General features: G+C 38.5%; 3 protein-coding genes across 14 annotated transcripts; 2 read left to right on the plus strand and 1 right to left on the minus strand.

Annotated features, from left to right (window-relative positions):
• The first annotated feature begins 3,915 nt into the window (after nucleotides 1-3,915).
• Nucleotides 3,916-18,039, plus strand: CCT8 (chaperonin containing TCP1 subunit 8). The gene is made up of 15 exons (XM_044251054.1): nucleotides 3,916-4,089; nucleotides 6,715-6,805; nucleotides 7,676-7,755; nucleotides 9,247-9,396; nucleotides 9,828-10,008; nucleotides 10,119-10,180; nucleotides 11,293-11,430; nucleotides 12,286-12,464; nucleotides 13,193-13,259; nucleotides 13,339-13,426; nucleotides 13,508-13,623; nucleotides 14,354-14,425; nucleotides 14,503-14,667; nucleotides 14,979-15,098; nucleotides 17,814-18,039. The coding sequence occupies exons 1-15, from the start codon at nucleotides 4,030-4,032 to the stop codon at nucleotides 17,889-17,891; spliced, it is 1,647 nt and encodes a 548-aa protein (XP_044106989.1). The 5' UTR covers nucleotides 3,916-4,029; the 3' UTR covers nucleotides 17,892-18,039.
• A 1,062-nt stretch (nucleotides 18,040-19,101) lies between these two features.
• Nucleotides 19,102-46,810, minus strand: USP16 (ubiquitin specific peptidase 16). Of its 9 annotated transcripts, none has more exons than XM_044251045.1 (18): nucleotides 46,687-46,806; nucleotides 43,660-43,761; nucleotides 41,766-41,944; nucleotides 37,333-37,436; nucleotides 36,421-36,524; nucleotides 35,298-35,482; nucleotides 34,624-34,719; nucleotides 33,888-34,018; nucleotides 33,491-33,578; nucleotides 32,331-32,409; nucleotides 30,444-30,535; nucleotides 30,043-30,099; nucleotides 28,743-28,919; nucleotides 25,941-26,601; nucleotides 24,779-24,873; nucleotides 23,500-23,586; nucleotides 19,640-19,796; nucleotides 19,102-19,537 (listed from the first exon to the last, which is right to left on the minus strand). In XM_044251045.1, the coding sequence occupies exons 2-18, from the start codon at nucleotides 43,718-43,720 to the stop codon at nucleotides 19,413-19,415; spliced, it is 2,478 nt and encodes an 825-aa protein (XP_044106980.1). In that variant the 5' UTR covers nucleotides 43,721-43,761; nucleotides 46,687-46,806; the 3' UTR covers nucleotides 19,102-19,412. The 9 variants fall into 9 exon arrangements, with proteins under 9 accessions (XP_044106980.1, XP_044106984.1, XP_044106983.1 ...); XM_044251049.1 differs by having other exon boundaries at nucleotides 35,298-35,479; nucleotides 46,687-46,805; XM_044251048.1 differs by lacking the exon at nucleotides 46,687-46,806 and adding an exon at nucleotides 46,380-46,397.
• Nucleotides 46,742-59,342, plus strand: RWDD2B (RWD domain containing 2B). 4 transcript variants are annotated; one of them, XM_044251055.1, is made up of 7 exons: nucleotides 50,062-50,151; nucleotides 50,673-50,775; nucleotides 54,429-54,605; nucleotides 57,594-57,820; nucleotides 57,916-57,983; nucleotides 58,107-58,469; nucleotides 59,078-59,342. In XM_044251055.1, the coding sequence occupies exons 4-7, from the start codon at nucleotides 57,614-57,616 to the stop codon at nucleotides 59,310-59,312; spliced, it is 873 nt and encodes a 290-aa protein (XP_044106990.1). In that variant the 5' UTR covers nucleotides 50,062-50,151; nucleotides 50,673-50,775; nucleotides 54,429-54,605; nucleotides 57,594-57,613; the 3' UTR covers nucleotides 59,313-59,342. The 4 variants fall into 4 exon arrangements, with proteins under 4 accessions (XP_044106992.1, XP_044106990.1, XP_044106994.1 ...); XM_044251059.1 differs by having other exon boundaries at nucleotides 58,107-58,211; XM_044251057.1 differs by lacking the exons at nucleotides 50,062-50,151; nucleotides 50,673-50,775 and adding an exon at nucleotides 46,742-46,821.
• The last annotated feature ends 1,606 nt before the right edge of the window (nucleotides 59,343-60,948 follow it).

Below are 60,948 nucleotides of genomic sequence, written 5' to 3' on the forward strand. Positions count from 1 at the left end.
TAAAAGAGAAAACAAAGAAACACATTTAAATGTATAGAAGGAAATTGAGAGATTTTAACAAAAAAAAATTGAAGTAAAATAACAAGTCCAAACAAAATAAATTATAAAATCCAAAACCAGAGACACCTGGGTGGTACAGTCAGTTGAGTGTTCAACTCTTGGTTTCTGCTTAAGCCATGATCTCAGTGTCCTGAGATGGAGCCCTGCGTCAGGCCCTCTGCTCAGTGCAGAATCTGCTTGAGATAGTCTCTCTCTCTCTCCCTCTTCCTGCCCCTACCACTTGCTCTTGCTCTCTCTGTCTCTCTTTCAAATAAATATGTATTTTTTAAAAATCCAGACCAAATAAAAAGAATTAAACTTTAATGGAAAATAGTGAGGAGTAAGATATAGGGACCTGAACTAAATCATACAACTAGGTGGGAGGGGTAGAAGAAAAGCCAAAAGATTAAAAATCTAATGGGAACCAGTAAAATTAAATAAGAATACCCCCCCCAAAAATTAAAACATACAGACAAGGCAAAAATGCTAAGACAATTCTGAAGCACAGAAATTAAAACTTTAGGCAAACAAAAGAGAAAAAAATAGAAATAGTCACAGGAAACAATTGGTAACCTGAGTCCTTATCAAAATTCTGGGTTGGCTTAGACATCTCCAGCCAGAAGCAGACCTGTGGGGGGAGTTCAGGGGGAGACACCACTGATCTTCCAGGTCTTTAGACGGTGGAAGCTATGTTTTCAGTTGGCACTTAACAAGAGGGACCTGAGTTCTTTAATCAAAGTAGCAGAAACCTAGTCTCCTTGGCCTTTTGCAAACTCATGGGCAGACCCTTTTGACTGCTGTGTTTTGTTCTCTGGTTTTACAGCATGTACGTCTAGATGGGAAGAACAGAGACCTCATCTCCCAATTCTTGGGTCTTCTATTCTGCACAGTCGTTTGGTCATCCATTAAGTCTACTCCATGCCCATTAATAGGTGCTGATGACACAGCACCCACCTATTGGTTAGGAAAGATTTTAACTAATTTCGTCATTACAATTGTGACAAATGGTATGAAGGGGAAACACAGAAGCTATTAAAGTAACCAATGGGAACTGTCTTGAGAATCATCAAAGGCTTTCTAGGAAAGTATCTGTTTACTGAAGTAGAATTAACTCAGGCAAAGGGAGTAGAAGACCATTCTAGGTAGAGAGAACAGTATATAGAAGCTAATACCCTGAGGAAGAAGAGTAAAGCAGACAGGATGAACTACTATTGTGGCCAAGAGAGAAAGCCAAGAAGAAGACACATGTGAGATAAGCAGGGACAAGTACCTCGGGCTTGAAGCCATATTAAAAATTTGTTATTTTCTATTCCAAGTGAGGAATATTTGACCTACTATTAGGATCCAGCAGAAATTTTGTCCTTGAGGTTTTGATTCCATAATGAAGAATACACAATTTAACCCAAATAATTAAAAAAAATGAATTTTTTCATCTAAAAAGTATTTTCCTTAGCAATTAAATCAATTTAATCCTTTGGTAAATTACCATACAGGAGACTTTAATTGATTTTAGTTCTTTCCATTTCCTTTCAATTTACTAAAATTAATGAGATTGATCTTTTACTATAAACTTCCCATGGAAACTTGATTCATCAATAGTTGTCCTCAAGTTTAATTTCCCACAGTCCTTATCAAATTTGATTCCTTAGTCATTTTTAATAAAATGTTACCATGTATCATTTTTAACCCCTTTCAGTTTTATTTTGTGTTGGTTATGCTTATAAGTAATGCTCTGAGTCAGATGAATGAAACTTTTTATTTCTTAGCCAATCCATAAGAAAATCTCGAGTTAAAAAAAGAAGAGAAAATTTCGAGTTGTTCTGTTATTCCAGACTGATCTATTGCAATAGTTCTCTAACCTTTCAGTCTTAGGATTCCTTTACTCTTAAAAATTGAGGTTCTCGGGACGCCTGGGTGGCGCAGTTGGTTGGACGACTGCCTCCGGCTCAGGGCGTGATCCTGGAGTCCCGGGATCGAGTCCCGGGATCGAGTCCCACATCGGGCTCCCAGCTCCATGGGGAGTCTGCTTCGCTCTCTGACCTTCTCCTCGCTCATTCTCTCTCTCACTGTCTCTCTCTCTCAAATAAATAAAATAAAAAATCTTAAAAAAAAAAAAATTGAGGTTCTCAAAGAGCTTTTGTTTATATGAGTTAAATCTATCAATATTTGTTGTATTATAAATTAAAAACTGGCTTAAACAAAAATTATTTTGTATAATTTTTTTAAGATTTTATTTATTTATTTGACAGAGATCACAAGTAGGCAGAGAGGCAGGCAGAGAGAGAGAGAAGGAAGCAGGCTCCCTGCTGAGCAGAGAGCCCAATATGGGGCTCCATCCCAGGTCCCTGGGATCATGGCCTGAGCTGAAGGGAGAGGCTTTAACCCACTGAGCCACCCAGGCACCCCTATTTTTATTTTTATTAATTAAAAAAACTAAACAAAAAGTGGCTTCTCGTGCCCTTTACATTCAAACTATTTTAATCACACACATAGTGAATTTCTGGAAAACTTCCCAATTAAAAAAGCACATGTCTTAGTCTTATAAAAATCGTTTTCTACTGAGGACCCTAAGGTCTTGGCGAGCCTCAGAGGTGCCTGGGCCACCCTTTGAGAATCCCTGATCTCTTGTAATGTTTCCCAACAAGTGGTTCACACATCATTAGATTTGACATGGCAAAAAAGTTTTTATTTCAATAATTATGTATTTGAAGTGCTTATTAGAAGTTATTACTGATGATACACTTGATGCATCTGAGTATTCCTTAAGGCACAGCAAATCTGTTCCAATTTTTAAAAATATACAATTTGGTAGTGTCTGAGTCAAAGGACAAAAGTCGAGTCAAAACGTTCTGCTTCACGTTTTCTGTATTTTCCATAAGAGTGGGTTACTTTCACAGAGTGAAATTATTCCTAAAAATATTCTATTACCATTCAACCTTTTTGAAATCAGCCGTATAGTGATGTGGGAAGGCACAGAGATCGGGTTTGAAGATTCTGGGACCATAAAAAAGATTTATATTTCCAGAAGAAGCAGAACAGAGGAATACAGTTAATGGCTAAGAACCCGTATTTTGTAATCAGGGTTAGGAATCCTAAATTTAACGTTTCTAGCGCTGCAATATTGAACAAACCACCATTTGCAAACGTCGGTTTCCCTGTATCAGACGGAGATGGTCATAGCTAACTCCTAAGATCGACCACTAACTAGCTGATACACCGCACGTCAACAGCCGAGGCTGGCACACGGTGTATAGCTTTTCCTACAGATTTTATTTATCGCCCTCAAGTCGCCAGCGCTTCCCACATGCCCAGGACAGAGCCGACGCCCAGCGAGGTATTTCGAAATTTCGAAGGGGAGGACAGCAGGTGCTCTGCCTCCGGACAAAAAAAAAAAAAAAGACACAACTGGGAAAAAAAAAAAAAAAAGATTAAAGAACCATCATTAATCCCTTTTACAGTGAGGAAATCATACTGAAAAATCTCACAACGGATATTTATATCAAATCACCACAATGTATATTGCGTATGTCTTGCAATTTATAGGTTATACTTCAATAAAGCTGGAGGGGAATAAAAAAAAAAGCACAACTACCCTGACGTTGGGGGTGGGTCTGGAAGATTTCGCACAACTTAACTTTAAAAGGAGTGGGTTCCAGGTCAAATCTGGCAAAAACCAAACGTCCCGACCTTGGAGTCTCAGCAAGGGATTTAACACCCCGGACCCAGTGCGCTAGCTGACACATCGGGGGCGCGCTCTGCGATCGGCCCGATCGATCGACGTGATCGAGGATCGTCAACTCAGGTCTGGCTGCAGACGCTATTTTTTTCTCGCGAGGCTTCAGATCGGGATGCTAGAGAAGAGGCGGGTCCAGTTGGAGAGAAAGGAGGAGCGTGAGGTCACCGCACGCTGCGTCCCCAGGAGGCTTTGCGTGCCCCTCGCTTCCTCTGGGATCTTCCGAGCGAGCGCGTGAACGGCTACCTGCAGAGGCCATGGCGCTTCACGTCCCCAAGGCCCCGGGCTTTGCCCAGATGCTCAAGGAGGGGGCGAAGGTAAGGCATGAAGAGGGAGTGAGGTAGGAGAGTTGCCGTAGCGCTGCGGCGGCCGGAGCGAGAGAGGGGCCTGCTAACAGTCTGGGTGGCTCCCCGGGCACAGCGGTCGGAGAAAAGGAAGATTCCAGAAAGGGAGGTGTTGTGGGGGGAGGGGGAGGCTTGGCCGCCGAGACCCACGGGCATTTTCGTTCCTTCCCTTCCCTGAAGGGGCAGAGGCGGCGAGAGAGCGGCCAGGCCGCAGGATTCGCGTCCTGTGCTTCCTAGGCTGGCAAGCGGAAAACCGCTGATGCGTTTTCTCCCATCCCTAACACGGGGCTCATCCGGCTCTCCGCCCGTAAAGGGTGGTTAGAGGGTGAAGTCGAATAACGTAGGTGAAGTGCTTCGGGAACCGCGGAGCCGACTGACACGGTTCAGGGAGTGGGTGGTCTGAGGAGAGGAGAGGGACCCGGGCCAGTTCTGGACAGTTGTCCTTCCGCGAGGGATAGAGGGAGGGCCCCTCGGCTCGCTCGCAGTAGTTCGTTACGGTAGGAAAAACGTTACTCTCAATCCAGATGGGTTCTGGTCCCAACTTAGATTAGCTGGTTTGATGTACAACCTGCCCTCAGCTCTTGCTTTCGTCTCTACATTAAGAAAAGGATGGTGGTACCTTGGAGGTGCAACTGTCTGACTTAACTAAGTATAAGGGTCGCCCTGGACTAATTAATTAAGACTTTTTGTTTTGTGGTCAGCTCAGGAACATCATTTCAAGAGCCTCAGTTCTTTAAAATAACTTCATATACTACCAATAAGTTTGACTCTTGTATTCAGAGTCTTCCCTTTTTTGTCCGCCAGATTTCCTGTACCTGATTAAAGAAATGCAGATCATTGTGGTTCAGTTTGCAGTAACAGTGTGAGGGAACTAGGTTCTTGATGGCAGAACACACGTGGGATAACATGAGTGTATCGAATATCAGGGTCCCACGTAAATACTAGTAAAACAGCTTTGCTGGTAATGACATTGACTATTCTAAAAATGAGACTGAAGATTTTTCATAGTTTTTATTCTTTTGAGACAGTCAAGTAAGGATAGTTTCAGATACTGATAAAAGCAAGTATTGTAAAAAAAAAAAAATAGTAATGACAAAAGATTTCGTTAGAAAGTACTGTAGTAGGGAATGACAGGAAGTAAGAAAGTCTCCCCCCGCCCCCAAAAAATGAAGGGTCATGGGTAGATAGAACAATTAAATAAGGTGTTCAAGGAAGAACTCTTAGCTCGGTACGAGTGACAGAAGGGACCAGCCAAGATTGAACAGGGCAGTGTTCCAGGCTGAGAAACCAGTAGGTACAAAGGCCCTAAAGATGAAGTGAGTTTTGACCTGTTAGAGAAAACAGTAAGAAAGGTGATGGGGTTGAACCTCATTAAGGAAACGCAAGAATGGTGAGATGAATTTAGAGAACCTGTAATTCAGGACCAGAACATCTAGGACCTTTTAGCCCGGAGGAAGGATTTTCATTTTATCCTAGGAGTGATGGGAGACCATTGCTGGAATTGGATTTATGATCACATGGCTGTTCCTCAGAATGGGTGAGGGGGAAAAGCCAGCAGTTAAGCCAGATCAGACTAAATGCTCTTGTAAGAGTTCAGCTCTTGACTCTGAAGACATTGTCTCTAAAGCAATGGTTATTAACCTTGTGCAGATGACAGTTCCTTTTATGAATATTATAAAAGCTACACCTTATGCTCCAGAGCACAACTCTCATAGAACTACCCATGATGAGAAATGTTCTGTGTCAGTTGTCTACTTGATCTTAGCCAAAAGGTGAGAAGCAGTGTATCAGTTCTGTCTAATACAGTATCCACTAGCCACATGTGTCTGCTGAACACCTGAACCGCTTTGAGAAACTGAATTTTTAATGTTAATTATTTAAACCGCATGTGGTTAATGACTACGAAGTTGAGTATAGCAACTCTAGAAAAATGCTCACTGAACAAACAGGGGGCTCATGAAACCCATCTGAGGCCATAAGTAAATCCCAGTTCTAATCAAAATCCAGTGTAAAGTTTGAGAATTTTCACGTTGTGAGCAATTCAGCAGTTTTTCAACATGGATGCTTTAGAATTGTGTTCCAGTTCACAGAAGCACTCAGAAGTCCATATAAGCATTTGGGGACAGGTATGTTAAGTGGAAATTCCCAACAAACAGAAAACTGCTGGTTTTATAATGCTCAGATTCCTAACACAATCAGAAAAGTATTCATACCATGTTTTCACATTTAGTCCAAAAGTAATGATAAACTCTGAAAAGGCATTTTTACCTGAAAGACCTCATCTGCATTCACTGATCAGTCACAGCATTCTTTCCTGCACTTTTCACTACATTTTAAAAAAAGAAATCATACGTTTTAATGTGTAAGTGGATACCTGTGGTCCCTAAAAATGTCAGTTTATTCAACCAGTGAGCAAATTTATGAACCATTTATGAATACCAAACGCCATGCTTCCCTCACATAAGCCTTGCTTGATTATTCTTTAAGCAGTCCTATATGTAGGTACTATTATAATTATCCCCATTATAAGATGAAGAAAAACTTTGTCTTTTACTCTTCTAATTAGAAGGAGGTTTTGTTTTTGTTTTTGTTCTACAGCATTTTTCTGGTTTAGAAGAGGCTGTGTACAGGAACATTCAGGCTTGCAAGGAGCTTGCCCAAACAACTCGTACAGCATATGGACCAAATGGTAATTTCCAAATTCATGGTTTAAAAGATGTAGTAATTGAATTTTGCATACTTGCTTCTTCAAACTTACTCTAAGAGTATTATACATAAACTGAGTTCTAGCCACCATACAGAAGTAATTTCGTAGTTCATTGCCACCAGTGTAGTGTTTTCAGTTTTTAACCAGCAACTCAGATCTCTTTAGAAAAATAGGAATCAAAGCGTTACTTTTTCTCATTAAGATGATAGAAAAATTATGGTGCCTTCACTATTGAGATGATACCTAATGTAAGGGAGAAAGTTCTCTCTTGCCTCCTACCATCAACTGAATTTAATTGATACACATGTATGGAAAGCAATAAAACTATATTTTTAAGTAGATTATTTTGGTCTTTCTACATGTTAATGTAATTTACATTTATTAAACAAAAATATGAGAAGATAGTCTCCCTAATAAACAGTAGGAGGTTAGAAAGGACAGGAAAAATATGGGAGTACGTTTAGGCTCATAGTTTTTTTTTTTCGTTTTTAAGAGTTTATTTATTTATTTAATTGACAGAGACCGCAAGAGGGAACACAAGCATGGGGAGTGGGAGAGGGAGAAGCATGCTTCATTCTGAGCAGGGAGCCCAGTGCGGGGCTTGATCGCAAGACCCTGGGAAGATGACTTAAGACAAAGGCAGATGCTTAATGATCAAGCCACCCAAGTGCCCTTAGGCTAACATAGTTTTAAAGAGTAAATAATAACGTGTCAAATTTTTATAGTTATTACAAGCTTTTATTTCTTGACTAGGTTTTTTGGGGTATTTGGAGAAAGATTTGAGTGATAATGAATTTCTTTTTCTAACTTTTTTCTTCCCTTTTTCTTTTTTTTTTTTTTCTTTTCTTTCAGGAATGAACAAAATGGTTATCAACCATCTGGAGAAGTTGTTTGTGACAAATGATGCAGCCACTATTTTAAGAGAGCTAGAAGTAAGTTATTTCTTTGAAGCCAAGAAATGTTTTGGTGATGTCAAAAATTAAGTATAGATTGACATAGGAAAAATCTCTTAAGGTAATAAGGAACTTTTTTGCCCCATCTTCAAAGTTTATTATATTGATTTTCTTTTTTTTTTTTTTTTTTTAAAGATTTTATTTATTTGACAGAGAGAAATCACAAGTAGACAGAGAGGCAGGCAGAGAGAGAGAGAGGGAAGCAGGCTCCCTGCTAAGCAGAGAACCCGATGTGGGACTCGATCCCAGGACCCTGAGATCATGACCTGAGCCGAAGGCAGCGGCTTAACCCACTGAGCCACCCAGGCGCCCTATTGATTTTCTTAATTATGGAGTCTTCTTTAGTTTTAACAACTCCCCACTTGATTTAAAAACCTCACAGGTTATTAATTTATGGAGAATTGGTTGTGATAAAAGTATATTTGCTAATAATCATATCAAATTGAGTATGTTGTCTCATTCTATAGAGTAGGACACTGAAGTGAATTATTCCATAATGCAGAAATTGCTAATACTTAAAATAGTGATTTTTAAAAAAACACAAACTATTTCTTTGGCTTTGTGAAAATAAAAGTTGGTGGCATTTTGCTTTGTTCACCTACAGTTTTGATGTTAGAGTCTGTAGAATAGCTAACTGCTGGCAGGGTTGTGAGAAAGGTCTGGCACCTGAACATCAGAGAGCCATTCCTCAGCTAGCTGCTTTGTAGCTGAAAGATATTTTCAACTTCAAGGAATTTTCTTGAACTTCGTTCTTAGAGCATTAGAGCTTAATCTTTTCAGATGAAACTAAGTATGTTAACATTTCTCTACTTGCTTAAATAACAATGCATTTTTTAAATAATATGGTGAACAAAACAAACTTCATTCCATAAGATGTTTACGGAAGGACTAGTCATTGTGATTGTTAATGTTGGACAGTAAGATGGTCTCAGGAGTTATTCAGGGATGATGGGAACATTGCCTTAATAAAAGTGTAATGATGGGGAGCATGGGTGGCTCAGTCAGTTAAGTGTACAACTCTTGATTTCGACTCAGATCTTGATCTCAGAGTCTAGGGATTGAGCCCCGCATAGGGCTCTCAGCTCATCAGGGAGTCTTTTGGGGATTCTTTCCCTCTTCTTCTGTCCCTCCCCCACTTGTACGTGCACACATGCTCATGCTCTCTCTCAAATATGCGTGTAATTTCCTGAATCTTCGTGCAGAGACGTCTATACTGGATCGCTGACCATCAAAGGAAGATGCAGTTTTAGGTTGTTTGCATTTGTTGTGATGCATTTGTGCTGATAGTCTCAGAGTGATTTGGATTGTCTTCTAGTGACTACACTAGAAGTAATGTGTAGCAGTATGATTGAGTGGAGCTACCTAGCCCATGGGGAGATTGGAGTCTTAATTTAAGAGGGAATGGAACTGAAAAACTTTGTGTTGCTTAAGGATCAAATATTTCGATGTTTAAATTCAAATTTCTACCAGGTGCAGCATCCTGCTGCAAAAATGATTGTAATGGCCTCTCACATGCAAGAACAAGAGGTTGGAGATGGCACGAACTTTGTTCTGGTATTTGCTGGAGCCCTTCTGGAACTAGCTGAAGAGCTTCTGAGAATTGGCCTGTCAGTTTCAGAGGCAAGTGTTCATTTTATAACGTACTCCTGTTTAATTTGTGCCCATGTATACACACACTGTAAGAATCATCATTGTAGTAACAGTTTAATTTGCGCCACTTGGAGCACACGTGCCTTACGTGTAGTATCTTATCCTATTCTTACAAGAAACCTGTGAGTATGGCCTGTTAAAGTTCTATTTTATTTTAGATGAGGAAAGGGAAATTTAACTTAGAAAAATCTGTAAGTGGCAGTTGGCATTCAAATTTGGGCCATCAAAAAAGCCTAAACTCTTGATGAGTAGGCTATGCCATGAATGCTTATTCTGAAAGTATACTTTGCCATTTTATTTGGAAAACCAATACCCATATTTCTTGGGTTACCAAAATAATCTTTGTTTTATAAAGTCATGTCAAAATTACGTCTTTTAAGGAAATGTTTTTGCTCTTTAAGGTCATAGAAGGTTATGAAATAGCCTGCAGAAAAGCCCATGAGATTCTTCCTGATTTAGTATGTTGTTCTGCAAAAAATCTTCGGGATGTTGATGAAGTATCCTCTCTGCTTCATACCTCCATAATGAGTAAACAATACGGTAATGAAGTATTTCTGGCCAAGCTTATTGCTCAAGCATGTGGTGAGTATATTGGTCAATGAAAAGCTCCAAAATAAAAATGTCTTAATGAAAGTAAGGTATTTTATCTGTTGTTCCAAAATATCTTTTCATATGTCTCATTTTCTTAACAGTGTCTATTTTTCCGGATTCTGGCCATTTCAATGTTGATAACATCAGAGTTTGTAAGATTCTGGTAAGTTTAGAAAATGTATCAGTGTTGTCGACAAAGGTCAGTTACATTTTGCAAAAAGAAAAAAATATGTTGATCCAAATCTAAATTTTATCCCAGGTTTTGAGCATTTAGGACTTTGTGTCTTTTGAGCTATCATTTGTAATTTTTTATATTCGTAGGTTAAATTTTTTAAGGGTGTTGATGTATTACCGCCTTGTAAAGTTATCTTTTCACGACAAGTTGAAGATTGAGAACAGTGTATAAACAAAATATTAACATGTCTTATGTTCTTCATATGTGCTGAATTAAACTAATAAACTTAGAAGCTAATTTCAAATGAGATGAAGTTCAATACAATATTAGAATTCACATCTTAATGCAATACTAAGAGTATTTGTTTATTTAAAAAATTGTGTTTCCCATAGGAAAATTTAGAATTTCATTTGAGTTTAGCTTATATAAATATACTTGTATATTTATATAGATGCTGTGCATTTTCTGACTCCATGCACTACCTTCTCCTCCCCCACTGACTTGTAAGCCTGTAAGATCAGGAACTTTCCTTTGTTCCCTCTTCTATCCCTGGTACTAACAGCTGTGCCAGCTACACTGGCACCATGTATTAGGTGAGTGAGAGAATGAAGGGCTCAGAGCAGTTTTTCTCTGTCTTTGGTTGCTCCTGGTGCACTGAAGGCCCTCCGCCCCCTTCTTTTCTTTTTTTTTTCTTTTAAAGATTTTTATTTTTTATTTATTTGACAGAGATCACAAATAGGCAGAAAAGCAGGCACAGAGAGAGGAAGGGAAGCAGGCTCTCTGCTGAGTAGAGAGCCCGATGCGGGGCTCGATCCCAGGACCCTGAGATCAGGACCTGAGCCGAAGGCAGAGGCCCTAACCCACTGAGCCAGGCGCCCCAGCCTCCACCCCCTTCTTAACAGTGGCTCATTTTCAGTGATTTCTACCTTCAGCAGACTCATGTGCTTTCTGTCCACCACCCCATTCCTTAGTCCCAAGAGTCACTGCCTTAATACCTTACTTTATTTAGAAACAGGTCTTTTTGGGTACATGTAAAATCAACAGCTAAGCCCTAATGTTATTTTGATGAGATCACTGATGATTTTTATATTCAATCTTAGGGCTCTGGCATCTATTCATCTTCAGTATTACATGGCATGGTTTTTAAGAAGGAAACCGAAGGTGATGTAACATCTGTCAAAAATGCCAAAATAGCAGTGTACTCTTGTCCTTTTGATGGCATGATAACTGAAACTAAGGTATGTAGATTTCAAAACCTTAAAGGTAAAAATTTGACACTGCCTTTTCAGATTAATGTTTTCTGATTCTTAAGCTTTCAGGAAGAGATTACTCTACTGCATAATTATTGAAGACCAGGATTGTATTTGTTTCTTAGAATCAGACTCCTATTCTTTTTTGGATACTTAATTCGCATACTAAGTTTGAGATATGAAATGGTAGCAGTATAGTTTATGTTCTCATGTACAGCTCTTGACTCCTTGTGGTTCTTGCAAGTGAAATGCTCATGGGATGGGAGTACTGTGTGCTCTTCATTAATATATCTAGAAGTTGAGATCCTGTAGCATCCTGAAACAAAAACATGCTAATATATGAAAATGATAGATTTGTTTAAAAAAAAAAAAAAAACCTTAGGAAGTTCTTGTTTGTAAGTCACTTCCACCTTTGTCCTTAGAATTCTTAAAATCTGATTTGATGGTTTTTAAAGTGTCACAGGTTATAGATGGGCCAGCGGAGTCATTTTAGAAAAGTTGAAAAAAACTTAAAGAACCACAATACAGTGCTTTGGGTACACTTTTGACGTTTGTCAAAAGTAATGCCAAGATCATATGCCCAACATATCTAGAATAACAGTGTTTCTCCAACTTTACCAACAAAGCACCTGTCGAACAGCAAAATGCATCAGTTTTAGGAGTGGGGGGCCTCTAGTAATAAGCTGAGTTTGAGTTTCATACACACTTTGTATTGTTTCGTATTTCGTGTATAATTATTTTCATATTTTTTTCCACATCTTTATTTCGTACAATATTACTCTGTGACTTCAAACACCAGCGTAGTAAAATGGTTCTAAGGAGCATGCTTGTTTGTTTTGCTAGGGAACGGTATTGATAAAGACGGCTGAAGAATTGATGAATTTTAGCAAGGGAGAAGAAAATCTCATGGATGCGCAAGTTAAAGCAATAGCTGATACTGGAGCAAATGTCATCGTAACAGGTGGCAAAGTGGCAGACATGGCTCTTCATTATGCAAACAAGTACAATATCATGTTGGTGAGGTGAGAGCTGCATTCTGTTACCGTGTGTTGTAAATAGCCTTTTGATAGTGAAACACCAAACAACTTCAGAACACCACGAATTCATGACTGTTAAAAAAGGTTAAGTTGAAGACATTGGATCAAATAATAGGATTTACCTTGATCTAGAGGGACAAGAAACACCTGTGAGAAAACTTGTATTTATACTGAGAGTTGAAGGACCAATCAACAGATACTATTTGAGGAGAGAGCAGAAAAAGCATTCCAGGCAAAAGCCTCAATTTGAGAGACCAGACTCAAGCCTGGGGCACACAGTCTAGATATGGGATCTGGAATATAACTTCTAACCCATAAACCCATTTATGGGGACAGGAGACAACTTACCTACCCATTTCCACCCCTCTCAAGCACCTGACCGAATATGCAGTGTAAATCTCTTCTCTTCCTTGGGGCTCATGAGTGATTGCCAGAGTAAGGGAGAAGTTCTCTATATACCAGGCCTGCCTTAGTGTTTTAGGATTATAAATCCTGACATTCTAGTGAGACTTGAACTCTCCCAATTCTAGAATAATGCCATCTACATACTCCTATGTGTGGATTACACTGTGTCATCCAGACCTATTGAACTTAAATTCAGAATCAAGAATGTGACTAGGGGACCAGTGTAGTTTCCCTCTTTCATCTCTGCATTTTGTTGTGTTATCTGATGGAATTAAAACTTCTCTTAAGGTCTTTGGGGTTTTTTTAAGGTTGAATTCCAAATGGGATCTCAGAAGGCTATGTAAAACAGTCGGTGCTACAGCTCTTCCTAGATTGGTATGTATTTTGGACAACATTATAAAATGTAGTTGAACCTATTTGAATTACTTTTATTACAACAGTCGCTTTCTTTTAGACTCCTCCTGTCCTTGAAGAAATGGGACATTGTGACAGTGTTTACCTCTCAGAAGTTGGAGACACACAGGTGGTGGTTTTTAAGCATGGTATGTAGAAATGGTCAAGTATGTTTATGTAAGTGTAGGGCGTTCATTTGCTTGTATTAATCTATTTAAATTTCTTGACAGAAAAGGAAGATGGTGCCATTTCTACCATAGTGCTTCGAGGCTCCACAGACAATCTGATGGATGATATAGAAAGGGCAGTAGATGATGGTGTTAATACTTTCAAAGTTCTCACAAGGGTCAGTATTCACAATAATCTTTAATTTAGTACTTGGTAAAGCTTCAAACATAGTTGGCAGAGAATTTCAAAATGAATGGCTTATGTAAAAGCAAAATATTCTTTTTACTTAAGATTGAAGTGTTCATTGCTGATGAGTATAATAGTTTTCTGAAATGATTATGCAAAGAAACAGCAAAGTAACTTTTAACTGTTAGAAAAAGTTAGCTTATGGTTTTTTATTTTAAATGTACCTTTAGTTGGTTAAGGCCTTATTCTTAGTACTGTGTCCTTTGAAATGCAGGTGTGAAGTATTGTATGCTGTTCAATTCTTAACTTTGGTTCTCCCCCCCCCCCTTTTTTTTTTAAGATTTTATTTATTTATTTGACAGATCACAAGTAGGCAGAGAGGCAGGCAGGGAGAAAGGGAGATGCATGCTCCCTGGTGAGCAGAGAGCCCGACGTGGGGCTCGATCCCAAAACCCTGGGATCATGACCCGAGCTGAAGGCAGAGGCTTTAACCCACTGAGCCACCCAGGCGCCCCTCTCCCTTTTCATATACCAGTCACTATGTACTATAAAATAACTTGCCCAAATCACTCCAGTGTATAAAATTTGTAGTTAGAATTTGTGTTACAGTGCTTGATTAAAAGCTTTATTTTAGAATCTAATCTTCTAATCTGAGAGGATTAGAAAATTATGAATTGCTTCTTAGTAATTTTTTTTTTTTTTTTTTAAACTATGTATTCTAGGATAAACGCCTTGTTCCTGGAGGTGGAGCAACAGAAATCGAGTTAGCCAAACAGATCACATCATATGGAGAGGTATAGCTTTCTCTGGATAAATTGACTTCTTTGTGGTCCTTGAATAAAATACAGTGCTAAACACATTTTTGTTTTAGACATGTCCTGGACTTGAACAGTATGCCATTAAGAAGTTTGCTGAGGCATTTGAAGCTATTCCCCGGGCACTGGCAGAAAATTCTGGAGTTAAGGCCAATGAAGTCATCTCCAAACTTTATGCAGTACATCAAGAAGGAAATAAGAATGTTGGATTAGATATTGAGGTATTTGAAAAAACAAACACTATGAACTTATTTTTTAAATATAAAACATAAAAATGGAAGTAGTAAGTTTAAAAGGTAAAGTTATTTGGAAAATGTTCTGATTTGTAAGCAAATGATTTTCTTAACAAAAGCTTTGACAGTTTGTCTGATTGTTTTCCTTAAATAACCTTTGTTTTATAGTGTGCGTAGGGGAGTACTTTGACCTGGCAGCTTCCTACGTAAGGAGCTGTGTGTTTTTATTACTGCCCTAAACACATTTTCACTTTCAGCAATTTAAAGTGAAAAAATGATAATTGTTTTTGTGTTGGCAGGCTGAAGTTCCTGCTGTAAAGGACATGTTGGAAGCTGGTATTCTAGACACTTACTTGGGAAAATACTGGGCTATCAAACTGGCTACGAATGCTGCCGTCACTGTACTCAGAGTAGATCAGGTGAGTGACGAGAAATTTTGATCTTTCAAAATATTCATTTTCATATGGTTCAGTAGTGTATTTTGATAGGCCTGGTTATTCTAGCCAAAGGTCTGTACCTTTATTTAAAAGTTCCCCCTCAAAAAGTTTGGGTTTTTTTCTGTTACAGTTTTAAATTGTTTTTAGTATTTTTCAGCTGCAGTGTGTATCCTTTCACTGAAAGAAATTTTTGCCATTCTTAAACTGGAACGGATAAAACAAGTTTGAAGTTTTCAGATATTTTTTAGCCTAGAAACCCATTTCTACAAATAAGGTGAAGGGAGGGGAGTTCACTGTTTCATAACGTGGAAGGGTCCATGAAGCCCTGAAGTACATGTGCCACCAACTTTAAGGAAAATGGAACTTCTGGTTGTCCATGGAAATGATAGGACTTAGGTGCACAGAATTTTTTGCTTTGACAAATTAAGTTTTGAAGATCTAAAAGAAAAATGTTAAAAATCATAGTATTTCTGCCCCTTTTTTTTTATTTTTGGTAGGGGGTGGTGGGAAAGGATACTGTGGCAAAGAGGAAAACAATCAAGACTATTCTAGGTTCAGATACAAGCCTGAATTCAGAGGAGGTTTTTCAAAAGGTGTTTTCTGGTACCCAATGAAATCCATTTTCCTAGAGTTCTAGAACTGATTGTTAAGCAATGAGTTATTTTTCAAGTACTTAATAGAAAATTGTAATTGTGAAGGGGCATGATTATAAAAATCCATTGGGTGAAAATCATGCCAAATGAACCTGGGGAGAAGCAAGTTATAAGTAGAAATTAATGGAAAGGAGATTAAAATATTCTGCCGTAGTAAAAATAAGAACTTTTTCCCTGCTTGTGGTCTGTGAGACGACCAAAAAAGAGAACTGAATATCTAGTTTCAGCTCATTGGAAATAAACAGATTGAATGTTCATGTCCTGGATTTTATTAATAGGGTGTGTTTATATCTGTATCAAGTAGTTTCCAGCATAATATGCTTTTGGAGTTCTCAAATAGTTATAATGCAAGCCGAAGAAAATGGTTGCTCTAAAAGTTCCATTAAAAATAGCAGGGGCAGGAGAAGCTAAGTACATTGGAAGCATGAAGTAAACTGGAATTCTAATAGTGGAAGTTCTTTAACTGAGGAACTTCCTGAATGTCAGTTACCCAAGTGAGACAGTAATACAATAATGCAAGTAAGTACCTTGAGCACAAAGATACTTCACAATTTTGATTTTAAACTGGGAAGCCTGTGTTTTGTTTTCTAGTAGAGGGGGATGTTCATTGTGTATCTGTTAACTTTTTTCAAATACGTACCTGAAGAACCCATCTATCAGTAACCAGTTTGTTACTGTAATGAACTTACATTCTTTAAGATTGTTGTAAATAATATGCACATAGTATATATTCGGGAATCGGAATTTTAAGTGCTGAAGAACATAGGGCTGGATTCATCGTTGTTCAGTGTGTATTTTACTAGTTCTGAAATTATAGTCCCTAAACCAACAGCATCAAGATCACCTAAGAATTTGCTAAAAGTAAAAAAATTCCAGAGCCCCTCACAGGCCCACTGAATCAGAAACTCTGGGAGGAGGCCCAGCAGTGTTTTAAATAAGCTCTTCAGTGACTGATGCCTACTAGTAGTTTGAGAACTGTTCTGGGTTGTTTGGTTTTATCAACCTCTGCTCTGGTTCTAGACTGTACCTAATAATGCCTTTAATTCAGTCTGAATTTAACCTCAGTTAATAAAATTGTATGAAGAATTTTAAAGTTTAGATTTCCCGTAGAAGCTTCTGAAAAGGGATGCTGATCTGGTTGGAAGTGAAGATGTTTTAGGGTTTGTGCTGCTTGAGACACCAGCCATACCCCTTGATATTCTACAGAAAGAGGTCTCTCAGTCCTATAAATTTGGGAAGAGGTCTCTCAGTCCTATAAATTTGGGAAGCAATGAATACTCTTTTTAGTTTAGACATTCAGAATGTACATTAAGAGTTTGAGAGTTCTACTTTGAGGAAAGCCATCTGATTTAATTTGGCTTCTCCAAATTTGAGCCAAAGCTGCCACTACCTCTTTTTTTCTCCCAAATTAATCCTTTAAAAATGCAAGATGGTTATACTTGGAACATACTTGATTAGTACATTCTAGACAAATAAGGGGCTTCTTGGTTTTAAGTTAGCAGAAAACTCTACATATTTGGATAATTGTTTATGAATATACACTTCCTGCCATTTGAATGGATTTTACAGGTACTATGAGATTTCAGTGTTGAACTTTTATATATATTTATATTTATGTACCAACCATTTAGATTATAATGGCAAAACTGGCAGGTGGACCTAAAGCTCCTAAACCACAAGGAAATTGGGATAAAGATGATTGGCAAGACGAACTTCATATATAAATAGCAAATCAGGTGCCAAACAGATTTATACAGTAATGCATGCAGTTATTTTTCACATTTGGTTCATAGGGTTATTGAGTTACTGAAGTGCATGTCTTAGAATGCCCTTCACTAACGTGTGGATTTGTTGCTCTTAATGTCCACAAGAGCATTGCTGGAAGCTAACAACTCTGTGATAGTGTCCCATATGCAGTATGTAACAGATTGCTTCTATTGAGAGGATTGCTTCATCTTGAATCAGTCTAGTATAAAAATAATCTTTCTTTTCATTTTAAAGGTAGAGTTTACGAGTATGTGGCTTGTGGTTTTTGTTTTCTTAGATCATCATGGCAAAACCAGCCGGTGGGCCCAAACCTCCAAGCGGGAAGAAAGACTGGGATGATGACCAAAATGATTGACTGGCTTAGTTTTTACTATAGTTGGAGACTACATTTGTAGTAGTAGTCTAGGAATTGCTTGATGTTTTCATATTTTCCTTAAATTAAGAAGTGTTTTGTGTTTATATCCTCAGCTGGATGATACAATAAACATGTTGTTGGTATCAAAGCCTCACCGTCTGATGAGCACTGTTCTTGGATGTAAATGACCTGTTTGTCTCAACCTTAGTAATGAAATTAGCTGTGGAACCTCAGGCAAGCCACTTAAGTACTTAGGGGCCAGTTCCAATATACATCTGGCCTGCCGCCATCTGGAACACAGCCATGCTCGTGTAATTGCATATGGTCTGTGGCTGCTTTCTATAAGGAAATGGCAGAGTAAAGAAGCAGTGATCGAGAGAAACTAAATGGCCTACAAAGCCATATTTACTCTGTCCCCTTATAGGAAGTCTGTCGTCCCGCAGACTGCTGGATTTCAATTTTTTCACAGCTCCGCTCTGGGAATTCTAAGACTTGAGAGAACTTGTTTTAGTAATGCCTAACTTAAAATACAGTCCAGTAGTAGAATATAAAGATATCTATCTGCTAATACAGATAAATTAAGCAAGTTAGTTTTTACGAAGTAGATATTTTTCCTTAAGATCAGTATGGAGTTTTGAAAAAGTAACATGAAAGGTTAACTGATTTTTATAGGACATGTGCTATTATGTGTATTGGTTATGTAAGGTCTCCTAGTAACAGTGAAATTTTATATTTTAAGAAAATTAAAATTTATATTTTGGTATTTAAAAAGAATTTTGGAAGCAGCAGGACTCACTGGATTTTAGATAAAATTAGCAAGTGTTAAGAATAATGGAAGTTTAGTCAAGCTTGGTATCCTTAAGACTCAGGATTATAAGCAACGTGGCAATGCTGGCTGGCTTGGGAAAATGACATTTTCTCTGGCATGCTAGCATTAAGGGGGGCCTGGTATCATATTACTTGAGAGTATCTACCTTGGATCCATTACGAACTGCACAGAACAAGTGTAGTTAGACCCACACCATCAGAATTGCAGATAACAGGATTTCTTCCAAGTATGTACTAATGCCAATATCTAATGTCTATGCTTCAATAACCAACACTTATTAAAAATCCACTTGAAATTTCATTAGCCAGTCTGAAACATTTTTTAAAATGTTACCTGCTAGGGTAAAAACGCAACTTAAAATCCTCCAAGTAATAAAACAAGTTTTGGGGGTAAGTCAGTTTATTGATGTTATAACCCACCACCCAGACATATTTAAGCACAGAGGACTTCAGGAATTCAGAATCCTTTCCAGAAACTGGCAGCAAGAATAAAAACCACTATGACAATACAAAACCACTGTAAATTTTTAGATGTCTTCCCTTCAGTATTTTAATAAACATGATTTCTTCTGGCATGTGTTTAATTTTAAGTGAACATGATTTTACAGTTAGTCTTTACTTCTTTATTATTATTAATTACAGCCATTTTAAAAGCCATAAGCTTGTTTCTGGAGGAAGCACTCTTTGAAACTATTACAATACTCTCTCATAAAACAGGAGGTACGCTTGCGAGTTCAGTACTTTAGCTGTAGGCACTGCTTGCACATGCGTGTCACTGATGTGAAACCACTGCCCTTTGGTTGACTGCATTTCAAAATCTGTCGAGAGAAGTAAAATTAAATATAAATGGAGAGATTCAGGTTCATTATTTTTTTGGTTTTGCCATAATCTGAATACCAGAATTTTCCAAGATCTCTTACCTTGTGGAATATCCCCGTGAAGAACAAGATTCGAGAGATGACTATTCGCAGCTCTGGCCTTGGCATAGGCAGTATAATGCCCTGACCTCATGGTACCGCTGTGTTCAACGACTCCATATAAGGAATACAGTACTCTTGTATTTTCTTCAGCCACGTTCTTTCAAAGTGAACAGAATTCAAAAGTTAATTCTAGTCCCACTTACAGATACGAGGGGCAGGATCAGTTTATGCAAAGGGTTTCTAACCTTTACTTTGAGAATGTAGAAATCCTAAGTCTGACCTTGACTACTTTTTCCCTACCTTTACCCAGCCTACTGAGGAGTGTCACACGATGGCTGGATGTTTTTATTGCTTTTATTAGAAAGTTACCATTGCTGTTTCTCTGCTAGAATTATAAACCTGAGGCCACTTGCAATTGCAGTTTCCTGGCCCAGATACTTAAATAATTGAACCTGCCAGTTTCTCTAAGAGTCCTGGGCTCTGATAATTGCAAAATAATAGTTCTATCAGTATAGCTCACCACCACCCACCCACCCCCCGCCCAGACTAAGTCTTATTTTAAGATCAAGAGGCTCACGTTTAAAAAACTCCCCTTTAAATTTATATATGTCCCTTAGAGATTCAACTTCTCACATGTTCACTTTCACCATCAAGACCACGGAGGCTGCTTATTCTAAGATACTATACATGCAGTAGGGCAGACTGGTGACGGGGAAAGGCGTTCTCTGAGTTGGGGGCCACTTTCAGACAACTTCCAACTTAGGTTCTCTTGTAAAAAGTCCTGAATGTGCCTCCCTGCCCTTCCAAACTATCATCTCTTTACATCTATGGCCCCCTATTCACTAGAAAACTTCATACTTTGCCTCAAATTCTGTCTGCTCTTCAAAGAGTTGCTCCGCTTCCCGGGGTGTCTGCTGCCATCCCGACTAAGCTGCCGCACCCAGGACTAAATTCTACAATGCGTTCTCACTTGGAACTGTTCCACTTCAAGTCTTCCTATTTTTCTAGTCTCAGCCCAGAACTCCTTCCATTCTTCCAGTTTTCATCTCACCCGTCTCCCCCCTCTCCCACCTAACTGAATGTTCCAGTCCTTTTCTCCTGGCTGATGAAGCCTCTCCTGGCCTCATTCCCCAATCAGATCTGTGTCTTCACTACTCCAAGTGGCAATGGAACAGCAGTGTCAGCACAGACCACCACCCGAGTCCTACTGAGGCCCAAGTGACATATGCACACTAAAGCTGGAGAGCTCAGACCACATGCATGAGTCTTACAAATCATCTTACACACACCACAGCTTTGCGAGCACAATGATCAGAACATTCTACTCTGCTGCTATTGCTAGGAGGCAAAATTACACGCCGTGTGGATTGGTAAATTGACTGAGGACTAACTGGGATCCCCATGTGACGGACTACGATCTCGTAACTTGTTCCTTAGCTCTCTAGTTCCACAGACGGCCTTCACAGCAACTGGCCCGCACTTCACCACTCCTTTAGCCTCTCCTTACTCCCCCAACCCTTGACTAATCTCTGCAGTTGATCTCACCTCCCACTTCAGGAAAACCAAGATAACAAGCTATCGACTCTAAGCTGCCCATTCTCAGGAAGATGAAGTATCTCTTCCTCTTATTCAGAGACTATGCTCCCAGCTTAGTGTTACTAAGCTTTTCTCGTCTCCTCCAGGGTCCTGCTTAATCAGTTTTCTCTCTTTTCTGTATCTTCAAGGAGTAAATTTTCCTCTTGGCTTACCAACCTACTTACGTCTCCCAGGCTTAAAATAATCACTGGTCCACCATTTTCCTTTTCAGTAAAGCCTCTGATGTATCTACAGGCTTTATTTCCAATATTCTCATTCAAGTCCACCAACACTTATTTAAAAATTTACCATGACCCCTATACCATCTAATCCACAAATACTTTTTTTTTTCTCTGATATTCGGACACTGAGGCCCCCTCATCCTTTCCTTGAAACCTGAACACGGGCCAATGACATTTTAGGCAAATAATAGATTCCTAATGACCCTGTGTTTGAACTAAACCAACTACAGGTATTTCTGTTTACCAGCAAAAGTGGCCCTGCCCCATGGTGATACAATGAAGATACTAACAATTCCCTTTACCCACCAGCTTGGAAATACCTTTCTTGAAGAATTCTAAATTGGGAGGCAGAAAAAGAGAATTTCTATCATTTCAAATTTTGCCAATAAAAACTTTATTAATGTTGATACTGAGGTATTTGGAATCTACAGCTTTAATACTGTAGTTTCTCTATCCAAATTCTTCAACACAGAGATTTGCTGAGACCGTTGGTAGTGTTGTCCTCTTCTTCACATGCCTCTTGGGCTCTGATGCTCACCAGAGTTGTCATTAACCATCTCTTCTCTTTCTCCGTGCTCCACACAGGAGATCCTATCCTGTTTTAACCACCAATGTGCTGATTTCCAAATCTTTATCTCCAAATCTCACCTCCCTGCCTCAGGGCTCAGGCCTCAGATATGTATATCCAAATGTTTTCTTAACAAAGCCCCATGAGTATTTAAAAAATACAGGAAAATGTATCCCAAACCAAACTCATTCTCCTTTCTCCACCTCCCAACCTCTCCTCTTCCTGTGTTTCCTACCTCAGCTAATGCTACTCCCATCGGCCCAGCTGCCTTGTCGCTCATCCAGGCCTCAGCAATCATGCTCAACGCCTCTTGTGCTACCCTTACCATCCATCTCAAGGCCTCTTCCTCATCTTCCAAACCAATCCCATCATAAGTCTGGTTAATTTTACCTCCCAAAATACTTTCGCAATCTTGCCTTCTCTTAACCCAGCTGAAGTGCATTGACTAAATTCAACATCTTCACCTCCTCTAATATGGAGACCCTGCCTCTCTGGTCATTCCCTCTTAAAATCCAACCTCCTCCATGCTTCAGCAAGTCACCTGTGTAATACACGCATCTGGCTATGTCACCCCAGGGCTTCAAACTCTTCAGTGGCACCCTACTACACTCTTGAGAAAGCCCAAGTTCCTCACCATGATAAACCTCCAGGCCTCATTCCCACCTCACTTCTCTGGTTTCACGTCCCGGTGCTCTCTCGGCTTTGCACTGCAAGGTCTACAACTGCTCTTACTGCCAGTCCCTGGTCCCCACCACATCAGTTTACACATCTGTGCACCAGCTGTTCTGTTCCCTCGGCCTGAAAAACTGGCTTCCTCTTGATTCATCACAGTAACTCTTACTCCTCCTCTAAGTAGTGGTGGAGGTGTGGTCTACTTCACAGAGCAGACTTCCCTGACCCACCAACAACTGGGTTAAGTGTATACCACCCCGCTCTGTGTATACCAGTCTTAACACTCAACCATATTAAACTGAAATTAGGGGCGCCTGGGTGGCTCAGTGGGTTAAAGCCTCTGCCTTCAGCTTGGATCATGATCCCGGTGTCCTGGGATCGAGCCCCGCATCGGGCTCTCTGCTCAGCAGGGAGCCTGCTTCCTCCTCTTTCTGACTGCCTCCCTGCCTACTTGTAATCTCTGTCTGTCAAATAAATAAATAAATAAATCTTTTAAAAAAATGAATAAATAAAAATAATAAACTGAAATTAATTACCTGCTGATCTTTAGTCTTGTGCCCTTAGCTCCCAAGACAATGTCTGCCACAGTAAGAGATTCAAAAAATGTTGAACTAAATTTAACAACCTAATATTCAAAATGATTCATCACAGATCTTGAACTTATAATGGTACAAAGATCAAAGATCCATTCTACTCAGTCATTGTTATCAACTTCATACTTAAGTGAGTTACTATTGAAGCATCTGGTAAATAAGCTATGATCTCCCTTCAAGAATCATCCCCAAAAGACCACTTTCACTTACCTTACATTTAAGGGTACAAAAAGGAGCCAAATCTAAGATTTCCGGAAATTTTATGTGTTTGTTAACTTTGCGTAGGTTAAAACCAGCCTAAAAAAAAGGAGAGATAGATTTCTTTTCCTGGAAAATCTGTACACATTAAATAAACCATAGTCTTACTCTGATGCACAAAACACTACCAACACCCAACCCTAGTTCAGTCTTCTCAGGAGACTCTGTTCTTTTCTTTCTGACCATTAAATGATTTCTGCTAGGTGCACACCACACACACACCCCAACGCAGTAAGAAATGTGCTCCCAGGGGGCGCCTGGTGCTGTGGCTGGTTAAGTGTCTGACTCACTCTCAAGCCAGACATGATCCGGCATGTTCAGGGTGGTACGACCACAGACTTGATCTCACCTCAGGTCCTGATCTCAGGGGTGTGAGTTCAAACCCCCCACAGTGGGCTCCACACAAGGCTCATGGAACTGACTTAAAAAGAAAGAGAGAGGTGGGGGGGGAGGAAGAAAAAGGAAGGAAGGAAGAAAGAAAAAAGAGAGAGAAAAAAGGAAAAGAGGAAAAAAAAAAAAGAAAGCTGCTCTCCTGAGAAAATTCTCAGTGTTTCTGCTTTAGCCATCCAGAAAAGGCAGATTAGCTCAGAGTTCTGAGTGCTTAAAACTCAGCAATAGCCGAATACTTTTCTGTGGAGCACATACTCTCAGCCTCCTTTCTAACCAAGCTTAGTGCTTGGCTCATGGAGACCCACCCAGCTAGGCAAACCTGTACACCACCCACTGGAGGGAAAATGTTGGAAAGGTACTTTGGGAATTTGGAACTTAATTTAAAACTTGTACTGCTTACAACAAAAGTCTTCCAGAAAAGACAGGGTCGCCAAAATGATGAAAATCCAAGGTATCAATGTCTTTTTATGAAGGGTCAGTAAAAATAAGGTACCACACCCAAAACAGAAATAGTATCACTAATTTTCTTAACTGTGAGATACAGCTAGTAAACTGGACTTTTTTTTTTTTCTTAACCAGAGAAAAAGGTTTAGAGGAAGATGCTAATTTTACTAAAAAAGACAACATGCGTTCTAATAAAATTGAGGAAGGATTGTGCTACATGTCTCCACCTTGAGAGGCATCTTCATCTAAGCTTTTGTCATGCCCAGGTATATTTCTTAATTTTTTTTAAAGTTAGAATTACAAAACAACAGAAAACCAAAGAAACACAGTCATGTGGTAAGATAATAACAAAGCAAGTGTTACCTATTTAAAACAAATTTGAGCTAAAAAGGGGTACCTGCTGAAATCTCTTTAAATGAAGAGTGAGAACAGGAGGAGCAAGAGAAATTAGCATCTGCTTTTTCGCATTGGTATAAACATGTTTCCTTTCTCCTAAAGAAAGAAATTTTAACAGTGTGAAAATCATTTTAGATTTCTAGAGCATTCACATTTGCTATAGTATCATTTTAAGCATCTAACACAATCGATTTATCTTTAAACTTTCTGGAAAGGACCAGACAGTAAATATTTTGGGTTCTGTGGACCAAGAGGCACAACCAAGGACATTTTGTAGGTATCAGTAAAAATTTCCACAAATTCCCACATTTTTATTACTGTAATTCAAAATATAGCAATAACTGAATACAAGTACCATCTACCAAGGAGAACGGTACTGCAGAGATACCACTGAATCAGTTGGGGCTCAAAGTCAGTATTTTCTACCACCAAATCATTTTCAAATGTTCATCAGTAAAAAATATTTCTAGACACCATACAAAAACCTGACTGTGAACAACAGTTGGCAAATGTCTGCTCTAAAGCAAACTGAAATGCTATAAAATCAACATAATTTACTTTCTATATTGACATGCAAATAAATAAAAACCTAGACCATTTTTGTAAAAAGTTTCGATACTTCTAGTAAGAATCCTTGGGACTCCACAATCCCTCCTTATCCCACTTACCCAAGCTCAAAAAATGGGGGTGGGGAGAAAGAGAATTCTCACTATTTTTCTGTTCTGTATTTGAGGGCGACTAGAAGAAAGCACTGTCCTCCCGGTACCTTGCACTGGGCATGTCACAGGAGCACCCAGATGAAGTGCAGCTCCCTGCATGGAGGCAGAGGAGGGCCAACACAAATGCTGACAGGAAACTGAGCAGACTAAGAGAGAGCCACAATCTGTGAGGAGCCTGTTGCAATAACAACTCAGTAGGATGATTCACCCCCAGAGAGAGGTGCTGGAGAGCAAAATGTCCCACTCGTATCTGCTGTTCGGCTGCCACAGAGTATCAGCCACTTTGGTCTGTTTGTTCAATCTTCTGTTAAAATATTACACAGGGGAGGGACTTACTGATGCCGTGCAAATCCCGACACAATTAAGATAGCAGTATTCTACCTGTTCCGTGCAAAATGTGCCCCTGAACATTATTTTCCCTTTCAGCGAGAGAATCTAAATTACCTTTTATGTTTGCCTTTGGTCCACTAAACTGTCTCCGGGTGCATACTTCACAAAGCAGCTTATTTGCATCTCGAAGTTTTTCATTTCGGGTGAACTGATATAAACAATGTTGGATCGAACACTCATCAGTATGGAAAGCTTCCCTGTTCGCAAGAGTACAGAAAGCAGTTTCTGGATCTTCATTTACGACTTCATATACCTTGGTCCCAGGAGAATGACTCTCATTCAGAATCTCTATATTTATTTCATCAGGTTGAAGAACAGTATTCAAGTTAAGGTTTTTGAAACCACTGGAAATGTCCACATCACCACTCCCTTCTGTCAGATGGGCACCATTTACATTCCTAGCGCAGTCACCGGGAGAAGATGCCAGGACATCCAAATCGTTATCCATGTGGACATTGTTCATAGCTACTTCTTCTGTGGATTTCTGATTGTCAGTTACACTTTCTACCATTTTTTCTTGGCCATTCACATCTTTCTGATTAACACAATATTCTTTATGTATAATTTCCTCTTCTGAAATATGATTGGATTTAACATCCACTTCTCCCTGAAGTGACATTTCAACCTCACATTCATTATCTTCAGGATGGTCAATGGTACAGATATCATTTAAATGAAGAACTTTTCCTTGAATTTTTTGTTGCCTTCGTTGGTTCTGTGCAAAAAGCATGAAACATTAAAAAATAAAACTAAAAAAAAAAGGAAGAAGGAAAAAAAAATAGAAGAAAAAGCATATGTGTACCACATCAGGTTTTCTTGTTTATCAAAAAGCTTATAAGGAAGAGTGTGCACTCCCAGAATTCTGATCCTAAAAGCTCCTTTACTATCAGGGATCAAATAAATTTTGAAGAAAGCTCGTTCACTGAAACCAGGAATAAACTATTACCAGTCATCAACATACTGTGACATGGTGGGGGGGGGGGGCAAATAAAAACATGCAAGACACAGTCTGTGTTCTAAGGGAAGTGACCAAGACAGGGTAGTAGACTAGATAGAAACTGCCAAATCAAAGCAGCAAGTAGGAAACCACGTGGGGAGACTGACTACAAAGAGAGCAGGAAGCAATGTATCCATGTGTATCCAAGGTTGTACTGAGGGAAGAAGAAAAAAACTGAAAACTCCAGGATGCACAAGTACAGGACTGTTTTGGGCAGGATGGAGGAAAACATCCCAGGAAATAAATGGCCCCAAATTAGAGAGGAAGCAAGGAAGCCTCATGAACAGAGGACAATAAAGGACTTCTCCTCCTAAAAGCATTCTGATCTGCCATTTGCAGCCTATTTACAAGCAGAGTGGGGAGAAAGGCATTTCATCAACACTACTGTCACTGGAATGCCTACAGACTCCAGGTAAGATGACAGTCCCGTGTGGCTAACCTGTAATAGCAGAAGGCTGAAGGACACACACAGGACACAAACATTTTCCCGTGTGCCTCAGCTACAAACAGAACATGAAAGAAAAAAGGAGAAAGGATATAAGCAAATTCTGCAAAGAAAAGGGAACACAAAAGACTCAAACATAAAAACATACTTATATTAAAATAAATGGAAAATAAACTGCATTGAGAAATTATTTTCCATCTATGAAACCAGCAGAAATCCAGAAGTTTGATAACACACTTCTGTCAAGGTTAAGGAGAAACAGCAAATCTCATTGTTGCTGGTGGAAATATAAATTGGTACAACCTTTGTGGAGGGCAATTAGGTACATCTATCTAAATTACAAATGCCATCCCTCTTCTCAAAATGTGCCGTACTGATGACAGGCATACAGGATTATTCACTGCAGCACTGGTTATTAGAGAGCAAAGACTACAGACAGCCTAAATCAATAGAGAAACAGTGAAATGAGCTAAGGGACATCTATAAAGGAGAATACTATACAGCTGTTTAAAACAACAGAATCTTTGTGTCCTAAGCTGTTTAAAACAACAGAATCTTTGTGTCCTAAAGTGGAAAAATCTCCAAGAACCCAACCAAGCAGAAACTAAACACAGGATCCAGAACAGTGTGTCTAATTTCTTTAAAAATTAGGAGGGGGGCGCCTGGGTGGCTCAGTGGGTTAAAGCCTCTGCCTTCAGCTCGGTTCATGATCCCGGTGTCCTGGGATCGAGCCCCGCATCAGGCTCTCTGCTCAGCGGGGAGCCTGCTTCCCCCCCCTCTCTGCCTGCCTCTCTGCCTACTTGTGATCTCTATCAAATAAATAAATAAAATCTGTAAAAAAAAAAAAAAAAATTAGGAGAAAAAAAGACTACATATTTGTATTTGACCGTATTTTTCAAAAGAAACTCCAGAAGGACACATACGAAACTAATAAAAATGGTTATCTATGTCATGAAAGGACAGAGTTGGAGGGGTACTTTGTGCATCTTTATATATTTTAAAATTTTTGAAAGTCAATGTATTAAGAACTCAAAAAATTATTAAAAATGAACTAAAACTCCTAAAAGTTTTCACAAGTACGGGTGTGCAGGTGGCTCAGTCAGTTTTGATACCTGTCTCTTGATTTTGGTTCAGGTCATGATCTCAGGGTCCTGGGATAGAGCCCCACAAGGATCTCCATGCTGGGCTGGCATGGAGCTGGCCTGGGATTCTCTTTCTCCACCCCCTACTAGTTCCCCCCGCCCACCCCACCCCAGCTTCTGCTCTCTCCTTCTAAAAAAAAGAAAGGTCTCACAAGCAACACAAGATTTTAAAAAAACAAAAGCACAACATTTTCTTTTGGTCATTCAGACTTCAGACTCAATAACTGCAAATATAAAATTAGAAAAGCATAGTTTTCTTCTCAGTTACCCACCTTGGCTTGCTTTTTGGCTTGCTTCTTTGCTTTCTTCTGTAAGTGCTTACTTGTTCCCGATGGAATGTCACTCCTTTCTTTGATGTAACTATCATTGTCTTTCTCCTCCTCACTCTCTTTATCTTCATCTTCCATGGTCTTTTTCAAATTTTTATCATTTATACTTTTCTTACCACTCTTAAAATATGAGCCAAAAATAAAAATTTTACAACTATTTGGTGAAGAGATTTCATGTTACCTAAGTATTTTTCTACTCCTATTTCATATTGGTTTTACTTTCTACAATGTTTGAAAATATATCTAGGACAAACTCATTCATCTCAAATACTAGAACAATCTTACATATTGAGAAAACAAGCCAACAAACAAAACAGTAAAAAAGGCAGCTTCTCATGCCAGTAAAATTGAAAGGAATATCATGCATTTTATTAAGATATGTGCAGCCTCCTACAGTAATTATGCCACTTTCTAACTGCGCTTTCTGTTTATCAGTGATTTACTTGTTCCACTATAGGCATTCCTTTTTATCCTTTTCCTTCTTTCCATGTAAATGAGAATTTTAGAAAAAGAGAAAATAAAGTAAATTTGTAAGACTTTAATCACTAAGTAACATAGATTAAACAGACCCTGAATTCATATGAAGCTGAATCACAATTTATCCAATATTCATAACAGGCTTTCTTTTTTCGAACCACTAGTTGATGAAGCCGAATTGATATGGCTTAAAACTGAGATACTATCTATTAACATGCATGAACTGAATGAAGACTGTAAGGGATTTATGTTTAGTCTTAAATAACGAAAAAAATTTAATTTTTAGTATAAAGAAAACACTTTCCCTATAGGTCTACAAATCAAGCTAATCATCTATAAAGAATTCTAGACACACTATCTATACTTTTTAAAAATAAAATAATATTTACCCCAATTTCTATTCAAATCTTTAAAATTCTTCTGTCTCAAATACATTTAAAAAAATTCCTCCAGGGCGCCTGGGTGGCTCAGTGGGTTAAGCCGCTGCCTTCGGCTCAGGTCATGATCTCAGAATCCTGGGATCGAGTCCCGCATCGGGCTCTCTGCTCAGCAGGGAGCCTGCTTCCCTCTCTCTCTCTGCCTGCCTCTCTGCCTACTTGTGATTTCTCTCTGTCAAATAAATAAATAAAATCTTTAAAAAAAAAAAAAAAAATTCCTCCAAGGGCTAATGTACAAATTTGGAAAAGAGTGACAAGGCTTCCCTCATAAAATCTAACACAGGGAGGAAAAAAATCTACTTAAACAAAATACACTCAGTAGGTCTTACCTGATCATCTAAAACTGGTAGAGACAAATCAAGGAAAGATTCATGAACCAAGGAGACCTTAATCAACCAAAACAGATAAATGTAAAAAGGAAGGAAAAATTCATTTTAGACATTATATAGTAAGATTACAGTGGGGGGTTACATTTTAAAATAAATTCTTAACAAAATAAAAAATTACAGTGTTGAGGGCTTTGGGTTAGGAGAAATAACTTGAAATGTTAAACTAACTTCTTTCAGACATAAGGAGTGCTCACAGTCCCAGGAAAGAACTATGAAGACTTGCACAGCCCAAAAGAGAAAACCTTATGAAACTAGATACTTCTGTTTTTGAAAGATACAACCGATGAAATACAGTCTATTAATATTAATGAATAAATCCAGTCCACATTACATCAACTTACAGTTCTGCATTCATCACACATGATTGTACTAGTTAGTTCACCACCAAAGATGCGGTCCACAAAACTTGGTACAGATTTTTTCTTTTCATAATCTAGAAGGGGAAAAAAAGTTTATCAATTACCCTTACGTAATTAACAGAATAAGTTAAAACTATTTACTTACCTATCTAACCTTAAAATTTTATTTTTAATTTCCTATCCCACAGGTTTTCTCCATTCATAATTACCATTTTATTTTATGCCGTAGTCAGCAGCAAATACTCCACTTTTGAGCAGAACACAATTTAACACAATCATGTCTCATGAAAAAGAAAAAGTTCTTATCCTAGATCGGCTCAGTGGAAAATAAACCGTGCAAGTCAGTGAGACCTTCTACATGTCAATATCCCACTAGTAAAATGCACAGACGGGGCCAAGCTGGACGGTACTCGAGACCACTTCTAGCTCTGCCACCCTCATAATATGCAGCAGCAAACTGAGGAGAGAATGCCCATAAACTTTTAAACTCTAAGACTGAACTCCATTCAAAATCAAATCAAAAAACAAACAAATAAAAAAACACTGGGAAAATGTTTCAGACAAAATCTTTTTATTTTTTCTATGTTCCCAGAAATAATCTTCATAAGTTTAGAATAAGACAATTTTACCACCTGGTCACCCAATTTTCTAAATACGTGAAATATATAAGCCTTATTCAAATGGTAAGTGTGTCCATTTATACAGAAACACACTTGATGACAACAGCGCCAGCAGGGCAGGATTCTCTCTGCTACTGGCCTGGCCCTAAAGGACACGAAGGAGGCAAACAGGTGCTATGTGTTGATTCTAAACTGTGCTTCAAAGGGGTGCCTGGCTGGCTCCGTCAATAGAGCACCTGACTTTTGATCTTAGGGCCCTGCATTCAAGCCTCACAAAACCAAAACAAAACAAAACAGAACAAAACAAAAAATCGTGCTTTACAATATAGTAACCACTAGTCACTTGTGATGATTTAAATTAAAATTAAATAAAGGTAAAAGTTTAGCCCCTCAATTGCCCCAGTGGCATTTCAGGAGCTAATTGGCCACATATGTCTAGTGGCTACTGTATCAGCATAAATACGGAAGAGTTCCATTATCACAGAAAGTTCTATCGGACTGGTCTGTGTTAAACCTTTAAATGCCACACAATAATAATGAAGTTGGCTCCATGATTAACAAACCAGCTACTGACAATTCACACAGACAAGTGTAACTCACATATCACTGCTCATTAGAAATATAGTTGACCTTTGAACAACACTGTGTTGAATTGTGTGGGTCTGAACTTTGTGGGTCCACCTATATGCGAATCTTTTCAATAAATACAGCACAGTACTAAAAATGTATTTTCACTTCCTTATGGTTTTCTCAATAACATTTTCTTTCCTCTAATTAACTTTATGTAAGAATGCCATACATAATACATATTACAAAAAAAATACATGTTACTTTTCCACTTAGGTTATCAGTAAGGCTTCCGGTCAACAGTAAACCATTAATAGTTGTGTTTTTGGAGAGTCAAAAGTCATAAATAGATTTTCAACTATGCAGGAATGGGGATGAGAAGAAACTGGTGTCCTTAACCTCTGCATTGTTCAAGTGTCAACTGTGTAAGCTTTTGAAAAATAAAACTGATCTCATTTTAGCTCTATCTTTTTAAATTTCACTATAATACTGCATAAAAATACACCAAAGTTAAATTTTTCAAAAATATTCCCCTTTGGAGTATAAATAATTTTTCTAAAATCAATGGTGGTAAAGAAAAATTATGTTAATAACTGAATTTGAAATAAAAGTGCCAGCAATCTTGTCCTAAGTTACAGAAGAATTCAACTATAGTGTGTTAGTTCAAAAAGTCAGACATTACCTTTAACTTTATTTTTTAGTTCTTCATCCAATTTTTCAGTAGAATTACCAAATGCTTTAAGAATTCCTTTACTCACTCTCTAAAAGTAATAAAATGGATATATATATACTATTAAATTTTTAAAGTTTTATAGTTATTTTCCCTAGAAAATATGTAATCAAGTCAAGAAAGTGATCAAGAATTAGCTCCCCAAACTTACTGAATAAAAATTAGTTATTTCTAAGATCACATTTTTGAAATTAATTCAAGGAGCTAAAAAAATTACAAAACAATCACTAACCCCTACACAAAGACACTGTCTTACTTTAAGATTTTAATCTATTCAAACCAAAGCATTTGAGCCCATGCCCACCTCCTTTGGAAAGACCACTGAAATATTATGTCCTAGAAGCAGACTGTTTAAATGAGAGCTATAGGGGAATCCAGCATTCAAAGCCGAGAGCCACCATTACGGGGTGACCTTGAACCAGGTCCTGAATCTTATTTACACCCTAGTTTCACAGTCTTTGGAATGAGAAAATGATTAAACAGCATCCACCTCAGAGAAAGGTTGGGAGGACCAAGTAAGATAACTCACATAAAATTCTAAAAACAATGCTTGATATAAAATAAGAGCAAAATACATGTCATCACTAGTTATCCCTTGTTATTACTCACATTACTATTATTAATTATACTCAACATCCCCAAATACATTACTTTACATCTGGCAATTTACAAACATTTAAAAAAGTAACTACATTCCCTGACTCTTAAAAATGAGTGTACTTCCTAGACTCAAAAAGCTGTGTTAAATCACACTCAGAGCAAGAGTAAGAATGCGTTGCAACTGGGAACTGTTTTGGGAGAAACATTTTCCAATACTCTGGAGCGCTCCTGGCATAGGCTAGTACAATAGAACAGAACTCCGAAAGAATATTAATGCCCTAGCCACCAAGGAAAACAGAGCAACATGAAAAGGAGAATCATTTCTAACTCTCTACATTCATTTTACTGATTAAAATATACCAGTTGAAAACACTGGTGTGGAAAAAAAATTTTAAATACAATGGCCTCAATAACTAGTTTTCATTGCTTTAATTAATAAGCCTTCAGATGTTAAATTCCGGACAAGTTAATGAAAATGGGATTATAAATTATACTGGTCAAAATATGCTAACTTGTTGTTCTTCTGCTCTCATTCCATCCAATAAATACCGAAGCAGCTCCTGGCTGTCTTGTTGCTGATAGCCTTTAAACCGTACTGCTCTACAGAAAAAAAAAAAAGAAGACAAGACAGAAAAACAATGATGAGTCTACTAAAATATGTAACTATTTTTACAAAATCTTAGGATCACATTCCAAATCTCAAGAGTAATCTACTTTCTCAAAATTTCCATTCAGTTTTGACAACACCCTTAGATTTAATTTTCACATGAAGTTCATGTTTTTTAATCCAAACGAAATAAACCATGCTGTAATATATATACTGGATTGACTTTAATGCTATTGAGTTTTTCATATTATTTCTCAGCATCTTACCGATGCACTGAAAACAAAATCAAAGCAGATACTCACTTTTTACAGACCTGAGAAAAGAGTTCTTTAGGTGTCACGATTCCCTTTTTGGTCTCTTGCATCTCATTAAGAAACTGGCTCATGGCTAAAGTAAGAGGGCCTGGAGGCTCAAGGTTTATTTCTAAGGGTTCCTGAATATGGGAATAAAAATTACTTTCTTCAGTCAAAGTTTGGAATCATTTATGTTACCAAAATGTAGCTAATCAACTGCTATTGCCAGCCAATGTTCCTGATAGAGCTGTCACATTTAAAACTTCAAAAAATGTACATCAAAAGATGTAGAAAGTTTCTGTTCATTGACTACTTATGAAAAAATCAGTTCTACTGTTTTAGTTTTAGAGTATCAGGAGTAAACCACCTAAGAATCAAAAGAGCCAGAGTAAAATGTGAATAATAAAAATGGACAGGATAAAATTCATTTTACTACACACAATTTGAGCCACCTGAAAAGCTGTTGAAAATAATAATGCATGCCTAGGGCTTCATGCCTATCAACAGCTTTCCCAAGAATTACACCAAACACCACAGCACAGCAAAACATTGCATACATGTAGCAAATAAATCTAAAGGCTTAATCTATTAGCCTGAAAATGTTTCACTCAGTAGTCTAAAGTAAAAGCAAACAAAACAAGTTAAAAAAAGGTGAAAATGAGCATCAATTCTTTAAAATAATTTAGAATGCAGATATTCAGAGAGGAGAATTACTGATTGTAAAAGAAAATCTTTAAGTACATACAGTTAGTGCCAAATCAGGAGGTTCAATTTTTACAATTGTTCCGGACATTTTTACTTCTTTTAGTAGTTCTCTCAGCACTGGTGTTTGTGACAAATTCTGGAATATGGGATGGAAACAAAAGGGAAATTATTGAAAAGCAAATCAAATATTTACTTTATCACTAAAATATTTAAACAGTTTAACTGTCTATTCTATCAAAACAGAAAATTACTATCAATACTGCAGTCTTTATTGTATCTAGCTCAGGAAACAAAAAGTACTAGCATGCTCTTCCCCCCCCCCTTTATTTGGCTCATAAATTCTTCAGTTCAGAGCTTACTCATCACCCCCAAAAGGGCACTGCCTACTATGCAACATGAAGTAGCTACATTACCACTACCACCATCTGTAAGTAGGTATTTGTTTCTGTACTAGGTTATCCTGTGCTTCCCCAACGTTTGAGTACGAGTTCCTTGAAGCCAGGGTCAATGTTTATTTTGAACTCTAATGCATGCAATGCTTAGCACAGTGTTTTACTGTCATATAAAGTCAACAGTTCCTGAAGTATTCTTTGAAAACCCAGAAATGAATTACTTGGGGAAAAAAATTAATACTATAATAAGAAGTATGCAAGAACATCCTATAATGTGAGGGAAAAAAGTTTTATAGAGGGAAAAAAAAATTAACGTTGGCACCTGCATAACTGCATTGAAGAAACATGTATTTCCTAAATTACTGAGTCCTTTCACAGTTATTTGGGTAGCAGAATTAGTGGAAGGATTTTCTTTAGTCATGTTTTCCTTTTTTTCTCGCTCTTGTTCATTTTTACTCTCCTTTTCTAATTTTTTATTTTCGAGTTCAATGTTACCATCTTTTGCTGCTTTAAGGGGAAGAAAAAGGGAAGAAAAAGCGATTCAGCAAAATGTATGATACAACTATACCAAATGCAAAGTTATACTTGGGACAGAGTACTAGAATTTGTGAAATTTTACCTAACATCATTATCCCCATCTGTTTGATTTTAAATGTTTTCTAATAAATGTAAGTAAATTACCATCACAAGAGAAAAACCAATGAAAAATATTTGAAAGTGATGGAAGCATTAGTTTGACAAATGAACCCAAACACTGTATGTTTGGTATAAACCCTCCCCCTTTTACTGCAAGACGTTCTTTAATAAATGAGCACATCCTACCTTATGAAATTAAGAGTATAAAGCAATCAAGTAAAGAATGTGGACATGAATGTATTTTTTAATGAACAGGTCAAAAATGAACCCTGAAGTTAAGAACAAATAATTCTGGCTGGGCAAAGATACTTCTGTGACTGTAAAAATCAAAACAAGTTTAAAGCAGATGATGTATGCCAACCCAATCAACTTAATTATGCATGAAAAAAAACTGAGAAATAGATGGCCTTCACTTTTGTATTATCCAAACACAAATGTAACAAAATAAAGCCAGTATGAGGCAGGCCTCTCTCAAGTCCCCTCTACAGAAAGGGCATCACTGCTCATTACTTCAGACTCGTCACAGACTCTGACTAGATGATTTCTCAGATTCCCTTCCAACACAGGATAATAATTTATATTCCCAATGTTTTACATTCTTAACCAAAAATAGTTTGTTTGAAATCAACCATAATTCATTTTATTCAGGTATATGTAATGCTGAGCAGTACAGATACATTAATGGATACATAAAGATACATTAGTTAACATTATACATTCGATAATTAAGCTAAATTAACATTAAGTTAACATTAAATAGATACATTAAGTTAACATTACAGCGTACATTAAGAAACAAATGATTTTACCTGATTTTGGAGTTGTGATACCAGCTTGTTTTCTAACATAATCAACCACCTGACCCAATCTGTTTGAACTACAATACTGGACCTCATCATCACATAGGTAACACCTGGGTCCCGAAAGAACACAGAGAAGAAAAGTGACAAACACAATCAAAAAAGGGGACAAATTATAATTCTTGGAACCCAAAAATGTGTAACCACCAAATTATTCTATTAAAGAAAATGAAAATAAAAATTCTGTGGTTTCTTGAAGAAGATTACCCATGTTAAGTCTGGTTTACTATTAGTAAAATTAGCCAGAACTGTGGCTACATACAAACACTATAGGAAAATTCCAAACATTTTACTGAAATGGCTAGTTACAATATTAGAGTCAAAAGTTTTTTCTACACATTTCAAAATACAGACCTACATCATTAAAATTCACAAGTTTTAAAATTGACAGATGATGTTCTGTGAACACGGCTGTGTAAATGTTTTTTAAAGATGTGAAAACTGGTTTTGATGTTACAAGAAATACATGTACCAGTCTGACATTTATTTTCACGCAAATTCATTGCCAAAATTTTACTATATTCTCAGTTCATCTGAAATTTGTTCTCAGTGTTCCAAATTTTAAATAATAACCCACCACATGCCATTTATAATATCACAAGCAAGAAAAACAAACGGGTGAAGATTCACGTCTTCTACATGCTACAATTTCTATGTGTGTACAGTACTAAGCAAAAGGTTCTCAAATATCACATTCTCAAGCCTTCTGAAAGTGACAGTATTTAAACAAATTCCACAAAAATTTAAACTTTCTTGCTCCTTAAACACCTCCATTCCCCAATTTCTTGCTCCTTAAACACCTCCATCCCCCCATTTCAAATAATAACCAGTCAAATGATAGGCACAAGAGTTGAAACTTACCATACACTCCAGTTGTCCAAACTGAGAACCAGACAATGAGGTTCAGATCTTGGTGTCATATAGTGCTTCAAGGCATGTTGCTCCTGAGAATCTCTGCCACAGCCCTAGAGAATCATAATCATAAACCTCGCAGCCACAAAAGTTCACAAAAAGAGAATTCGTAATTCATAATGCAAAAGAAAATGGCTTGAAAAATTCTCACTCTTACAATTCTAAAATAACATGTTAGACTCTAGAGAGAGTACCAATTTTGTGAAAACCTAAGTACGAACGGCAACTGAAAACATCTCAACAAGAAGGTATTTAGGAACAGTGCACTCAAAGTATTCTTCCTCTCCAACTTATCCTTTCTAGTCCCAACTAAACCACGTTAAGGAGCCATTCACTAGGTCTAGTGTGAGCCACTTAACAGCTTCCTAAGTATTTTCCTGACTTTGACTTTTTCTTCACGTACATATTTTTTCAGCTTAATGGTATCTGAAACAAATTTCTGTTCATATACTCAATTCAAAAATTATGAATTGGGGACGCCTGGGTGGCGCAGTTGGTTGGACGACTGCCTTCGGCTCAGGGCGTGATCCTGGAGTCCCGGGATCGAGTCCCACATCAGGCTCCCAGCTCCATGGGGAGTCTGCTTCGCTCTCTGACCTTCTCCTCGCTCATGCTCTCTCTCACACTCTCTCTCTCAAATAAATAAATAAAATCTTTAAAAAAAAAAAAAAAAAAAAATTATGAATTGTTTTCAAACTTTTTATTACTTTTTTTTAAAGATTTTATTTATTTGTCAGAGTGAGAGAGAGAAAGAGAGAGGTAGGCTGAGAGAGAAGCAGGCTCCCTGCCAAGCAAGGAACCCCATGTGGGACTCAATCCCAGGACCCCAGGATCATGACCTGAGCCAGAGGCAGACGGTAATAACCAACTGAGCCACCCAGGCACCCCTGCTTTCAAACTTTTAATTAACAAACCTAATACCATCTGACCCTACTTTCTGGAGTTAACTTTCATATTGTCCTATATCAAATCCCACCCAGTTGTCAAGGTCTAGCTCAAAGGCCACCTCCTCTCAGAAGCCTATGTTTATCCTCCCAGATGAGAAAACACTGTATGCTTGCTGTAAACAAACTCCTACAAAACATGGTGTAAATTCCTGGTGGCATTCCTTATGTTCTACTTCATATTAAAGTTGTTAATGTTTATATCCTTCTTCTCCTGAACTATAAATCCTGAAGATACAAAAACAGAATTAATCTTCTACTACCAAAAAAAAAAAAAAAAAAAAAAAAATTAGCAAATGGAAGGAGGTCAATACGCATTAATTGAACAAGCAAATGGGAGATTTTTCACCTACAAGATATATAGACTTAGTCATAAAAGAATACGACTAGATTTTCTGTCTTTTGCTGGTTAAGTCACTGTTATGAAATGTATCTTCACTATGTATCTATCTGAATTAGGCCACAAACTCTCTTAGATTGCACTACAGAAGTGGTCCTGTTTCTCTAAAGCTAAAAATATACCTCAAAGGGGAACTGTTTATCAATGGCTTCTAATCTTCTATGGTATCAATACCACTGATTTAATTTATCCCATTCAATATTCAACGCTAAAATAAGTGATTATTAATTTTGAAAAAAGTTTTCTTAACACCATTTGAGATTATTTGAAACTTAAGAATGAGATGACTTGTCTTAAGATAGCAGTTGAAAGGGCACCTGGGTGGCTCAGTGGGTTAAGCCTCTGCCTTTGGCTCAGGTCATGATCTCGGGGTCCTGGGATCGAGCCCCACATCAGGCTCTCTGCTCAGCAGGGAGCCTGCTTCCCTCTCTCTCTGCCTGCTTCTCTGCCAAGAGAGGTTGTGATCTCTGCCAAATAAATAAATAAAATCTTTAAAAAAAAAAAAAAGATAGCCATTGAGAATCTCTTGCTAATAGTGCAAAAGGTGATTATAGCAGGACGAAAGTTAACAATTAAGAGTGATATTATCTTACCTTTAGGAACTAAATAGGTAGCAAAATAAAATTTATAATAGGAAATGTATTCTGGAAAAGGTAAAGGAAAATATATTCATTCTCACTCTATAAATTTAAGAGCTTCAGTGAAAACCTTTCAAATACAAATAATAAATGTGTTCTTTGCTAACATTCAATTTTTTTTTTAAGTAGGCTCCATGTTCAGCATGGAGCCTAGTACAGGGCTTGAACTCATGACCCTGAAATCAAGACCTGAGCTGAGATCAAGAGCTGGGTGCTTAACCAACTGAGCCACCCAGGAAGCCCCAACATTCAAATACTTTTAAATTGTCTGACTGCAATGAGATAGCACTATTCTGCTATCAGAACTGTTAAAAATAAACTGCGACAATACTAAATGCTAGAAAGAATGCAGAGACAGTTGATCACTCATACAGAGCAGGTAGAAATGTAAAACATTAATGGATACTCTGGAAAACAGTCCGGCAGTTTCTTAAAAACTAGATATTCAACTAGTACATAACAGTAATTGCACTCTTAGACATTTTTCCAGAAAAATGAAATTATAAAAATTTGTTTACAAATGTTCATAGCAGCTTTATTTATAACCACCAAATTTGGAATGAGAGCAGACCAGATGTCCTCCAACAGAAGAATAAATAAACTGTGGTACATCTATAGCATGGAATACTACGCAGTAATAAAAAAGAACTACTGATATACACAATTTAGGTAACTCTTAAGGCAATTATGCTAAGTGAAAAAGCCAATCCAGAAATGTTGTATATTGTTATGATTCCATTTACATAAAATTTTTGAAATGACAAAATTTTAGAAATAAGGAACAGATGAGTGGTTGTCGGGGGCTTGAGGGAGAGATGGCAGTAGAGACGTGGGTGTAATTTTAAAAGGGCAACATATGGGGTGCCTGGATGGCTCAGCTGGTTGAGCATCCGTCTCTTCATCTCAGCTCATGTCTTGGTCTCAGGGTTGGGAGTTCAAGCCCTGCATTAGCCTACTTTAAAAGGGGGCAGGGGCATGGGCAATACAAGAGATCTGTGTAATCTGACAGTACTTGGTATCTTGACCGTGCTGGTGGAAACATGAATCTAGACAGGTGACAAAACTACACAGAACTTAATACACACAATCGCACATGCACAACATACAATACAAATGAGAAGTAAAACTAGGAAGAACTGCTTAAAAGTGATGGACTGTATCAATATTAACATCCTGGTTGTGATATTATACTATAGTTTCATAAAATATTCCACTTTGCGGGTGCCTGGGTGGCTCAGATGGTTAAGCGTCTGCCTTCGGCTCAGGGCATGATCCCAAGGTCCTGGGACTGAGCCCCCATCAAGCTCCCGGCACAGCAGAGTCTGCTTCTCCTTCTCCCACTGCTCCTCCCAACTCCCACCAGCTTATGCTCTTTCTCTCTCAAATAATAAATAAAATCTTTAAAGAAAAAAAAGTTCCACTGGGGGAAATGGGGCAATGTATATAGGGATATCTCTATATTACTTCTTATACTGTATATGAATCTATAATTATTTTAAAAAATTCCATTGCAAAGAAAAAAAAAGTCCTCTGCCTCATCTTTTTTTTTTTTTTTAAGATTTTTATTTATTTATTTTGACAGACAGAGATCACAAGTAGGCAGAGAGGCAGGCAGAGAGAGAAGGAGGGGAAGCAGGCTCCCCGCGGAGCAGAGAGCCCGATGTGAGGCTCAATCCCAGGACCCCGGGATCATGACCTGAGCCGAAGGCAGAGGCTTTAACCCACTGAGCCACGCAGGCGCCCCTCCTCTGCCTCATCTTGAAGCTTCATGACAGGAATGCCGACCATCCCAGTAGCCTGACATAGGAACTTAACTTGCCACCAATAACAGACAAAGAGACCTGACCTTTGGTACCATGGCAATACTGTGAGCTGCTCTGCCCCTAGATACCATCCATGCGAAGACCCAGGTACTCACTCCCCCAGCTGCCACGAATGTGGCCTACTGACAGCTCACAGCTCAATCTATCCATCCCCAGGAATCATCCTCAGTGTAACAAAGCTGCCTTGCCCAAGGTCAGTTCCCCTCCCCAGCAGCATCACACAGCCAGGGTTTAGTCCATGCACAAGTACAAAGGCCTGGCCCCTTCACTCAGTTCAGGACACCTCTGAAGGCCAGAATTCATTATGGGATCAGCTGAGGCCCCATAGTACTGCCTCTTACTTCAACTTTTCCCTCTGCTTAATCTTGCCTCCCTAACTCTCTTCCTGGTTGTGGTACTTGAGAACACTATCCAATAAACCATATATACACAGACCTCAGTCCCCAATCTGTTCTCCAGGAAAAAGGACCTAAACCAGCTGGCAGCCTACTCACCCAAACTGTGGTTTTACATAACACCTTCTAAATAAATTAAAAGAGTTTTATAAAATCCCATATTGATCAAAACTGAAGCATACCTGATGCCCACATTTAAGACATAGCCAAACTGAAGGGTTTTCTTCTGTTTCTTCTTCAGATTTATCTTTTATTTTATTGTCCGTCTTACAATCTTGGCAAATATTCCATTCCACATTCAATAAAGCCCTTTTCAAATTACCTTGTTCCAATCCTTTTCTAATGTGTCTGCACATAGGTTCTATTAAAACAAATAATAAAGGAGTATGTGAGATAAAAATGGCTTTTTGCAGTTAAACTCAAAACCTACCCTTCATCTGAACTTCAAAAATGAATTTATAAACAAACTGTTAGATAATCTGAAAGTTTAAATTTCTGTTCAACATTTGAATATTATGATGATGTGAGAAAGAGATTCTATACAAATTTTAAATGTTGGCTTTTTGAAGTCCCAGGTATAAACATCACCTTCCCAAATTCACTTCAACTCATTTATCTGTTTCCTTTCGATTAAGGCCTTTATCATATTATTATTCTCTTTATTTTAAAAGGTTCATGAAGAAGGTCTTTTGTTAAGTCAACAATATAACCATTGCAAGCCCAGCACTGTGATGGGGTCAGAAAACCTAAAAAAGACCAAGCCACAGTTCTTCTCTTTGAGTAGTATTCTGGCAGAAGCAGATAAATAAATAAATAAATGTATAAGAATCTCCAAAATGTTAAAACAAACAAAAACAGTATCTCCAAAATGTGCTATAGCAGTACACAAAGGGCTAAAATCAATGAAGGTTACCTAGACTAGGTAACATCTGTACAGTCTTATTTATAGTGAGAAATTTTTCTGATATTAAGCACTTACTATGAATTTGACACTGTGCTAAATGTTTTTGCATACATGATCTCATTTAATTCTCACATTCCCCTAAAAGAAAGACACTACTATCCCCACTGACAGATGAGAAAACTAAGATTTAGTGCCCAGGATCACGTAACTACAGAATGGCTATGCCAGAATTTGGACTCAGGTCTTCCTGACCTCAAAGCTCACACTTTAAACTATAAACTCAGGGACTGAACAACTGAAAAGGCCATATCCCACGAACAAAAGTATGAGGGTATAAAATATCAAAGTGCATACTGTCTCCTCAGACTGTCATCTCACACGTGTGTAAAAACGAACAGCAGGACCTGAGCCCGAAAACCCTGTTGGGACCAGATCAGTAAAGGGCTTTGCAAATCACTCTAGAACACCTCAGTTGTTTCAGGGACCCAAGAGGTTCAGAAACCAGTCAAGTGGCACATTCAGCTTTTGTACAATGAACTTAACCTGCACCCAGAGAAAATAAAAACTAATGAGATCATATAAAAAACTACTAAATCTCAATAGGTAGTTAAAGAAATATAAACTAAAAAAAGAAAATACTCTTTTTCAACTAGACAATCAGCAGATGTTTACAAATGATACCAGCCAGTCTTGATAATGTTAAGGGAAATGGGCTCTTTATTTCACTGGTAGGAGGCCTGTTAGTAAAAAAAAATTGAAGGGCATTTAGCTATGGAAGCAAAAGAGCCTTGAAAATATTTATGCCATTTATTTCAGCAATTCTACTTGTAAAATCTGTACTAAAAAGATAGTTGGATGTGCAAAGAGATTTAGCTACAAAAATGTTTACTATCATTCCATTCATATCACTGAAAAGTTAAAGATTACCTAAATTTGTGTTAACAGTGGGGAATTACCTAATTATGAAATATGTTCCCATGGTCCTTTACATCAATGGAGAATCATGTCATTAAGAACATCAAGACGATTAAATGACATGCAGATAAAAACATTAAGTTAAAATGCAAAGTAAAGAGCAATAATGTACACTTTGATCCCATTTGTACATATTAAAATATATGTCCATTTAGGGATATAAACATAACTTTAAAGATTCAATTGGTAAAATATACCTAAAGATTCAGAAGAATCATCAATTGGAACAGTTTTTCCCTTTGTCCGTTTCTTTCCCATGTTGGCACTTTATGGATTACTTACTGACACAAAATAACAATCTAGAAAACAAGATAAAGTTAGCTTGACAAAAAAAAAAAAAAAAAGAGTATGTTCTATATTTCTCTAGGCGATAGTAACTAAGCCACATATTTTACGTCTATCACACTTTATAATTTACAAAGACCATTCACAAATATCATCCAGTTTTCAGTAAGAATTCTGAAGTAGACAGGAAAGTGTTACTCCTGTTTTTCATAGCTTAGAAAACTGATTCTTAGTAAGATTAAGAGTTTTGCAATGAGTGTAAGAGGAAAGAATCTGTGTCTTCTTATACAGATCTTTAAAAGTCTCAGCACTTTATACTACCAGGAATTCAACTTTTCATTACATGAATGTGGAGTGGTGGTGGCATTTTGAAACAGAATAATATCACTTTCCCCTAAGCTATCTTTCTTAACTTTGCAAATTAAATTGATAATTTCTCCAAGAAAAATATGAAATAATTCTGAAGATAATCTACTAAAAGGAGTTAGAAAATTTACAAATTTCAAAGGCAAATATAAAAGTGATCCACTGTTCCACATTTTCCATACCAGGATTCCCTCTGAGTATTAGCTGACTGAGAATTTATAACAACTGCATTCTCAACTTTTACATTATTATATTACTGCCAAAATCAGTTTGGAAGACTATAACAAATCTAGCTGCACATCAAACCTTCCTCTCCTTAGTTAACAATTCAAAATTCAAATATATGAAAAGTGCTGAAAGTACATACAGATGTACCTAACTTTAAATAATAACGATTCTGAAAACCTGTACTTCACTTCAAATAACTTGGTGTCAAAATCACCTGAATGACTATAGTAATTATTTTACCTGGGATGTTTATTAAAATTCTGATTACATAAGGGAAAGCAGGACCTGGGAGACAGGTTTTGAAAACTCCAATTAATTCTGATACTTAGCTGTTATCCTGTCGTGGCTAAGGTCTTAGAAATATTCCTCTTTTAGCTCTTACTTGTTAAGTTAGTTAATTCAAAAAGGTTTATATGAAGTGCCAAATCTAGTAATAGGTAAACTTTCCAAGGATCATCTAAAATTTAACACGGCTCCATGTTTACAAAATAAACGAATTAACTAACAACAAACAACACAAAGTATACAGGCATATATAAAACTAGGGTACTTTTTACATACACTTCATCCCCCTAAAATAACATGTAAAATAACTTATCTTCTCTAGAATTAGAGATTTTAAGGGGGGGGGGGAACAGTACCCAAGTTCTTGCCTCAATCCAACTCCCTGTAATCTGTGCTGCATTCCAGTACCAGATACATCTAATAATACCATTTTCATCATATCCATGCTTCTGACCTGTGCACTTATGGTCCCTTATAAATTGTCCTCAGTGCTCTGGTAATCCTGATTCTCATTACTTCTCAGCAAAGAACCAGTAAAGTTTACTTATACCACGTTTTTTATCTCCAAAGCCATTTCATAAACATTATCTTATTTGATTTTACACAACCCTTTAATTGGAGCGTTTTGCTAAAGGAAAAAACTCAGAAACAAAATGACCAAAGATCACAGAGTGGCAGAGATGGAATTAAAACACAGATTTTTCAGTTCCAAGACCACCACTCTCTGCCTTCCCGTCAAACCAGTCTCTCCAAAACACTGTGGCCCCACCTCTAAGACTTTGATTTCTAGCTAGGATGTTCTCTCCTCTAGCAAAATCTTACCATTTCTCCAAGATATTCATTTCAATGAAGCCTTAGGCAACCATTCTACTATAAATAAACCTCTCAACTTAAGTTTCCCAACCTTTATAATGTGCGCTTTTCCTTTTGTCCCCTAATCCCATGGGCTGCTTCTTAAATCTTTGACCTGGACACGTGTTATTTCTCTATCTGGAATCTAAAGTTCTAGGCGAAAGAAATGGTTTTAGGCATCGCTTCTGAATTGCCTAAAACATCCAATACAGTGTTAGTACATATAAAAATACTTCCCAAGAAATACTGCTTGCACTGAAACAGAAAAAGAGCATAGTACCTGAGATATAAAAGATGATTATAGGGTGCATAGGTAGGTACACCTAAGAATGAAGCAAACAGGTTCCGGTGAAAAACAAAAAGGTAAAGAATTTAGACGTCTCCAGTAGTGAAGACAGCATTAGCAAATCTGGTTTGAGGATTGCGGTAGCCCAGACACCAAAGAACAACTTGACAACTGTAAACTACTTCGGTGAGAGGACACTTCAAAGCTTTGGAAAGCGTTACCATAAATCATTAGCCGCTATAAAGGGCATCAAATAAACCTAGAAAAAAAAGAGTGGCAAGTACCATCATCAATAAATCTATTAAGTTTTTCAGGTGAGTTCACATGAGAGTCAGCTTCTCAACCAAATTACTCTTTACAGGACTCCACACAAAATTTAAATCAAAGCTGGTCTTGCCGGTTCGCATAGTAATACAGTTCCCTTCCCTTCCCAGTCCTCCCATGCCTGCCCGATTCTATTAAAAATGGAAGCGTTTGTAAAACTTTGTCAGCAGATCTTAAATATGGCTTTCAAGTTTGCCGTACATCTGACCTACCCTAGGGTCACTGAATCGTTGAGACGACAAATCCTGCTTTTCCTACGAACCACCACACGGACGCGGCAGCAAACCCCACCTGTAGGGTGCTCCTGGCCGCGCGGCGCCCGCCACACCTCCCCTTCCCTTCCAACTGCTCGGCACCCACGGGGGAGCTTTCGGGTCCGGGGTCGATCGGGGCGCCAGCACCGACAACTCATTGGCCAGCTCCTGGAACTGACAGGACATGAGGCCAATGAGAACGCGGTACCGGGCCGAGGCCGGGTAACGTGCTTAAGGAAGAGGACCCTTCGAGAAGAGAACCAGGTCAAGGCAGGAAATTCGGGCTCTCAAAACGCAGGAAGTTATGCGAGCGGTGACTCCGAGTCAGCGGGAACAGAACTCACCCACGGCGACAGCGCCCATAACTGCATCCCCTAATGAGCCTGTGGGCTGGGCAGCCAGCTCTGTCTTCCTCCCGGTGACGGATAGAGAGCGACAGAGCTCAAGCCAGACTGACCCCTAGAAAGCAACAACTTCCGGTACGTGGCATTATGGGAGGCGGCTTAGTCCCAGGAGCCTGCGGCGCTGACGCTATTGCATAGGCGCTTGCGCGCAATTCCTTCCGGAAGTCGGGTACAGCCACCTGGAAGAACGTGGCTGGCCGCTTTCCTCACTCTGGGGTAATTATGGAGTTGTTTAAATGCTTCGGAAGCATGAGTACCTGGTGGTGGTCAGAGTATTGGAGTCTCCTTGATGGGTTTCCTTATTCACGTTACATCTGAAGGCAGGCTAGGAGGGTAACATTTACATTTCACACAGTTCCCTTATTCTGCCCAGTCGCCTTCTAAATGCTCAGTACGTAATTGTCTTGAATTTAACCTTGCCAACGGAAGGTAAATTTTTCAAACATTTGCTACATTTCAAACATTGTTCGTTAAAAATACGTTTAAGTGCCGCCCTCCTGTGCAGTGAATTAAATGAACACCGGCTCGCTACCCTGGAGTTTAGTCTTTTACAGAAGACACAACAATCGCTTGCGGGGGTGGGGGGGGGTGGGGGGACAAGCGCCAGTAGAAAAATAGGCAGGGGATATGAACAGGTAATTCATAATAAAAGGACAACTGGCCATAAGAGAGAGGAAGAAATGTTAATCTTATTAGTAATCAGAGAAAAGTAGATTAAGAAAGTGGCATCCTGATCTATCAAACTGGTCAGAGTAACAAGAGTTGCATTTGACTCTTATGCTCTTTACCGCTGATAGAATTTTTTAACTTTCTTCACTCAGCACACAGGCTTTTTTCTTCTTCTATTCTCAAACGCAGCCTTAGGGACATTGTACCACTTGCTTCCTCTGCCTAGAATGCTGCTGCCATTATCTTCTGTGGTTGCTATTTTATTGTAATTCTGTTTACAACTTGAAAGTCGCTTTCTCATAGAGAAATTGGGCAATCTAGGTTATAGAACCACCTGATCACTCCCATCACTTTATTTTATGTCACTACCCAGCAATTACCACTATCTAGTATTTTTCTTTCAAATTTACCTATATATACCCCCCCAACACACACACACCCATACATACACAGAAACATACAAATGTAAATGGGACATCTCGTTTATCTTGGTTATGGCTATCTCTAGAACTTAGAAGTATCTGGAACACAGTAAATGCTTACTCCATACTTATTAAAGGACAGTCATTAGAAATGAAAAAGTTTGCAAGAGTGTTCATAGGAGCCTTACTCATAATAGCCAGAAACTAGAAACAGCCCACATTTTTAACAAAATAATAGGAAAACTGTGGTATACTCATAAAATTTTTCTAATCAATAAAAAGAAACTGTAAGGCATAAGAACAGGGATGAATCTGTAAAATATTATAGGGGCGCCGGGTGGCTCAGTGGCTTAAAACCTCTGCCTTTGGCTTAGGTCATGATCCCAGGGTCCTGGGATAGAGCCCCACATCGGGCTCTCTGCTCAGCAGGGAGCCTGCTTCCCCCTCTCTCTGCCTGCCTGTCTGCCTACTTGAGATCTCTGCCAAATAAACAAAATCTAAAAAAAATAAAATACTATAGTGGAAGAAGACTTACACAAAAAGTATGTACTATGTAATTCCATGGATATGAACAGGCACAACTAATTATGGCAGGAAAAAATCAAAAGTGGTTGCCTCTTGGGGATTTGGGTGGGGACTGACTGAGAAGGAGCATGAAGGAACTTCTAGCATGCTAGTAATGTTCTATATCTTAATAGGATTTAAGCTACACGGGTGTATGCATTTGTCAAAACTCAGCAAATACACATTAAAGATGTGCATTTCATTTTTACCTCAAAATTAAAAATCAAACATTTGAATCTTAATGTTATGCAGGATGAAGTACTTAGGGAGAAGTATGCCAATGTGTGCAATTGCTTTGAAATGCATCAAAACAGATGGACTGTTTAGGATGAATGGATTAAATATAAAACAAAACTGGTAGAATAAAAGGTTACGATAGTGTCTAGAATCATGACAACATCAGTTTCTTAACCTCAGAACTATGGACAGTTTAAACCAGCAAATTCTTTGTTGTAGGAGGATATCTTCAGCATTGAAAAAGTTAAGCAGCTTCCCTGGACCCTATCCATTAGATGCCAGAAGCACCGTTCCAGTTGTGACAATTCAAAATGTCTTCAGACATTACCAAATGTCCCCTGAGGAGCAAAATCACCCCCTTCTTTCTTTCCTCCCTTGAGAGTCACTTCACTACTTTACTGTAAATTTCTCTCAACTTTACTGCATTCTTGAAATGTCTCATAAAAATTGGGGAAAAAAGGGACGCTTGGGTGGCTCAGTTGGTTAAGTGTCTGCCTTCAGCTGGGGTCATGATCCCAGGGTCTTGAGCTTGAGTCCCACATCCAGCTCCCTGCTTGGTGGGAAGCCTGCTTCTCCCTCTGCCTGCCACTCCCCCACCTTGTGCTGTCTTTTTCTCTCTCAAATAAATAAATCTGTTTTTAAAGTTGGAGAAAAAATAGACTAATAACATTGAAAAATGTCCACAAAACACCAACTCAAAGATGCAGCTTTGAAAATGTATGTACTAATCTTATTTTCATAAAAAAAAAAGTTGTGCAAGTTATTGATACCTTATACCAATAAATATGTTCACAAAAAAATCTTGAGATTTTTAAAATGAATATGTAACATAAAGAAAAAGTGCATTCCCTATATTTAGTTTGTGAAGAAAAAAAGCTGAATTACTTTTATGGTGGATTCGCCTTCAAACTGTCCTTTTATTATCAGAGACATATTTCTATGCAATAACACAGTATTTCCTAAAGTCACCACCACCACCATCCAGGCTCACCTCTCCCTACCGCCTTGCTATTTAGGGGCCAAAAGAATCCCTGTCGTGTGGGATGATAGCAGAAACGCAGAACAGGGAAACCCACTCTTATATACTTAATCCCAAGCTACATAAAACCGAACGATTCCTACCCATGTTTGTATTTGAGGAGAGTTACTTTAATGGACCATTCCTTGACCCAGTAACCAGTGCTGTCTGATACTTCTCCATGGCAGTGGCAACAGCTGAGAAATGCCAATAGAGTGGAATTTGAACTCTGCGACTGAGAGGCATATAGCATTGCTGGGAATTCCTGCCGCCGAGCACCTGCCAGGACCGAACGGCCGGGACCAATGGGCTTCCGGGGCATAAGGCCCCGCGCGCGCATGCGCCAAGCCCAGAGGGCCTTGTCTCACTTCCCTTGGGCCGCGCAGGCTTCGGATTGCCTAGCAGAGGAACGCTGAGGCTCCTGCTGGATGAGACCTGAGCTGTCCGTACAGCCAGAAAATCCAGGGTTTCGCACTGAGGGGGTCCATGGCCCAGGTGAGTCTTCAGTCTACCGCTGCCCAGCCGAACCGAGGATTTCCCGTGTGGTCCAGGCCCGTGGCCCCCTCCGGGAGCTCGGCGACGTCGTGGCCCCGCCTTCCCCACGCGCTACACTGCTCATTGGATAGAGCCGGCTTCGGTTGCTCCTGACCCCGCCCACAGTCGGGACCTTCCCTTCCCGCGCTCACCACCACCCCCAGCCGCAGTCAGTTGTTAGGGGCGACGGCGCGGTGCGCAAGGTTCCGGCAGTGGTCTGCGACTTGCACGGTGTCGGGGCTTGTGCTGCCTGGAGCCGCTGTGCTCTATAAAGTCAGAATCTGCGAGGAGAAAAGAATGATTCCACTTAGGAAACTCAGTTTTCATTCTACATTCGTATAGCTTTCCCTGAAATCTTGAGTCCGAAGATTCTCTTTGAGGGTTTTTGTTTTGGTTTGGTTTGTTTTTGTTTTTGAATTGAAATCTTATCTACGAAAAAAGTTGGACAAGTAAATGATACACCTGTAGCATCGTTCCCACAGTTGTTCGCACCCAGGTCGCTTGGCCCCAGACTTGTTTGCTGGCACTGTTTCATCTTCCAGACCTCCAAATTCAGTGGGACTTTCTCCCAGCTTCACTCACTCAGTAAGTGACAAACATGCCTTTAAATATATGTTGGTTACTCCCAAAATTACATCTCCAGCCATATACCTCATAAATTGCATAATTGTACATCCAACTGTCTACTGAACATCTCTATTGAGGAGATAGATGTCTTAATAACACTTCATTACGTAGTATTTCTAAAATCAGGCTTCAGGTGTCCACCATCTTCCTTACCTAAATGCCAAACCCATCCTTCCAGTCTCTTAATGCCTTGGATTCATTCTCTGGATGAGACTTACTGGTCTCATAAGTAAGTCAAGTCTCTGGATGAAACTTACTGGTAAGTAAGACCACTGTGGTGGTCTTCCATATCGGACAGAATAAAATCCAAAGCCTGGCCATGCCCTCTGAGTCCTAACTTAAACTGCCCCACATTTCCTCTCTAACCTTGCCTCCTAAAATTTTGCCCCATGCTTAGTCAGCTCCAGCACCTGGTCTAGCACTTCCCTGCCACAAGGCCTTTGAACTTGCTGTTCTTCTTGCTTGGAAAAGGCATTTTATGTGTGTGATTTTTGAGATTTTTTTTTTATGATTTTTGATCATTGTTAGAGTCTTAGTGTGAAGGACAATGCTTGATACACAGTAGGTGCTCAAGACACATTTGTGTATGAATGTAAGAACAGCAACCACTTTTACAGTACTCTGTTGCCAAGCACTGTTTAAAGCATCTTCCACACACCATCATTTAGTCCTCACAGCGACCATATCCTCCCTATTTTAAAGATGGGGAGACTGAGGCACAGAGAAATTAAGCCACCTGCCTAAGGTCACACAGTTGTTAAGTGCACGTTGGCAGTCTAAGTAGCAGAGTACATACTTAAACCACTAGGATAAAAATACAAAATAAATTCACTTTCTCTAATAACCATCTAGCCATCTAATAACCTCTAATAACTAACCTCAACTTTAAAAAACTAGAAAAGATATTCATAGAACTCCAATGAGTTCAGGGATTTTGAATACTTACATGGATTTTTTTTTTTATTTCATTTATTTATTTGAGAGAAAGAGACAGGAAGAGAGAGCAAGAGAGGGGAGAAGGTCAGACGAAGAAGCAGACTCCCTGTGGAGCTGGTAGCCTGATGTGGGACTTCATTCCAGAACTCTGGGATCATGACCTGAGCCAAAGGCAGTTGCTTAACCAACTGAGCCACCCAGGCGCCCCAAATTTTCTTTTTAATAACAGAGCAAATATGTTAGGATATCAAATGAAAATAGGATATAAAATTACATGAAGTGACTGGTTAGTAAAGAAAACATTGTGTTTAAGTAAGGGAGAAGTGTTAGCAGCTCTAACAGTTTTTGAAAAAAACTCAGAGATGATGGGTAGCATTGGTAATATTTAAACTATTTTTATTAGGATGGCTAGATGACAAAGCAGGGATTCCTGATCTGTTCTGTGTAGAAGAGAGCTAATCTTCAGTCAGCGAGGGGGAAAAATCTGGGGTCAAATAAATTTGGGATACTCAGCATATTAAAACTTCCTAGAAATTCACAGTCCCTATTGGCATGTAACAATAAAGACTTTGAGAAGCCACATGCTAAAAGTGTGCCCATATAATTTACTGTCCAGATGGGGTTATTTTTGTTTAAGATAAATACTAGTCGGGACAATGGGATGGCCAACTGTCACCCTGAAGACACCTGTTAAACTTTGTGTCATTCAGCATTCAAGAACTTATTTAAGCACAAAAGTGCTCTGTGTAATTTTTTTTTTCCCCAGCATGGCACTGATGCCTTGATAAACAATGTTTTAATGACTTCAGTTGAAAAAGCACTGGGATTAGGAATGATGTGTTGGCATTGATTTATACTCTGGTCTGTGGAGACAGCCAATGCATGCAAGAGTGCTTCCGATTTCCTGATTGCTTATCCAGTTAATTGTAATGAACTCAACACCCCACCACATTTAGTCATTCTCATAGTCCTTAATGTGTTCTTTTTTTAAAATTATTTTTTAATTATTTTTTTAATTTTTTATATACATCTAATGTATTTTTATCCCCAGGGGTACAGGTCTGTGAATTGCCAGGTTTACACATTTCACAGCACTCACCATAGCACATACCTTCCCCAATGTCCATAACCCCACCACCTTTTCCTGACCCCCTCCCCCCAGCAATTCTCAGTTTGTTTTGTGAGATTAAGAGTCTCTTATGGTTTGCCTCCCTCCCGATCCCATCTCCTTAATGTGTTCTGATAGGACCTAATACAGCTATTGATCTGTCACTTGTGACTAACATACATTTCCATTTAAGTAGAATTGTTACTCTTTAAAACTACCAAACTTGCTAAATTGTTGACCAAATACCATTTCCTAATATTAAAGAAATGATCCAACTATATTTGGATGGAGTAAAGAAGAGGTAATAAAGGGAGGACATGTTCTCAGAAGGCTTGATAATGAATCATCCAAGGCAGCCTTTGTGAACTGGGTCCACTCTAAATATGTTGGCATTTTGGGCTACCAGTCTGTGAAACTAACTGCCAGATCATGAACTGAGATAAATTCACTCCACTAAGTAGCTGTCAGGGTTTTCAGCTAGTTTGCCTTCAACTGAGGGAAATCTAACACACCCCAACTCCTCTCAGACTGCAACATTCTTACCCAATCTCGGATTATGAGACCATTGTCCTAATTAATAGTTGGTGCTCTCTTTCATGTCTTTGTAGACCTCTGTTAGACACTGCATACAATATGTGTAATGACAATATGGAGCATGAGTTGATGGAGGCAATGTCCGGGTAAGAGGAGTCAAGGTTCTAGAAGGAAATAGATATGCACTCAACTCTGAAATTTTGAAGAGATTGCATAATGAAGGGATTGTTGACAGAGGTGCATTATTGCCCCTAGGCCTGGAAGATTTGCTGGAGCTGAGAAAGACGGGCTGCCCACAAAAACTATGGTCTTAAGGAGTCACGACCGTTGTCAGAATCCCACCCAAACAGGAAAGATGTAGTGAAGAAATACCCTGGCTTCTTTCTCCTCCCATCCTCCCCTTTCCTGCCAGAGCATTAGCTGAAACTAACCACAAGAAAAAAGAGTGGGGTGGTATAGGCTGCAGAGGTCAGTTTTTTAGAGTCTAGAGCAAGGAAAAGAAGGACCAAGAATGTGTTTAGGGGACAAATAAGTAACTAGCAGAAAAGAAAATGGTTCAAATAATGAGCCCCTGAATTAGGCCTTTGTAGTCAGGGTTGTGAGGAAGGGACAGGTTCAGGTCTACACTATTTTTCATGTGCTTTCCTCCCTTACACGCCTTTCTGCTCTCCCCACTATGCTATGAATTGCCAGGTTTACACATTCTTCACTTGTCTAAGTCTTAGCCAATATTTAGGGCTCAACTCAGGGTCACCTGGCTGGCTCAATTGGGAAAGCATGTAACTATTGATCTTAGGGTCATGAGTTTGAGACCCACATTGGGTGTAGAGATTACTTAAATAAAACTTTAAAAAAATTTTTTTGGAGAAAGATCCAACTCAGATCCTGTCTCCTTCCTTAACTCTTTCCTGATAGCCCACTTCATTGACATGTACTTCTCTTAATCCCCACAATAATGCCTATACTAGTCATTTAACACTAGCCATTTAACACATTTAGCCTTTTTTATCTGCATTGTTCTATATCTTACTAGGTAATAAATCCTGATCCTCAAACTAATTAGAAAGCTCCGCAAAGGAATGAAGCATGAAGCTCTACATACAGTATTTACTCAATAAACATTTACCCAAAGATGAGAAGGAATTCCATGAAGACTCTATTAACCAAGATAATAGTGTTTGATTTCACAGAGTAAATTCTCTTTGAGAAGGTAAGACATGTTTCCTTTGGAGCAATGGGACTGAACTCGGTTTTTCTTTTCAGATGTGTAACTCCTTTTTTTCTAATTTCAGAAACACTATATAGTAATCCTAAAACTTCAAACAGTAAAGAAGCATATAAATTAGTCAATCCTTCCTTTCTTCCTTCTACCCACATTTAACAAACTAATTTGGTGAATTCTCTTTCTGACTTTTTTCATGTGTGTATAATGATATAACAATGAATAATATGATCATACCTATTATTCTTTTACAGTCTACTTTTTTAAGGTAACTATTGTATCATGAATATCCATGTTAATACGTACTTTTTAGTGTTCTCATAATATTCTGTTTAGATATATATTTATTTAACTCATCTATTGTTGAATGTTTAGGTCATGTCTGATTTTTTTATTATAGGTAATAAGCAATGAACATCCTTATAAACACCTTTTTTATGTACTGTCTGATTTTTTCCTTAGATCAGTTTCACAGAATTAGATCAGCTTTCCTTATACCAAGTTTTTCTTCTATAACAATTAGTAGATGTTAACCATCTTTGTGTGTATCTGTGTGTGTGTATGTGTGTGTTTGCACATGCATACTAATTTAGTAAGTTAAAAATATTGTGTAGGAGGGACTTCCACTTTTGGAACAGAGTAGATGTATTTTTCCTAATTGGTCCAGCGAAGTACAACTAAGGATCCTGGACACTATAAAACAAACACAAAAGACTCTGAAAAGTGAAGAGGAAAGCAGAAAAACCAGGGGACCTTGGGAGCCAAGGAAGGACACAATGGTGACATCCTTGGTTATTCTTTTTTTGCCTCAAGTACCTGAGACTTGACTAAAGAAGCAACAACCGAGAAATATCAAGGGTACAGACCAAACAAATTGAAAGGCCTTAAAAAAAACCCTGCTCTCTCTAGCTAAAGTACCAAGAAATGTGCAGCTGAGCAAGATGGAAATCACTTAGATAATCAACGTGCTACATCGGGTAGATACCAAAGAAAACACTGTGGCCTCTTCTCTACCACACCAGCAAAGTGCACCTAGATTCCACTTTCTCTGAGCTGTAATAACCACTTCAGTGCCCACTCCTTGTCAGGATGGTATAAAAAAAAAAAAAAATGTGATTAGGGATCTAGGACTTTCCTCTCTGCTGGGTGAGAATGAGGACCTTCCCAGGGTTTAGTGTCAAACCCATGTCAGATCCATGTCAGACCACTTGGGGAGCCTGTATTTCCCCTCTGATGCAGCAGTAACAAGACATCCCACCTTCACCCTTCTGGAGTGATGTCCAAGAAGTCTAGTGGGGAGTCCAACTTTCACCAACACCTAACATTAACAAAGTGACCCATCAACGTGCTGTTAGTGGAGGCCGCATGGGTAACAATAAGGAGGCACTTCCACCCCTCCAAGGCAGAAGCTCCCCTTTTTCTCTCCTCTGAAGCAGGGTTTCAGAAGAAGTATGCTAAAATGGAAGATTTGAGTATTTTTCAGAGTCTTATAATACCTAAAATGTCCAGATTAAATAAATTTTAAAAAATCATCATCATACCAAAAAGAAAGAAAGTCTCAAACTAAATGAAAAAGACAATAAAATAGATGCCAATGCCAGGATGACAGAGATGGCAGGATTATCTGACAAAAGATTTTATTTTATTTTATTTTTTTAAAGTAATCACTACAGCCAATGTGGGGCTTGAACTCATGACCCTGAGATCAGGAATTGCATGCTCTTCTTCCTGAGCCAGCCAGGTGCCCCGGACAAAGATTTTAAAACATGTATCATAGGGGTGCCTGGGTGGCTTAGTGGGTTAAGCCTCTGCCTTCAACTCAGGTCATGATCTCAGGGTCCTGGGATCGAGCCCTGCATCAAGCTCTCTGCTCAGCAGGGAGCCTGCTTCCCCCCACCCTCTGCCTACTTGTGATCTCTATCTGTCAAATAAATAAATAAAATCTTTTTTTAAAAAAAAGTAAATAAAACTTTAAAAAAACTTTAAAGAAACCTATCTTAAATAATTTTCAGTGAGCTTCTATTAAGAACGTCTATTAAATAAATGTTTATAATATCAAATGTGTGTAAATAACCCAGGTGCCCATCAGTAGGCAAAGAATGCAATAAATTATGACCTATTGACATGATTCAGTATGACAGTCAACCACTAGAAAGAATGAGATAAATCACTATGTACTGACAATGAATAGTTCTTTGATATATATTTGGAAGGGAAGAAGTAGGGAAAAAAGATATGTTTATATGAACTCTGCAGATACATTTTGATTATATATCTCACTCTTTACATATACATAAACACTATACCACCATATATTTTCCATTTATGCATGTGTATAATGCCTAAAATATTTTACATTACTGTAATACCAAAACTCTTCAACTTGGATGGGAGACTTGGGAAAGTAGGGGAAGAGATCACCAGCTGAAACTAGATCTTCATTTTTTAACCTTCTACCACTTGAATTTTATAACCTAGTACTTTTCTTTTAATATAACACAGGTTACTTGAGCTGTGGAATTGTTAGCATATTTTCTCTTCTTCACATTCTTCTGCTTTTTAAAAACAAATAAACACTAACATTAAGAGAAAAATATTAGCCATCCACAAAATTCTCTTACTTATTCTGTTCATTCTAGGTTTCCAAAGTAACCAGTCATAGCCTCTCTCCTGGCTATATCACTGATACGGCTTTTGACTATATAATTAGTTTACTTCAGTGAAATTGTTCATTGTGATAGCTCAAGATTCCAGGTCAACTATCCAGATACAGAGGAATTTGATGCCTGGTTATTATTATAGTTTTATGACTTTCACTTTATGATCCATAGTTTGGATCCTTAGTATATTAACACTCGTTTAAATTTCACATTTTATGAAGAAATCAAACGCACTTTCAATAAAGACCTATATTGATCTATTGAGTTCTCCCTAGGTTCTATTTGCAAATTATCTCTCTTATCCTTACCTCCTTAGAAATTTACAGATATCCAAAAATGATTGAGATTGAACAGGCGGAGGCTCAGCTCTCTGAGTTAGACCTGCTGGCCAGTATGTTCCCTGGTGAGAACGAGCTCATAGTGAATGACCAGCTGGCTTTAGCGGAACTGAAAGATTGTATTGAAAAGAGGACGATGGAGGGACGATCTTCGAAAGTTTACTTTACTCTCAATGTGAAACTGGATGTATCTGAGGAAACAACGGTAATTCACTTTGCTTTTTGGAGAACTGAAAGCCTGTCAAGACTTAAAACACCACGTAGGGCATTTTCTTCTTCTCTCTCTCTTTTTTTAATCAGGTGATGTTTTCTCTGGCCTGTATTCTTCCCTTTCAATACCCCGAAGTTCTGCCTGAAATTACTGTCAGGTATGTGACAGAAATTGGCCAATATCAACGTTAAAATTAACCTGAGAATAAAAGCAAGGCTTGAGTCTGTTCTCTGTTCCAAGAAAATTGACTTCATTTTTTATTCCTTATCTCTTCCATCAGATCAGTATCACTAAGTAGATCCCAGCAGACTCAGCTGAACGCAGATCTGACTGCATACCTGCAAAAGAATTGTCTTGGAGACGTCTGTATATTGAATGCCACAGAGTGGGTTAGAGAACATGCTTCTGGCTATATGAGCAGAGACCCCATGCCTTCCCCTGCTCCAGGAAGTACATTCCAACCAGTTGATCTGATTTTCACAAGACTGTGGATCTATAGCCATCATATCTACAACAAGTGTAAAAGAAAGAATATTCTAGAGTGGGCAAAGGAGCTTTCCCTATCAGGATTTAGCATGCCTGGGAAACCTGGTGTTGTTTGTGTGGAAGGTCCACAAAGTGCCTGTGAAGAATTCTGGTCAAGGTTTGCTTTCACGAATGTTGTATGCTGTGTCAATAATTTTATTAGTAAACAAGATACTAGAGATGTGGCAATTAGTATGTCCCTCGTGTTGTAACTTATGGGGGATTCAGTCTCAAATCAATGGATAAAATAGAACTCACATATGATCAGCATCACCCCCTTCCCTGACATGGTGCACACAGGAGATGTTCTGTAAATAGCTGTTTATTTGGGCCCTTGTCCAAGACGTTACGATCCCCTTCATTTCCATGGATTGGATTCTTAGTGATGTGATAAGCTGTGCATACCTTTTGAAACAAAGGGGTTTCTCATCTTCTCATTTCTGTACTGACATCCTAAATGAGTTTCTAAGAAGTCCCTTTGGAAGTTTGAGATAAAGCAGTTTTCACATTTGTAAAATGCTGATTTGAGGCAGTAGCAATGAATGAGTTTAGGGATAGGATCCTGACCAGCATCATATTTGATTAAAATTAATCCCTGTGACATAAAAGTAAATATCTTTACTTCTGGGAAAAGGCATTGCTAAGTCTGTTTTATAACTTCTATTCTCAATGCTCTAGAAGACAGAACATATTTGCAGTGTGACTACTTTGAAAATTTCTTTTCAGACTCAGAAAATTAAACTGGAAGAGAATTTTAATTCGCCATCGAGAAGACATTCCTTTTGATGGTACAAATGACAAAATAGAAAGACAAAGAAAATTTTCAAGTTTTGAAGAAAAAGTGTTCAGTGTTAATGGAGCCAGAGGAAACCACATGGACTTTGGTCAGCTATATCAGTTTTTAAATGCCAAAGGATGTGCGGATGTTTTCCAGATGTTCTTTGGTGTGGAAGGACAGTGACTGGCAGAGGAATAATGAAAGTTTTTGTCATTGTTGATTTTTAACCCCAGTCTTTCTAGAAAGATGAAGTACTTTGGGGCATCCAGGTGGCTCAGTCGGTTAAGCATCTGACTTTGATTCAGGCCATGATCTCCAGTTCCTGGGACCCGGCGTGCCGCTCAGCAGGAAGCCTGCTTCTCTCTGCCCCTCCCCGTGCTTGTGTGCTCTTTTTCAATCTCTCTCTCAAATGAATAAATAAAATCTTTACTAAATAAATAAATTTTAAAAATAAAAATGGATTTAAGTAAAAGATATCAAAAGAGAGAAGAGTAAGTTAGATGGTCCTGCCTGTACTATATACTTTGAAAAAGACAATAAAAGCTGTAAGAGGGGTACCTGAGTGCCTGAGTGGCTCAGTTGGTTAAGCATCCAGCCCTTGGCTGTGGCTCAGGTCATGGTTTCATAGTGGTGGGATTGGGTCAGAGTTGGGTTCTGAGCTCTGAAGCGAATCTGCTTGGGATTTCCTTTCTCTCAAATAAATCTTAAAAAAAAAAAAAAAAAAAAAAAAAAAAAAAAAGCTACAAGAAATTGTGGTTAAGGGTTCCTGGGTGGCTCAGTTGGTTAAGCATCTGCCTTCAGATCAGGTCATGACCCCAGGGTCCTGGGGTCAGGCCCCACATTGGGCTCCCTCCTCAGTGGGGAGTCTGCCTCTCCCTTTGCCTCTGCCCCTTCCTACTCCCCGGCATGTGCTCTCTCCTCCCTCTCTCTCACTCTTGCAAATAAATATAATATTAAAAAAAAAAAAAGAAAACTGTAGTTAAATGTTAGGACACATAGCTTTCTTAGATTATTAAGAATGATTACAGTGTACGCCTGGGTGGCTCAGTGGGTTAAAACCTCTGCCTTCGGCTCAGGTCATGATCCCAGGGTCCTGGGATCGAGCCCGGCATCGGGCTCTCTGCTCCGCAGGGAGCCTGCTTCCTCCCCCTCTCTCTCTCTGCCTGCCTCTCTGCCTGCTTGTGATCTCTGTCTGTCAAATAAATAAATAAAATCTTAAAAAAAAAAAGAATGATTACATATTTGATACGTTTACATATTTGATATATAAACATTCCTATTGGGTAAGTTGACCAATCTGATTGCACGTACATTTATTCCACAATGACAATCTGTCAGTGTCTTAATTTGATACATATCTTGAACAGGAATCATCTACAAAGATATAATGATAAATTCTGAAAACAAGCTATTAGTCCCAAATCAAACTATGGTTAAAAGTTAAAAGGATTAGGGGCGCCTGAGTGGCTCAGTGGGTTAAAGCTTCTGCCTTCGGCTCAGGTCATGATCCCAGGGTCCTGGGATGGAGCCCCAAATCAGGCTCTCTGCTCTGCAGGGAGCCTGCTTCCTCCTCTCTCTCTGCCTGCCTCTCTGCCTATTGTGATCTCTGTCTGTGAAAGAAATAAATAAGATCTTTAAAAAAAAAAAAAAGTTAAAAGGATTATTAGAAAACAAGAGTGTGGGCAGGAAACATTGGCCATATGTCCACTTTTATTTGTAAAGGTAATTCCTGTACAAACCTTTTTTTTTTGAAAGAGAGCATGAGAGAAAGTATATGAGCAGAGGGAGAAGCAGAAGCAGACTCTGCTGAGCACCAATG

The sequence above is a fragment of the Neovison vison genome, chromosome 6, assembly GCF_020171115.1.
Source record: "Neovison vison isolate M4711 chromosome 6, ASM_NN_V1, whole genome shotgun sequence".
NCBI lineage: Eukaryota > Metazoa > Chordata > Mammalia > Carnivora > Mustelidae > Neogale > Neogale vison.

What these genes read in the sequence shown, in the direction of transcription:
- CCT8 (XM_044251054.1), top strand. Translation starts at nt 4,030, where the DNA reads ATGGCGCTTCACGTCCCCAAGGCCCCGGGCTTTGCCCAGATGCTCAAG. An exon ending in TGCTCAAGGAGGGGGCGAAG is followed by an intron (nt 4,090 to 6,714) that starts GTAAGGCATGAA and finishes TTTGTTCTACAG; the next exon opens with CATTTTTCTGGTTTAGAAGA. An exon ending in GGTGGTGGTTTTTAAGCATG is followed by an intron (nt 13,427 to 13,507) that starts GTATGTAGAAAT and finishes ATTTCTTGACAG; the next exon opens with AAAAGGAAGATGGTGCCATT.
- USP16 (XM_044251045.1), bottom strand. Translation starts at nt 43,720, where the DNA reads ATGGGAAAGAAACGGACAAAGGGAAAAACTGTTCCAATTGATGATTCT. An exon ending in TTTTCTCAGGTCTGTAAAAA is followed by an intron (nt 33,579 to 33,887) that starts GTGAGTATCTGC and finishes TTTTTTCTGTAG; the next exon opens with AGCAGTACGGTTTAAAGGCT. An exon ending in TGAGAGCAGAAGAACAACAA is followed by an intron (nt 32,410 to 33,490) that starts GTTAGCATATTT and finishes TATTACTTTTAG; the next exon opens with AGAGTGAGTAAAGGAATTCT.
- RWDD2B (XM_044251057.1), top strand. Translation starts at nt 57,614, where the DNA reads ATGATTGAGATTGAACAGGCGGAGGCTCAGCTCTCTGAGTTAGACCTG. An exon ending in ATGTATCTGAGGAAACAACG is followed by an intron (nt 57,821 to 57,915) that starts GTAATTCACTTT and finishes TTTTTTAATCAG; the next exon opens with GTGATGTTTTCTCTGGCCTG. An exon ending in CTGCCTGAAATTACTGTCAG is followed by an intron (nt 57,984 to 58,106) that starts GTATGTGACAGA and finishes CTCTTCCATCAG; the next exon opens with ATCAGTATCACTAAGTAGAT.